Raw genomic sequence first — 72,089 nt, forward strand, 5'->3', positions numbered from 1 at the left:
TTTTTTAAATTCAAATTTCTTATATACTTCTGTATACTCACATAGGTTTCAAATTTATTCAAATTGCATATGGGAGCAAATTTTAGGCCCTTATCCAGCACTCTTATCTCGTCCCCAGTGAGATCAACTCCACTAAGGTTAAAGATCCCAGTGCCGATCACGGCCTTGGTCTTTTGGACTCGTCTCCCCCCTCTGACTCCTCTTGATTTTTTCTTTTGGGCCTGGATTGCCCCAAAGGGACCAGGGTCGGGGGGGGAGGGTACGGAAACGGGGGGGACTCCCTCCAATCTCCGGTCCAAGTTGGTGGGAAGGGCCCCTCCAAGGGGTCCTCCCCTGCCCTAAAAAATGCTGTTGATTAGTGGGTGGGGGTCCATCCCAATAATTCTGTAACGGCGCATAGTAGTTGTAAGTGGATAAAGGTGGGGGGGGGGGAGGATTTCCAGAAGGGACATTTCCTCCACCCCTATTACGACCCCTCCCTTTATTATGCACCGTTTTCAGCCATTACCTACCCTAGGTGTGCAGGAGGCACAAGCCTTTTGGGGTACCAATTTTACCCGGGATAAGACCCCCACAGGACAGGGTACTCCAACTGGTAGGGGTTTTGGCCAATCTAGGGGAAGAGGTAAGAATAAAAATGGTAGGGGTAAGGGGAGTTCATCAGGGGGGAGATCATCCCATGCTCCTGTTATACAGGAAACTCCACCGTGAAAAACGGTGCATAATAAAGGGAGGGGTCGTAATAGGGGTGGAGGAAATGTCCCTTCTGGAAATCCTCCCCCCCCACCTTTACCCACTTACAACTACTATGCGCCCTTACAGAATTATTGGGATGGACCCCCACCCACTAATCAACAGCATTTTTTAGGGCAGGGGAGGACCCCTTGGAGGGGCCCTCTACCCTTCCCACCAACTTGGACCGGAGATTGGAGGGAGTCCCCCCCGTTTCCGTACCCTCCCCCCCGACCCTGGTCCCTTTGGGGCAATCCAGGCCCAAAAGAAAAAATCAAGGAGTCAGAGGGGGGAGACGAGTCCAAAAGACCAAGGCCGTGATCGGCACTGGGATCTTTAACCTTAGTGGAGTTGATCTCACTGGGGACGAGATAAGAGTGCTGGATAAGGGCCTAAAATTTGCTCCCATACACAATTTGAATACATTTGAAATCTATGTGAGTATACAGAAGTATATAAGAAATTTGAATTTAAAAAAATATTTCTTATCTAATCCAGTTGAGAGAATTATTCCAGCTGTTGCTTCTAATCACTCAACATTAAGAAATAGGTCTGTTTTTAATCCCCAATATACTGATACCAAACACCTGGATGTCTTCCGGAATTTGGTTTGCAAAGATCTTGACAATTTGCGAATTAAAAAAGTGAAAGATTCACAATGTATCCAGCGGGGTATTGCCTCCTTGGAAAAACGTAATGAGATTGTTATTCGCCCTGCGGATAAGGGGGGAGGTTTGGTGGTCCTCAGCAAAACTTATTATGAGGAAATGAGAAGGCTGCTGGGGGATCAAAATACTTACCTTTTGTTACCATGTGACCCCATGGTGAATTACAAAAACGATCTCCATCTTTTGATTGAAAGAGGAAAAGAATCTGGGATTCTGAACAAAAAGGAAGCTGCTTATCTTGACCCGTTTTACTGTCGGACTCCGATAGTCTATTTCTTGCCCAAACTGCATAAAAACGCAGAACGGCCTCCGGGCCGTCCGATCGTGAATGGAATTGATTCCGTTAGTTCACGATTAGGGCAGTATTCAGATGTTTTTTTGCAGCCGTTAGTTTGCAAAGTGCCTGCGGATCTACGAGACACTAAGCAAATTATCCAAATTCTGGGTTCCATCCCGTGTACATCTGAAACCATACTCGTGACAGCTGATGTGGGGTCATTGTACACCATTATCGGGCATGATGCAGCTCTTGCATCAGTGGAATGGGCATTAGAGTCCACAGATTTGGATTCCGAGCATGTGCGTTTTCTTTTGGATAGTTTGGAATTTTGCTTGCTTAAAAATTATTTTTGGTTCGATAGACAGTTTTTCCTGCAACGTTGCGGGGTAGCCATGGGAGCTTGTTTCGCTCCCAGTGTGGCCAACTTGTTCATGGCCCGCTGGGAGCGAGATGTGATCTTCCGAGATATGCCTCCTCAACTTCAGTGTTACCGTAGGTACATAGACGACCTGGTGCTGATTTGGGAAGGTGATATGCCCTCTCTGAATGCCTTTATGTTAAAGTTGAATTCTAATAAACTGGGCATTGTCCTGACTTGGACTGTTTCAAGGGAACAGGTGACCTTTCTCGACCTGGAGATATCCAAATCTGGGTCTAGATTGGTCACTAAAAATCACTTTAAGTCAGTGGACCGCAATGGGTATATCCCTTTAAATAGTTGCCACCACAGATTGTGGTTGTGCAATATACCACGTGGCCAATTCGTTAGGCTCCGGAGAAACTGCACCATGGAGTCTGACTACTTGGTGCAGTCCCAGGAATTGGCCACCAGGTTTGTAGCCAAGGGCTACTCTAAGCCCTTGATCGAACAAGAAATTGAAAGAGTTAGGACTACAGACAGGAGTCTGATGATACAGGATAATCCTCCTAATGAGGATTTAGGAAGAGCAAATTTCAAAATGTTGTTGGATTACAATCTTCAACATAAAACATTTGAAAAAATTGTTGCCAAGCATTGGCCTATCCAAAAGGGAGACGTGGTCCTTGGCCCGGTTCTCCCTGAGCGTCCTCAATTCATGTATAAGGCACCTTCACTAAGAGATCGATTGGCCCCTGGAGTCACTGATCCACCTGTCATTCCTCGACCCAAACTTTTCAATTTTTTGTCGGGGTTTTATGCCTGTGGCAGGTGTGCCACATGCAAAACGTAATATTAAAAAACGTAAATCTTTTGTCTCAAACGTAACCCGAGTAGAATATCCGATTAAGCAGTTAATTACTTGCTCCACAGAGGGCGTAGTATATATGCTTGAGTGCGACTGTGGGTTACAGTATATAGGGCGCACATCACGAGAGTTACACGTGAGGGTGGGCGAACACGTGAGTAATATTAAGCGTGGTATTAAGACCCACAGTGTGTCCAGACATTTTAGAGACTATCATCAGAGGGACCCCAAAGGCCTTAAATTCTGGGGCATAGAGGAAAGTCTCCAGACATTGGAGAGGAGGGCACTTTATCCGGCAATTAAGCCGCCGAGAATCATTCTGGATATATGAGATGAAGGTTTCTCTTCCGTTAGGACTCAATGTTGAGTTTGATCTCAACTGTTTTATTTCTAACCGTTAATAATATTGGGGATTTTTATATATTTCATATATTTTTTATACTTTGTATTTTATGCAATTTTATTTATTTATTTTATTTATTTTTAGATCCGAATTTTTATGGATACTAATGTGAACCTTTATTCCACGTATCAGACATTGTATTAATATGCTGTAATGCTTAGCGCGGTTTAATGTATGGGTTATATTTTGTTATTGCATTGCAATGATATCTGTGCAGATATATAATGTTCTGATTACGTGATATTGATTATGTATATATGGTTGGGTCACTGAGGAGGTGAAAGCGGATGACGTCTTCTAACAATTATTAGTAGTTGTTTTATACTGTTTTTATCTATTTTCTAATTCCTGGTGAATTTGCACCATTGAGTAAGAATTTATTATTTTCTGGTTGTGTTCTTGCTTAGAAACACTAGATGGCGCAAGCTATAGTTTTTATGCTGTTGCCATGACAACGGCATTGTATTTATTGAACTGCGGGACGTCCACGTTGATCCCCGCCCCACACTGAAGAAGTCCCGCCTACTCTGGGACGTAACGCGTACGAGGGGGAGGAGTCACATCAACGTCACCCGCGTTCGCCTGCCTCACGAGACCCACACGCTGTCTGTATTGATCCGGAAGCGTTGAGCTCCTGTACATGCTGCTTGCTATACACTCGGCTGAGAGTGTCCACAAATGTGAGTGATTTTACTGAATATGTTTTAGATTAAAGTTTTTTGCATAAGGAGAGCACTAGTCCTTCTCTTTTGTTGCTTTTTCGGTCCATGGAATAAGTTTTGGGAGATTGCTGAGTTGTCTTACTGATTGCTGGCTCCATCTGGGGACGCACAGAGCTGACTTCTTGTACGCTGTTACCATCTACTATTTGGAGGATATGTTACATGTTTTTTGACCTAGCCACAGGTCGAATTGCTGAGGTGAGAGGCCATCCTTAGCCTTGGTGGAGGATATCTCTTTCCTGTGGGTCACTGATCTTACGAAGATTGCTGCACAACTTGTCACCATTGTTTTTTTGGAGCACCTTCTTTATCACCGTGCACTATATGGACTTCTATAAATTGTTATTCATTTTGTTAATTAGAGATTTTTTGTATTTGCGCTGCACTATTTACTTATTTAATTTCACTTTGAGATATTTTTTGGATTATTTCTCCAGCGCTGAATTATTTTACTTTTTAGGTCATAATGTTATGGCTGATAATGGAGTGGTCACAAATTATTTGGCTGATCATGGAGTGGTCATAATGTTTTGGCTGATCATGAGGCGTTTCATAGCGTTTTGGCTGATCATGGGGTGGTCATACTGTTTTGGAGCCATTTCTACGAAAAATTGGCACCCAAATTCTTGGCGGCCTTTAATGCAATCCGAAATGGACAAACTATGCTTGCGGAAACATTAATGGCCCACATAGCAGTAATCCCTAAGGAGGGAAAAGATCCTGCTCAATGTGCTAGCTATCGTCCAATTTCACTGTTAAACATTGACTTGAAAATTCTGACGAAAATACTGGCCAATAGATCATTGACTTATATTCCCTCCTTAATACACCCGGATCAAGTAGGGTTCACCCCGGGTAGAGAAAACATGCAAAGAGTCTTAAGCGCCATCTATCTATCTCAATATCATCAACACCCATTAGTTCTCATATCAGCAGACAAAGCTTTCGACAGGGTAGACTGGGGGTTCCTGAGAGCTACGTTACAACATATAGGATTGGGAAGGGGGATGCAGAATTGGATTACAAGCCTATACTCATGCCCTACGGCAAGGGTAAAGATAAACGACATAATGTCAGAACCCTTTTCTATACGGAACGAAACACGGCAAGGATGTTCACTCTCTCCAATTATTTTTATCCTTACCCTTGAACCATTTCTGAGATCTATCCGGGCAAATTCAGATGTCAAAGGTATCTTAATAAAGGGAAATGAATATGAAGTAGCGGTGTATGCGGACGACCTATTATTCTCTATAACCTCTCCAGTGATATCTTTACCATCCCTTTTATCGGAACGTAAAATATATGGGGATCTGTCCAACTTTAAAGTGAACTACAATAAGTCAGAGGCCAGTAGAGTAGAGGTGCAGCAGCAGATAATTTTTCCTTTAGGTGGACAGGCTCCCATGTATGTTATCTGGGGACCAAGATGCCAAACAAATTAAATAGAGTTTTCAAATTAAACTTTGCACCACTGATAAAACAAATTAAATTAGACTTTCAACGGTGGGATAAAGAGATTTTTACATGGTTTGGTAGAATATAATAAAAATGAACTTAATGCCAAGACTACTATACTTGTTCCAGACCTTACCTATAAAACTTCCTTTGGGGTTTTTGAGAGATCTGAGATCTAGATTTGTTAAGTTTATTTGTGCAGGAAAATCGGCGAGAGTGCATAGAGACATACTGACTCTACCGAAAAAGAGGAGGAGTAGGATTCCCAGACCCAATGGGTTATTACGATGCCTCACACTTAGCACGAGTAGTAGACTGGTGCGCACATCAGAAGGACAAGCCATGGATAGACATGGAACAAGAAATTAGTAATATTCCTCTGAAAGGAATGGCTTGGCTTCCCGAGGTAGACATACCTCAGAGTGTGAAGAAACACCCAATGATAGGCGCCACACTCCGAGCTACTAAAAGAATATTTAAGAAAACCAAGATGTCGAAATGTATTGGCCACATGATTCCGGTCTTGGGCAATCCGAGTTTTGTGCCAGGTTTAAAAGATCGATACTTTAATAACCTAAGGCGGCAAGGAATTAGTAGGCTAATACATTTCTCGCTAGATAATCACGTGATGACTAACGAGGAGATCGAACAGGCGTTCAGGGGAGATCTATACGTAATGAGACAAATACAGCTGAAAGCCTTTATTGGCTCAATGAAATTGCAAAGGGAAGCGATACGTGCATGATCAAAGTTTGAGGAGATATGTTTAAAAGGAGAACCACTGAGACATGCATTGTCATGCATGTACACCTTGTTGACTGAGTCAGAAGACCCACAAGAACTAGCTTTCGTACAGGCCTGGGAAAGGGACTTGGGGTTTAAATTCTCAGAGACTCAGAAAATTAAGATTTTCATATTTACGCACAAGGCGTCAATGGCCACCAGATACCAGGAGGGGGGGGGGGGTATAAAATACTGACTAGGTGGTACAGAACTTCAGTACTATTAAACCGGATTTTCCCTTTAAATATCAAATTTTTGTTGGTGATGTCAATGAGCAGAAGGCACCATGATACACATTTTCTGGGGCTGTTCAAAATTGAAAGAATTTTGGAAGATGGTCTCTGAAATAGTCAAAGAAATTACTGGGGTGACTCTTGGGAGATAACCCGGCAGCATTTCTGCTACACGATATCCCATTATCCGTTGAAAAAAACAAGAAATCCCTGTTAAGGCATCTGATTATGGCAGCAAAGGCCTGTATTCCAATCCTATGGAAGAGTACGGTATCCCCGACAAGATTACAATGGCTGAGTAGAGTAACAGAGATCCAACAGATGGAAAATCTTACTATGGGGCTGAGGGAGCGGGAGGAGTATCGGAGGGTGTGGACTCCATACATCAGGTAAAGGGAACAAAATCCTTAAGTAAACCTTAAAACAATTTTGGTGATGAGCGGTGGGGGGGGGGGGGATTCTTTGAATCCTTCTTTTTCTCTCTCTCTATCTTTTGTTCTCTCTTCTTTTACTGTCTGTTTGTTTGATCTGAATTGTTTTGGGGTAGGTGGGAGGGTAACCTGTTTTTTTTTTCCTCTTTCTTGTTCTGGATAAGGTAGAGGTAGTAAGAGTAGAAATGATATGGTTATGCTGAGAAAGGTAGAGGGAGAACTGATGATGCGACAGTAGATCCCTTGGGGATTTGATTAATAACAATGTATAATAAATAGAGACTATTAGTTAAATAGATGATGTGAAATATGGATGTAACTGCATATGCTATAATGATGTTATTTTGGAAAAAATGCATAAAATAAAGAATTTATATAAAAAAAAAAAAAAAAAATGTTCTGATCATGGGGGGCGATAATGTTTTGGCTGATAATGGGGGTCATAGTGTTTTGGCAGATTATGGCGTAGTCATAATGTTTTGGCTGATCATGGGGTAGTCATAAATTATTTGACTGATCATAATGTTTGGGCTGATCATGGAGTGGTCATAATATTTTGGCTGATCATGTTGTGGTCATAATGTTATGGTTGATAATGGAGTGGTCACAAATTATTTGGCTGATCATGGGGTGGTTATAATTTATTTGGCCGATCATGGGGTGGTCATACTGTTTTGGAGCCATTTCTACGAACAGTTCTGGCAAATACTAACCTTAAATTGATAACAGTGGGGTCCACTGAACACAAATTCTCAGCTTATGGTGATGACGTTCTGTTTTATCTTACGGATGACCCCCTTGTCTCGGTACCGAACCTTATGCAGGAACTTCAGCTTTTTGGGTGACTATCTTTAAAATCAACTACGCCAAGTCTGAGATGTTCCCGTTACCTGAAACGCTGGCTTTTAACTTGCGGAAGGCCTTGATTGGTCGGGTTCGTATGGCGTAATAAAAAAAAACGTGTTTGTTTAAGTCTCTACTGCAGAGATCTAAAGGGGTGGGAGGTGTACTCCAATGTAATCTAAACTGGCACTTTCATACCCATTTCAAACTGTGGGTCTCGCTGAAGAAAAGTCTGGTGGGCCGTAACTTATCGTATGCTCCTTGGCTGTCCTAGGAACACATTACTTACATTGGGTGTATATTTCAAATAGATACCATAGGATCCGCTTTATTTCTTTTATTTTGTTTGGCGCTCTGTACTTTCATGTTTACTTACTGAGTGTAGCGCCAATCACAGCCCACATATAAGTCACCTTTTCACCCACGACACTTCATACCTATGATTAAGCGGCGTCGATCAGCCGCGCAACGCGTCAGGGGATAGAGAAGTGCCGTCGGTGACGTCATCTCCGCTCGCGGCCGAGAGCGGAGATCAGCGGTTTGTTACTACGCCTCCTGTAACCACCTGCTGTTTACAGAGATTTTAACTGTGAGTGATACGGTTTTGTTTATTAAACCTTACCCGTATATACTACACCATGGAGTCTGCTTTTTGCTTTTATTGATGGTCTGGATGGTCTGTGGACGGGTGCTGGAAACAAGTTGGGCTGTTCGGGATCCATAGCTATACCTGCTGGTCTCCATTTTTACTACATTTAGGCTTGAATAGCCTTCATTGAGGTGAGAGGCTAGGATTTCTCTAAGTTTGATCTGCACTACTACACGGAAGGATCGTGCATTGGATTGCAGCATCGATCAAGCACTATTGCACTTTGTTGGAAATTATTTCATTAAGCACCTTATTTCATCAAGCACTTTATGAATATATTTATTTATTTTTATTTTTCACTTTTAAACACAAAGTTTTTTGTCTTGAACAATATTTTTTTACCTGAACATTATTTTCACATTTATTGGCACTAATAGAGGTCCATTTTTTTATGCATGTCTTTTGGACTATTTATTCAGGTTCACCTACACCTTTTAATTTTATTTGGTTGTTTATTTAATATTTATTGTATATCACTTGTCGATATAATTGTTTCACACATTATTTATATGACTTACATTTTTGTTTGAGTCATAAATTGTTGGATTTCACTTTCATCAATATTCACTAGTTCCATCCTTCACATCACAATTGATGTGGGAGGAGTTTTGGAGGAAGTAGGAGTGGAACATAATTTATTGAATACTGGTCCATCATCACACGTTGCTGTGTTTATTAATTTATTACTACTTCGTTCTTATTTGCAAGCGCTACTACACCCCCCCATTTACAGATATAAACAGTTACACCATTTTTTGGCCCATAGCGATTCTTTTAGGGAGCTCTCTACTCTAACTCTCTTTGAGCGGCTGTTCATTGAAAAGCAACCTACACCTCATATGAAGCTTCTGGGATCTGCCTCCACTATGCCAAAACCGTCTTTTAAACAGGAGTGTGAGTTGGAGTTCTCAGCTGAATAACACACATATACTAAAACTTACACACACTAGCTCCATAGAATCCACGACACAGGAGACCAACTATACGCTCTTGTCACGCTGGTACCTGCAGCCCTGTCAATATATATTTCCCCCCTCTGTCACTGATCGTTGCTGGCGTGAATGTGGTCAGAGGAACAAACTCCTTCACCATTGGTGGGAACGCCCTACGATTCTCATTCATACTGGTTATGAATCAAAACTCGATTCATACTGCTGTCCCCGACTCACTTCCTCCTGCACATCCCTGTCCTCTCGCTGAGCCACTACAAGAAAAGTGCACTACCACACCTCTTGAATGCAGCTAATCGACTTATACCTTCTACTAGAACAGTGGTTCTCAACCTGGGGGTCGAATGACGATTTTCCAGGGGTCTCCGAACTCTGGGCTGTTCCTGAAGCCCGCACCGCTTCTCCCGACCTTTTCGCAGCCGCCCAGCAAGGCTGTCCCTGGAGCCTGTAGCCACCCAGCTGGGCTGTTGCTGGAGCCCACGGACACCCACTCAGCCTCTTCGCAGCCACCCATTCAGTTCATGGGATGGCTGGGGGGCAGAAACTAGAGGCTAGCTGTGAAGTGGGAGGGGCTGAAGGAGACCATATCTCTTGATTTCGGCATAGGCGTCACTGCTGCGAGAAACAACAAAGTGGGAGACACAGTGAATAACGCTACCTGTGATTATAGTTGCCATTAAAAGTCCCGACTGCAGTTCTCAGATCAGCAGATGACCTTATTCAAGAGCACCCAAGTTGGCTGATCAGAACTCCTCCCAACATTTCCACTCATCCCAACTCCCTGCCAGCACTACCACTCATCCCATTCCCCCCCACCAAAGAGCAAGTGAAGAAATAAAAATAGAGAATACATGGAAGGGAGAGGAAAAGAGGGGGAGGAACAAAGAAAAAGGGGGAGAAAGAATGAGAAAGTACAAGAAAGATGGCTAGAGAGAGGGGTGGGGGAAAAAAAACAAGAAATTAGGATAGAGAGATATAAAATGGAAAGAAAGGAGAACGAGAGAGAGAGAGAGAGGGGTACATCCTAAAATGTACCATAAGGGTTTTAATACTGTACGAGTGGTAGGGACTCAGGAAGCGCTAAATATCCGTTGGTTAGGGGTGCAAATTACTTGTCTTGCCTTGGGTGCTGACAACCCACGCTACGAAAAGTTTTACTGTCAGGGGTCCCCACTGTTGGTGTTTGAGACCCTTGGTCTCAAAGATAGTCCCTGACTACCTGATGGTCAGCTCGTGTTGTGTCTGCAGGCCTGGGAGATTGGTTTCGAGAAGTAACACAGACGGAGACATATAAGTTGTGAAACCAAACTCTGTTTATTTTTGGCTCGTTTGCTGATTATATAGGGGGGAAATGGGGGCGTACATTGTGGCTTTCAAAATACATATAACAATTCTTATAGGTTAAATGTTTTGGAGAAAAACAATCGTCATTTAGGGGATTTTTGGATTTTTAAGCGAGTAAGCATATCACTGAATATAGACATAGAAACTCATGACAAAAGGCAGCTGACTGAGTTTCTACGTGACCCTTGATTGCATCAGAAAATAGAACAACTCAGCAAAAAACACGTATACACTTATATTGCTTATGTGGCTAAAATATGTCTGTATAAAATGGAGTATATGCATACAAAATGGAGTACAAGCTGGATTGAGCTTCTGTCATCCCCCACAACCCCCTCTTAAAATATAATTAAATCCTTAATTAATTTTCTCACCCGAGCCTACTCGGGTAATATTGGAACTCATGATCATTTAGGAATGTCATCAGGGGACATACATCTCCCTGGTATATCTAATGTGTGTGGCGGATTAACCCTTTGCATCCCCGCTGGAGGAAAGGGACCAAGTCACATCCATCCCTAAATGATGAGGTTCTTTTTCTTTTGCTTATGCATTTTAACGTATGTTGAGTAATCCCCGGGTGCGTTCCCGGGTGCGTGTGGCTTCGGGGTGTCATAATCTGGAACTTGATTTGACACCATGGAAGTGTCGTGGGTGGGGGATTTGGAAGCCCTGGCAATGATACACATTATGAGCTTAAAACATGCATATAGAAATAATAGAAAAAGCAAAATTATTATAATAGTCATAGCAATGTCTTTCAACCATGAGAATATCCCTCCAAGCCCAAAACTCCCTTTACCAAAAGGACTCCATGTTTTAGCAATATCCCTGGCTTCTTGTTGCAGGCTATCTACCTCCTTTCGGTGTTGTGCAATAATGTCATAGTAATCGGGTATTTCAACAGATGTATTGTGTATCCATGTGCAACACTCGTAATCCTCTGTAACCTCACATAACCCAGTAAGGGCAGCACTCATGCTTTCGATGGCTAGGTCATGGAGCTCAAGTTGTTTCTTAATTGCCCTCATCTCTTCATTTAAATTGGTGATGTCCCCCGAATTTTTATCTAGGATTTCATCAAGAATTTTAGAGTAATTGTTTAGCCTTTTCATTATGTCTATTCCCCACCCGGTCCAAGAAGGAAACCAGGCCCATGCCATATCCTTCTCGAAAAATAATTCCCTTTTATGGCGATGTTTAAGGGGATATCTAGGATGCATACTAGCTTCAAGGAGGTGCTCACCCTTGTCATCTCCCACTACGCCCATAATGGGGACTAGGGATGCAAGATAGCACCATCCCTGGGGTTCAGTGGGGATCCAAGGGTGACAGATTTTCCCACAACAAATATAAATACTGTTTCCTAGGGCTAAGGGCCGTTTGTTGAATATTGTCATTACCTCGTCAGAAAGACTTGAAAAGGTGAGACTTGACAACAGCTGACCTACTGGGGAGGTGGAGCTTGAGCTAAGGAAATCCATTAAGGTGGCGTTCATGGCAGGGTCTGAAGTGTGAAATACAGGGTCCTCAATTGAAGTCATTGAAAAATTAATTTTAGTATGTTGGCAAACTTCAGCCCTTTTAGTGGAGTTCCCCAACCTGAAACACCAGTCTGGGGAGTGGCTTCTACCAATAATTGGGAATGTAAGGGTATTATTTGGAAGCATCCTCGTGACGTTGGTAAGGATAATGGGAGGCGTGCCGTTTAAGAGGGGATAAAAATTTAGGGGCATCGCCATTAGAGGGATCCTAGCAGTACTAGGGTGTAGTTTACTACAAATCCAACACTTTTCATATCCAGTTTTTCGGGCATAGGCATACTTAAACTTTAACAATAACATATTGTCTGTGAGACTGTCTTACTCCCTTCGTTACATAGTTGTGTACCTCTCTTGTGCCTGGTATGTGTAACATTGGTGGTGATCTGATCTCTAATTTGTGTGGAAGGGATACTCCTCTTATCGCGGGGGACTTGCATTTCTTCGCTGTAATTCTTACCGCAAATACCTCGCAATCCCCCTAAATCTTCTGGGCTATAAATACAGTTGGTGGTAACCCATACTATGGAGAAAACTGAAAACGAGGCAAGTCCTATGAGCAACCAAAGTTTTCCAGAGTCCGGTGAAATTAAGATTGTCATTTTTCTACAGGGCTCAGGCCGCTTGCCTCGGAAACCCCCTTTTCTTGACTATCCTGTTCAAGGCCAGGGCAAGTCAGCTTGCCCTCGTTAGTGCCTCTCTTGTCTCTAAATCCGGGCTTGCTTCTGGACTTGCTTCTGGACTTGCTTCTGTGGTTGGACCTTTCTTTACCAGCTTTACTCGGGTAGCGTCCAGTTTTAGGACTCTTTTGTAACACCGGAAAACACCAATCAGCAAGTTCCTCTGGGGTAGCGGAAGCCTGCAAATCAGTTAGCAGCTGTGTTTCATCTGGGAGGAGAGGTACCAAGGTTGGCATGGCTAGGAAAGTTGAAAAAACTGTCTTAGCCGCTGATTTGGCTGTGATATCAGCAAGGGCGTTTCCTTTTGATATGTCATCTGAGCCTTGAGTGTGTGCTCTACAATGGATGATGGCTAATTCTGATGGGAGTTTTATGGCATCTAGCAATTGTTTTATCAATTGGGCATGTGAAATGCGCTTCCCGTCGGCTCCTATATATCCTCTGATGGACCATAATACTCCATGGTCAAAGACAACACCATGAGCGTACCTGGAATCAGTATATATAGTCACAGGTTGGTTGGCATACAGGGTGCAAGCTCTTGTTAAGGCTATTAACTCGGCTGCTTGTGCTGACTGGTGGTTGATTGGTTCCGCCTCGATGACAACATCAGGTAATTTTACTACGGCATAACCCGCATGATAAGTGTTGTCATTTGGGCGGGAGCAAGAACCATCTACAAAAATTACATCCCCTCTTTCCAGAGGGGCCTTTTGCATGTCTAATCTGGGAGATGTCATGACTTCTATAGATTCTAAACAGCTGTGTTCTTCCGCTATAGTGTCCTCATTGGACTTCAGTCCCAGCAATCCATTTAAGATCATTGCTGGTCCTGCCGTGGTGGAATTGTACTGGACTTTTAGTTGGGGGTTACTCAGCAATATAATCTCATATCCACTCTGTCTCTGGGCAGACATATGTTGTGTGTGTATCCCTTTCAGAATAGATAACACATCATGAGTTGTGTGTAGGGTGGTAGGGTGACCCAGTGTGAAAACAGTAGCCATTTCGACAACCATAGCGCAAGTAGCCAGTGCTCGGAGGCACGAAGGAAAACCCTGGACTTGTAGAGGCATGACCTTAGAAAAAAATGCGACTGGTCGCATCTTCCCACCGTGTTCTTGGCCGAGAACGCCCGCCATGGTTTTACAATTATCCCTAGCATACAAATGGAACATTTGACTATAATCAGGGAGGCCAAGACCAGGACTTGTCATCATTGAACATTTCAATGCCTTAAACGCTTCACACATTTCTTCTGACCATTTAACATTATCGGGGGAATCCTTTAGCGTGGCTTGTCTTAAGATATTATCATAGAAGGAGCAATCGCGTATCCATTGCCTGCAATAGCTTATCATCCCAAGGAAAGATAACATGTCTTTCTTGGTGTGTGGGGTGACCAGGCCCACGATGGCATCGACCCGCGACTTGCTCAAGCTTCTTACTCCCTTTGAGAAGACAAAGCCTAAGTATTCCACCTTCTCTAAACACCACTGTAATTTCTGTTTCGACACTTTGTATCCACATTCTAACAACCACAATAACAATGACTTGCTATCTTCCTGGCTGGCTTCCACTGACTGGCTGCAGACCATCAGGTCATCAACATATTGCAGCACTACCGAACCTTGGGGGGGGTTCCATGGCCTTAGTGTGGACTGTAGTACAATACTAAAAACCACGGGGGAGTCCACATATCCTTGCGGTAATCTTGACCAAGTCATTTGGCGCTTTCCATCAAGGCTAAAAGAAAAAATGGGCCGTGTCTCTTTGTCAACAGGTATACTGAAGAAGGCATTCTTCAGGTCGATAACCGAAAAATGGGAGGCTTCATGTGGGATGGTTGCCAGAAGCGCGCTAATGTCTGGGACTATTGGCGCGATGGGAATAACTAAGTTGTTAATAGCCCTTAGGTCTTGCACAAAACGGTACTGGCCATCGGGCTTTTTTACTGGGTTTACTGGTGTGTTGTAAGATGAGATACAATACTCCAGTATACCTTTCTCCAGGTATTCTTCTACCTGGGGAGTGATTCCTTCTATTTTCTCTGGTGACAAAGGGTACTGTTTTTGGTAAACTGGCATAGCTTGGGGTTTGAGGGTGGCTTTATACGGGGTACAGTCTATTAAACCTGTGTCATGATTTCCTTCTGCCCAGATTTCGTTTGGTAGGTCTAGTGGTAGACTTACACAAATAAAATCTTCGCTTCTCTGAGTAACCTTCAGATTTGGTTCCACCGAAAAACAGGGCGAATCTACAATCAGTCCTCCCCCCTTCTTATCCACTGTGATACTCAAACTTAGTTTTTCAAAGAGGTCTCTACCAAGCAGGTTTACTGGGCACCCGGGTATTATACTAAAGGCATGGGAGCAGATGAATCTGCCTGTACCATCGGTAACTTTCAAGCGATTAGTCTTGAAAGTGGGAGTTGATACCCCGTTTATTCCCATAGAAGGCGTTGACCTTTCCCTTGGGCCAGAATAATTACTTGGTGCCATAACGCTCGTAGTCGCTCCGCTATCTACGATGAACGCAAGTTTTCTTTGGTTTACCGTTAAGTCTACGAGGGGCAACTCCTTCCAAGTTTCTGTGATTTGTGGGAAAGTCGGGATATCAGCCTCCGGGCACCATCAGCATTGTTGCTGTTGGTTTGACCAGTTGATAGGGAATTTATTCCCTGTCAACGTCGCCTGTGGTTGTTGTTCAGTGGACATGCTGTTGTTCTGGTAGTTTTTCCGGGGTCTAGGGCAGTCCCTGGCCCAATGATTAGGGTCTCCGCAATTGTAGCAGGTACCCTGGGGGTACCTAGGCTGTGGTGGATCTCTCTGGTTCCTACCCCTCCCATACTCATTTCGGTTTTGACTAGGGTAACCCCTACCTCGACCTCTGCTCATTCCCCTCCCATACTGTGGGGCATCAATCTTGTCAGTAAAATGGTGGGTACTGATGGTTGGTTTCTTTATCTCAAAACATCCAGCAGCCTCCTTTTCAAAAAGATGCTTCTGGAAGTCTGGCACTGTATCGGATGGCCAGGAGGAAACCATTTGTTTGATGGGGGTGACGAGGTGAGGCAGAGTGTTAATCAGAAAAGTAGAAATGAATAATTGATCATTATCTTGTATCTTTAAACCGGCCTCTTGAACCCAACAGTCATGGAATCTCTTCCAATATTCGGGGATGGGTTCATCTTTCTTTTGTTTGCATGCTAGCGCGGTGGATAGGGATGATTTTTGTTTAAAAACTCTCTTCATTTCATTTTCCAATTCCTCCCACATTTTGGCTACTCCAACTTCCGTGTTTAATGCATACTGCCCGGCTAAAGGATTGGATGGGGGAGGGGGTCGTGCTGGTGGTGGGTCTACTTCCTCCTGTTTTATCTGTATTGTATTGATGGAAGGTACCTTTGTCCAATCCCACTCTGACCTAGGACCAATGATTCCGTCTATTATCAGCCGCATGTCTTCCTGTGTATAATTCCTACCTTTACAAGCCTTTTTTAGATAATTCAATGTTCCCAATGGGGCCGCTGTGGGTTTGGGACAGTTCTTTACTATTCTATCGATGTCTTCCAATTATATGGGCTTTTTTACCAGATAATTCCCCATTGTCATAAAAGGAAAATGTTTATTGTTCCCTTCGGCAATGGCTGGGGGCGGGGGGTTCGAGTTGGGGTCGGATGCATTATATATTTTCCCACTCCTGTTATGGTGTGGGGAAAAAGGTTCACCTTCTAAATTACCGATAGGTTCCGGCATTCCTTGAATGACCGGGGGACGGGGGGAGGTTGGGGACATCCGTACTGCGATACCGGGGGAACGGGGCATTCGGATTGTCGATCTCATGGGGCTGTAAGTAGTGGCACGTGGCGTACTTAGTCTTTGCGGGGTAGGGGTAGATGCCCCCTGAGCAGGTTGGTCGGGTGCTGTAGGTCTTATGTGATATGCTCCCTGTGGGTCATTTATCGGTTCTATCTCGGGCAGTGCGGAAACTATAGCTAGAGTTTCACATTCATCCAATATCGGATAAATATGACTGTAGGGCGGGGGTGTAGTGTAAAATTGTTTAGTGTTATTTTGTTGGGTATGACTTGGTTTGGACAAAGTGTTCATCCGCTCCAAGTCATGACACTTCTTTGGGTCTAGAACTTTAACCAATTTCTTTTTACCCTTTTTTTGTTGAACTTCCTTCCAGTAAGGGGCATATTGTAACCAACTCAACCCTCCTTGCTCCATATATTCCTGGTCCCACCCTGGGTCGGGACCATAATATGGCCACACTGTTTTGTCTAAAAGACATAATCCTTTCACCATATCCATGTGGAAGGGGTCATTGGCGCCCTCCCGTGGAAAAGGATTGGAACTATGCATGGCTTCGGTCCATCCCGCTATATTATCCACCCATGGATTGATTAGGAAATAATCAGTCCCGCTAACCCTTGCTACATATTCTTTACATGTTTCTCCAAGATCTGGTACAGGGGGTGGTTTACTACCTCCGCGGCCCATGGTTGTAAACAACGGCGGTCTTCGGAGGGGTAAGTCCACCTTAATCGGTGACCAACGCTACCGACTATGCAATTAAAATCGTCGTGCCAGACGACTTGGGAACACGATCCTATTCTTCCTAGTACCGATGGTGCTAATACTTCGTTGGGGGAGTTAATTATTGCCCGAACGACAGAATGTAATAATATCCCGTCGGTATTTGATATTATATATGTAACCCGTGGTTCTCCCCTGTTACACCAGTGACAACTCATTTGTTGCAGAAAGCTAATCCCTGGTGTTGGTAGATATTTCTTATCTGCTTATATGTTATACCGATCAAATCACGGTCTATTTCCCCGTGGAAATTGATATTATATTCTACAGTCCTATACTTGGGGTTGGTGGCATTAACAACCTGGGTTCCCAAGAACCTTCTCCTTTTAGGTGAGTCTATGGAAACTAATTTAGCAGAATTTAAATGGCAATACGTTATATCAAAACTCAAACAGTGGGTACAAAGGGGACACGTCATATATTCTATCACGGGTTATGTATCAGGATATGGAACGTTCACAGTGCTCGACTGCCACGGGTTGCCCCGTGCGTCTTCCCAAAACGTGAACTGGTCACCGTTGTATTTCAGCCGTGCTGACAATACGGAGCGGTTCGAATGCAGTGTGACCACTCTGGCATTCTCATCAGATAAAGGACATTTAGTAAATGACTCGAGTTTGTCCACTTACCAACCAAACCCGTTGAGTCATACAAACAGATTATCTTATACTTCTATGCGATAGATAAGAAAAGCATAAAGATTTTCAGACACAAAACGAGCTAATTTTCTAACTCTTCTAAGCCTCCCCGAGACTAGATACTTCCTTGAAATATCTCTTTTATGTGCAGACTGTATTCCCGGAATACATCAACACTTATTATGGTTCAATTGGATCTGAGTTTAATCAGCGCCCCCGTCACCTCACTACAATCGGTTACATAGAAAAAAAGATTTCTACTTACCGAGTGAGTAGGTGTTCGTGGAGGATGATTTTCAGATCCCGGACGACGAGCCCCCACTTCTGTTGGTGTTTGAGACCCTTGGTCTCAAAGATAGTCCCTGACTACCTGATGGTCAGCTCGTGTTGTGTCTGCAGGCCTGGGAGATTGGTTTCGAGAAGTAACACAGACGGAGACATATAAGTTGTGAAACCAAACTCTGTTTATTTTTGGCTCGTTTGCTGATTATATAGGGGGGAAATGGGGGCGTACATTGTGGCTTTCAAAATACATATAACAATTCTTATAGGTTAAATGTTTTGGAGAAAAACAATCGTCATTTAGGGGATTTTTGAATTTTTAAGCGAGTAAGCATATCACTGAATATAGACATAGAAACTCATGACAAAAGGCAGCTGACTGTCTGAGTTTCTACGTGACCCTTGATTGCATCAGAAAATAGAACAACTCAGCAAAAAACACGTATACACTTATATTGCTTATGTGGCTAAAATATGTCTGTATAAAATGGAGTATATGCATACAAAATGGAGTACAAGCTGGATTGAGCTTCTGTCATCCCCCACACCCACAACTTGGAAAATTGTATCAAGGGGTCACGGCACTAGGCAGGTTGAGAACCACTGTACTAGAAGAATCCACAGGTGCCCACTAGAGAGATGAGTGGCTCAGCAAAGTGGTGGGATTAAGGAGGCAGGAGTGGGTGGCAACGTGTAAGACATGAGCATTTTACTAGTATCTGGGCACTGTGGTAGAAGAATACCGACTCTGACCCAGTGCCATCGAGCCTGGAGGTTGCATTGTTGGAGTTGGCAGTTACCGTAAAATCTGTTTCTTTGACAGACACAGCGTTTTTATTCAGACACATAGGGTTATATCATCTTCACAGGAGTAGGACTAGGCAGAACAAAAAACAACCCCTGGCTACGCCCATGGGCTGTCCTCCGTCAGTATATAACCCCCTCCCTGCTCTAAGTATTCAGTTTAATAGCAAGCAGAAGTATCAAAAAAACTCCATAGAGGGGTGAGTGCTGTGTGTCAATGAACTCAGAGAAACAGACTTTACGGTAAGTAAAAAATCCTATTTTCTCATTCATTAACAAAAAAGAGTGAATACACTGCGCTGCCAATTATGCGGTAATGGTAGCTGCTAACACGGCTTGTTCAAAAAAGCAGAATAACAAAAGAATACATAAGTGTAGCGCTTAAAATGATATAGTGAGTATCAAAATACCATGTTGTGTGTAATAAAATAAAAACACATAAAACACTAATAAATGTTGAACACAAATCATAAACATGTGTAAGTCCCTTTGGGTGAAGAGAGCGGTGCCAACCTGGCAAAAAGTCTATTGCACCTAATGTGATATCAAGTGAAGTACAAGGTCCAATAAGGCTCAGTGTTATGATGATTGGATATGTATAATGAAATTCATCATCATCCACACATCCTTCGGGTGAGTGAATAAATATAAAATAGGTGACTTCTATATCGTGACAGTCCCACCACCGATAAAAGTGCAGGCTTACCGGAACTGACTGACCACTGATGGCATATGCCAAAAGAGGTCGATCAAGGCTTTATATGACAGATGTCAAAAAACGATCCTTGGCAGGAAGCGTAGGCCCAATTGGTTGAAGTATCTTTGGATGGAATGGGTCCCCAGGAACAAGCCGGAAGCTGTGCTGGTGTTGGACTCCCGAGACCAATTAGCTCAGTATGATAATAATGCGTAAAGAAAAGAAGAAAGGGGTGGCCACATAGCGTAACTCCGTATGGTAAAAAATACGTATTTATTCACAGCTGACAAACTTACATTTGGCTGGAAGTAAAGAGCTCTTGCATGCAAATGGGGCGACAGTGGAGTCCTCCCGACGCGTTTCATGGTCAAAAGCACATCGTCTGGGGTGTCTCTCCACTGCAGCCCACTCCAATATATATATAATCCATGTGTCCATAACCAATCAAATGAAGATCTGACTCACCCTCAACAATCAGCAATCACAAGCAGCACTTCCTGAATCCAAGATGGCGCTGCAGCTTGCACTCCAAGCCTTTGTATGGAACATGAACCTCACAGCATAAACCGGAAGTAAATGTGATATATACTGTGCTAGCTGATGTGATAGAATCATCAGGAGAGGAAACACGAAAATAATAGCTGCAATAAATTAAAATCAACCGGCCATTGGAATCCATGAGATGTGTGGTGTGGTGTGGTGTAGCCAAGGCGTCCGTTCCTTGTGTGACAACAAGGATTTGATCATTCGTCCGGCAGACAAGGGCGGGGGGATAGTCGTCCTAGACAGGTCACAATACGAACAAGAGATGAATCGTATTCTTGGGGAACCTGGTACTTATCAAGAAATTCCCAGTAACCCCACTGCCACGTATAAGAAACAACTACAAATTCTTGTTAATAAAGGATTAGATCTTAAGATTCTCAACAAAAAAGAGAAACTTTATTTAGTTCCCAAAGTACCCAGAATTCCGACAATATATTATTTGCCTAAAATTCATAAACATCCTACACAACCACCAGGCCGGCCTATCGTGAGTGGCATCGACTCCGTCACCTCACGTATAGGCCGGTACATAGACTTTTACCTCCAGCCCTTGGTCAAACGAACCCCTTCATACATCAAGGATACAGGCGACACCATCCGCCTTTTGGAGGGGTTGGAGGTACAGGAAGGTTGCATTATGGTCACTGCCGATGTGGCCTCATTATACACTTGCATCCCTCACCATCTAGGCATACAAGCGGTAAAACACTTTTTAAGCAATGAGGAATCTCTTGCTTCGTTTCAAAGTGACTACTTAATTGAACTTCTGGACTTTGCTACTAAACATAGCTATTTCTGGTTCGATCAACGCTACTTTTTACAACTAAGGGGAGTGGCGATGGGCGCCAAATTCGCACCAAGTGTAGCGAATCTTTTCATGGCCAAGTGGGAGGAGGATGTCGTCTATGCCCAGACAGTCCCGTCGTTGGGCCTATGGGCCAGTTATATAGACGACATCCTCCTCCTATGGAATGGTAGCCCTGAGTCATTAAAGTCATTTTTTGACTCTTTAAACAGTAATGATAGGGGTATCTCTCTAACATACGAGTTTAGTCCAACCAAGATTAATTTCTTGGATTTGGAGATAACCATAGTTGACAAGAAGTTTCACTTTCAAACTTACTTCAAACCGACCGACCGTAACGGTTATATCCCTATGGGGAGTTGCCATCACCCTGCTTGGCTCCGGTCGGTCCCCCGCAGCCAATTCCTTCGACTTCGTCGGAATTGCACAGATGATAACTCCCATCTTGCTCAAGCCGAGATTCTTAAAACTAGGTTTCTCGAAAAGGGGTACCCCTCTAGTGATGTAGATTCAGAACTACAAAGAGTCCTTTCATTAAGTAGGAATTCACTAATATCTGTCAAATCCAAGCGTCCCACAGATGAGGGTTTCAAATTTTCAATGCTGACTACCTACTCTACTCAATATAAACAAATTAAGAGTATTTTTAATAAGCACTGGAACATACTTAGAGGTGATAGAGTTCTAGGTCCATTGTTACCTGAACAGGCCAGAGTGGTTTTCAGAGGAGTACCCTCCTTACAGAGTAAAATTGCTCCAAATATAATTAACCCTCCTGTTAAGAGCTCTTTTTTCCACAATTTAGTGGGCTTTTTTCCTTGCAGGAAATGTAAGGTATGTCAACATAATGTTCTGACCACCAGAAAAATTTTGGAATTCTCCTCCATGGTTACCAGCAAGCAGTACACTATAAAGACATTCTGTACATGTGCGACCAAGTGTCCTTGTGGTAAGCAATATGTCGGCAGGACCATTCGCACTTTCTCTATTAGAGTAAGCGAACATATTGCACTTATAATAGGTGGGGACACTAAACATCCAGTCCCCCGACATTATAGAGAATTCCATCATAGAAACCCCAAGGGAACACAATTCGTTGTCATAGACTAATATACCCCTCCGTGGAGAGGTGGAGCCATGACTAGGGGTGTTTCGCGCTTGGAGACTTTCTGGATATATGAACTTCAGACATATACCCCGTTCGGAATGAATGTCGAATGGGATATACATTCTTTTATTAATATGTCATGAGTGTTCTGCTGTTTTTTATTTTATTGTATATTGTCTCTACATATTCTGGGTCTTTGGAAATTCAATATATAGTGTTTAATGACCATACATGCGCTTAATGCTTTATCTCATATTTTGTTATTTTTATAACTATTGATGCTATGTAGGTCTATACATGTGGCGATCCGACTCACATCAAACATGAGGCAGTACTTTGAGTATATGAGGGCGTATGGGCACATTACATTTTATGCTATTTTATATTTGCGATTTTATCGCATTAGATTGGACAGTTAGCGTCATTTATGCGTATTTCTTCATACAATGACGCAATTGTTACAGTTCATTTTAAACACAATAAACATAGTTTCATTATTTATGTCTATTGTTTCTGATCCGGGGTCAATGCTATTAAATATTTCTCCGGTTCAGATTTGATATTTTTATATTCGATTTTTATTTAATTTTTACGATCGGTCCATATATCCATGTTTTGTAAGCGGTGCTATTAAGGTATTTTCCTCCCCCTTTTTTTATTTTTTCTGGCTCCGCATTTATTTTTTGCTGGCTCCGCAATTATAATATATAATTTCTCTAGTCTTTTGGCTAGTCCCATGGTCCATCGCGATTGGCTATGTGTTCCAGTGTCCATCGTGATTGGACATGTGTCTCCTGTTTATGGGAGCCTCCTGAGTTCAAACTAGCGTGGTTTCTCTCATAATGAGGCTTGGCTTACACGCACGCGCGTCTTTGCTATCTAATGTTTACATTTTTTCAGAGAGAGGTTTGGCCCGCATGTGCGCGCTCCTTGGTTGTGGAGCGTCCATGATTCCACTATAATGTAGCCTTCTAAGCGAGGCTTGGTCATCGCACACGCGCAGGAGCATATTGTTATTCGTGATTTACAAACAGGGCTGGATTATCTTGTTTTGTTATGGAAACGAGGCTTGGTTGCGGCGCACGCGCATTTTCGGCCATTGATTGCGGCGCTCTGTAATCTTACACCATATTTTATAGCCACACCACACATCTCTTGGATTCCAATGGCCGGTTGATTTTAATTTATTGCAGCTATTATTTTCGTGTTTCCTCTCCTGATGATTCTATCACATCAGCTAGCACAGTATATATCACATTTACTTCCGGTTTATGCTGTGAGGTTCATGTTCCATACAGAGGCTTGGAGTGCAAGCTGCAGCGCCATCTTGGATTCAGGAAGTGCTGCTTGTGATTGCCGATTGTTGAGGGTGAGTCAGATCTTCATTTGATTGGTTATGGACACATGGATTATATATATATTGGAGTGGGCTGCAGTGGAGAGACACCGAAGACTATGTGCTTTTGACCACGAAACGCGTCGGGAGGACTCCACTGTCGCCCCATTTGCATGCAAGAGCTCTTTACTTCCAGCCAAATGTAAGTTTGTCAGCTGTGAATAAATATGTATTTTTTACCATACGGAGTTACGCTATGTGGCCACCCCTTCTTTTCTTTACGCATTATTATCATACTGAGCCAATTGGTCTCGGGAGTCCAACACCAGCACAGCTTCCGGCTTGTTCCTGGGGACCCATTCCATCCAAAGATACTTCAACCAATTGGGCCTACGCTTCCTGCCAAGGATCGTTTTTTGACATCTGTCATATAAAGCCTTGATCGACCTCTTTTGGCATATGCCATCAGTGGTCAATCAGTTCCGGTAAGTCTGCACTTTTATCGGTGGTGGGACTGTCACGATATAGAAGTCACCTATTTTATATTTATTCACTCACCCGAAGGATGTGTGGATGATGATGAATTTCGTTATACATATCCAATCATCATAACACTGAGCCTTATTGGACCTTGTACTTCACTTGATATCACATTAGGTGCAATAGACTTTTTGCCAGGTTGGCACCGCTCTCTTCACCCAAAGGGACTTACACATGTTTATGATTTGTGTTTAACATTTATTAGTGTTTTATGTGTTTTATTTCATTACACACAACATGGTATTTTGATACTCACTATATCATTTTAAGCGCTACACTTATGTATTCTTTTCTCATTCATTAACAGACATTATTCAGAACCATAGGGACATCCCAAAGCAGTGCTGAACATGAGGGGTGGGACAACTAAAAATCCCAAGGCTAACAAGAGCCAACCAGGTAACGGGAGCTTCAGGACAAGCTTCACAATACCACTTCAAGAGGGATTAGACCCCAACAGCTGCCTGCAAATAAACTTGCGGCCAAAAGAGGCATCTGCAGATGCCGACCCATCCACTTTGTAGAACAGGGAAAACAGGAACCGGATTCCTGACAGAATAGCCCAGAGTCATCATCTGTAGTTTTGGGGATGACACTAGAGCGGAAAGGGGAAATGGTACTGCGCACCCCGATATTTAGCGAAAGGGGAAGTTTCCCCCATTGGGGTTTTCATAGGCAGCAGAGATTAAAGGAATGATGATAGATGAAATTGATAAAAATTATATCTATTTGTAAAAGCCATAACCGATCGTAAGGATATGAGCTCTGGTACAGGGGACTAAAAAATCAATACAAGTAGTGCAAACACTATGTATTAGAATACACAACATTGTAGTTTGACAGATGCTGGTAAATACATGAAAAATCTGGCACGTTTCAATCCTTACCTTCAGAGGATGAGTTTGCTATGGAGGAATTGCACATTAATAATTCAAATTCTGGATCAAAAAATCATGTCAGTGGTAATAATGAATGTTATATTGCATAGTTACAAATCACTGTATTTGAGAGGAGTCCTCAAAAAGGTCTTTGTGCGATCCCACAAGGGTCCTCCAGCCTACCAGCCCCCCCCAAAAAAGGGGTGCACCCTACCCGATAACTCGTGGCTTGCAGAGAGTCACACTGGGATCACTGGCGGCCGTCCTTCTCAGGACAAGCCGCCGCAGCAACCCATTTAGTTCGGCTCTCCCCTGCTCCTTAAACCCCTCTTCTACACCCCCACTTTTCCATCAAAGCATCCCCCCCAACAACTCCCCGCCTCAACCTCCGGCCGTTTTTCAGTGCCTCTACGGACATCCGCGTCGGCCTGTGGAGAACCGCGGCTTCACTTGCGGCCTACCGGTGCGCCGCTTCCCACACCCGGCAATCTTCCACCAACTGCCCAGAACCTCCCCTCCCCCCTCCCTACCACTGAAGGATACCGGTTTCTGCAACGACCGGGCATTGTACAGCAGAACCAAATCCATCAAAAGTTAGCCTCCAGCCTGGACCCTGCTGCCGGATTGGCGGCCATCTTGCTACACCCAGCAACAAGGATACCCCTCATTCCCCTCCCCCCCTCTTAATTCAATCTGAACTTGATCCAGGGCTTTGCCGATCGCCTGTCAAGGGGTCAGGAAGGAATTTTTTCCCCGGCCACAGCATATTGGCACAGCTTGGCCAGGGTTTTTTGCCTTCCTCTGGACCAAGCCAGGAGGGAGGATTAAGTTAATCTTCCCTCCATCACCCTAAAAACCCCCCTCCCCCCCCCCCCCCTGGGGTTTGGCGACCATGGTTAATCGGCAATATTCTGCGGAAACCATTTGGGGTCTGAGGCGTTTTGCAGCAATACTACCAGCCATCACCAAAAAAGCCATAAGAATTGAGCGATTATTGAAGATCGATCGACGATCGATTGTCAAGAATCTCAGCCAATTACCCAAGCCTAAGCACATATTATGTGCTTTAATCAACACAAGATCGGCAGTAAAACACCGACTAGAAATCCATGATTTCATTTTACAACACGATTTAGATTGCCTCTATTACAGAGAGCTGGCTCACAGCCGACTAACACCATTCTTGGAGAACTGGTGCCAGAAAACTATCGTATCATAACCGAAAACAGAATAGGGCAAAGAGGAGGCAGCCTGGCAGTGATCCATAAGAATCACCTTGCGATCACTAAACCAATCCTTCAAAACCCTCTTCCATTTATGGAAACCCTTACTCTGCAACTGCAAACAAATTCCCAGGAGACCGTCTGTATTCTACTCTGCTACAGACCGCCTGGCCCAAAATCGCAGTTTCTGCCATCATTGACGGAGTTTATCTCCACTTACACCCTGAACAGCAAACACCTTTTGATGCTCGGGGATTTCAACCTTTGGGCCAACTCCTCACAAGACCCCGTGGCCAACGCCTGTATTGACCACCTGGAAGGATTAGGACTACAGCAATTAGTATGTGGGCCCACACATACTTCAGGTCACACGCTCGACCTTATTTTCAGACAATATCTGGAAATAAATATTTTGGAAAATGAACCATTGCCATGGACAGATCACCATGCAATTAGATTCACAATTTCCAAAATCCCCCCCTTAACAAAAACATCAAAACCAGTGACAACACACTGGACCAGAGGTCAGAAGAAGCTCCATTCGGAGCTCTTCAAAACCACATTAAGTGAAAAAGTAAAAATAATTCAACCTCATCAAACTGCCTTAGAAACACTGGATGCCATAAACACAGCCCTATTACAGTCAGCCGACTTAATAGCGCCAAAACGGAAAACCTGCATCTGGAAAAACACCTCAAGCTGGTTTAACAACCAGCTGTCGTTATTGAAGCAAGAGCGCAGAAGGGCGGAAGCCGCCTGGAAAAGAAGCTCTTCAGAAGACAACCTCATCATCTACAACAGTGCTCCCCAACCTTTTTATCGCCGCGGACCGGTAAACGTTTGATAATTCCGTGGCCCGCTTGTTTTGATCTAATAATTTTAATTTAGCCTAGGTTCACACTGCTGCCAATTCAAAATCGCGGTAAAATGCGCGATTTTACTGCGATTTCGCGGCTGTGATTTTGCCACGATTTCAGCCGCAATTTAATGTAAATCGCGGCCCGAAATCGCAAAAAGTAGTACAGGAACTACTTTTTGAAATCGCAGATGCGGCGTCGCACTGATTAGGACAGTGCCATTGCCGCCGATTTGAGATGCGATTTGACATGTCAAATCGCATCTCAAATCGTACCCAGTGTGAACCAGGGCTGAATTGTATTTAAACATGCCTTCAAAATAAAATACAGCTACACCAAAAAATGAATATAAAGTGATTTATTTTATTTAACTCACTAGAATGCCAAATCAATGAGAACCCTGAGCTTGTTTCTTTGCAACGAGACGGTTCCATCTGGGGGCAATAGGAGACAATGACACCCGAAGTGTGTTGCTTATGTCCAGTTTATTCCGTTGTTTTGGTTGCTGTCACTGCAGAAAACCCCGCTTCACACAGATAGGTTGTCGGAAATGGCAATAGGGATTTAAGTGCTGTGGTGGCAATCTCAGGGTATTCCGCCATGACTTTAATCCAGAACACCGGCAGAGTTGTTGTCTCGAACGTAGTTTTAAGGCCACCGTCATTTGCAATCTCTAGCAGTTAAAAAACGGGAAAAACACTGCGCTAAACAAAAAATTGAAAATGCTGCTAGTACCAAAAATATAGATACAAATATTTAAGCAAAATAAAGAAAAGAAGAGGTACAGCGCAAATTCTAGTGTATAGAAATTCTGATGTGATACCAAAAAATTCCTGGCGTGACACAAATAAGTGAAGGTGACACAAAATTGTAAGGTCAATTGCTATGCATCACTGAAACTAAACAATTGACTATAAATAAAAATGCACGTGAAAAACAAAAATAACTTGTAAATGAAAACAATATATGAATGTGTATAAAGTCTGTGAATGAATGAGATTGTGCAAGCAAAAAAGACTACAGGTGAGGTATTAGTCCATATGCTCCCAGATATCTTAAAGAAAACTTCTTTAAAAGAGTGAACTTCACAGCGAATGTCTTCAGAGAAAAGGATAGTACAGGGCTGACACAACCTTCCACCAAGGCACACCTGAGTGACAAAACAATGCCCTTACCAGATGTGGAGACCACAACGGTGGTCAGACTGGACCCGGGTATATTTAGAGTCACCCAAATGACTGTATGTAGCACACTGGATCTGCTTCAAGCTATTTCCCATCGGTCAGAACGGATGAATGGCTCAGATGCAAAAAGAAAAGGGCCCATAGTGCAACTTTGCAAAACAATTTAATGATCAAAGTAAAATATTGCACTTACAGATAGGTGGAGAATCATAAGCCCAATAAGGTGCACAAAGTGCGGTTTCAAAAGCTGGATCTCGGCGTCCTCTATGGCTTCCCCTTCCTGGGTCAGTTCAGGTTAGCGTAAAAAACGTCAGAATGCAGGCCACGCCTATGCATTTCGTCATACGTGACGTCGTCTGGGACTGGCTGCTGCTTTCATATGCTCACGCATGCCCTTATATATAGTGTCTGCGCCATTTTGAGTGAGGGAAAACTAGTAAGGGCAAAAATACTGACCAGAAAGGGATCAAAAATTAAAACTAGAAATGGGTGACATCTTGTGGCTAAAAAGGCAAATTACACCTAAGAATATACCATAGATGACTACCAGTGCCATCTTGTGGCGAAAAAGCATATTACATGAAGGAATATACCAATTATGTATATAAGATAAAACTGATGAACCAAGAAAGGGTAATGCCAAGGGAACGCCGAGAAAAGAGTATATGTACAATCTAATATAACATATGGGTACACAAGCTTTTAATATTTGTTAGTTAAAAGGCTAAAATATAAAATTTATTTAAAAAATATATTTAAAAAAGAACATATAAAAGAAAGGGGACGTTTATATATATATATATCTCCAGTGAAAGAAACCTATGCATTATTCAAGAAACAGTTAATGTCCCAGTCTACATTAAGGCCGTGCGGTATGTAAGATTGCATATTGTAAATCCATTGAGTTTCAATCTTGGAAATGGCGCGAACTTTGTTCGTGCCTCTCCAATGGGGGGTTAATTTTTCAATCGGTAAAAACATTGTACCCTCTACCTTTTTGTTGTGGTATTTGGCATAGTGTTTTGAGAGATTATGCTTAGGAAAACCCCGCCTAATATTCCCCACATGTTCCTCCATCCTAACATGTGCCGCTCTTTTGGTCCTGCCAATGTATTGTTTAGCACAAGGGCACTGAATGAGATAAATAACGTACTCACTGGTGCAGGTGATAAAAGAGTCAATAGGATATGATATCTGCGTCTGACTCGATTGAAACGATTCTATCTTACGTCCCTGAAGCTGGTTGATTTTGCAAATATTGCATTTCTTACAGGGGAAGAACCCTTTCATGGTCTGGAAAAATGAAATTGTGTTAGGAGGATTAACCACGTTCGGAGCCAGTTTGTGTCTGAGGGATGGTGCTCCCCTAAACATAATAACAGGTTTATCTGGAAGTACTGGACCCAACACTTTGTCATTTTTTAAAATATTCCAATATTTGTTAAAGATTTTCTTAACTGAAAAGTATTGATTGGAATAACCAGTGATCATGGAACATCCAAATCTACTATCTAAAGCTTTTTTGGGTCTTCCAATATTTTCCAGCATCTTGTTTCTATCCATATCCTCAACTTTCTTGATAGTCTCGTCGATGTCAGTTGCCTTATAACCTTTCTCAAGAAATCTGGTTTTGAGAAGTGATGCTTGTATTTTGTACTCTGATGTATTTGTACAATTCCTCCTTAATCTCTGGAACTGTCCTTTCGGTACAGCACTAAGCCAGGTAGGGTGATGGCAACTCGTAAGAGGGATAAAACTATTCCGGTCCGTCTCCTTAAAGTGGGTATTGGTTGTTAATATTCCATTCTTGACCACAAATATTGGAATATTTTAAAAAATGACAAAGTGTTGGGTCCAGTACTTCCAGATAAACCTGTTATTATGTTTAGGGGAGCACCATCCCTCAGACACAAACTGGCTCCGAACGTGGTTAATCCTCCTAACACAATTTCATTTTTCCAGACCATGAAAGGGTTCTTCCCCTGTAAGAAATGCAATATTTGCAAAATCAACCAGCTTCAGGGACGTAAGATAGAATCGTTTCAATCGAGTCAGACGCAGATATCATATCCTATTGACTCTTTTATCACCTGCACCAGTGAGTACGTTATTTATCTCATTCAGTGCCCTTGTGCTAAACAATACATTGGCAGGACCAAAAGAGCGGCACATGTTAGGATGGAGGAACATGTGGGGAATATTAGGCGGGGTTTTCCTAAGCATAATCTCTCAAAACACTATGCCAAATACCACAACAAAAAGGTAGAGGGTACAATGTTTTTACCGATTGAAAAATTAACCCCCCATTGGAGAGGCACGAACAAAGTTCGCGCCATTTCCAAGATTGAAACTCAATGGATTTACAATATGCAATCTTACATACCGCACGGCCTTAATGTAGACTGGGACATTAACTGTTTCTTGAATAATGCATAGGTTTCTTTCACTGGAGATATATATATATATAAACGTCCCCTTTCTTTTATATGTTCTTTTTTAAATATATTTTTTAAATAAATTTTATATTTTAGCCTTTTAACTAACAAATATTAAAAGCTTGTGTACCCATATGTTATATTAGATTGTACATATACTCTTTTCTCGGCGTTCCCTTGGCATTACCCTTTCTTGGTTCATCAGTTTTATCTTATATACATAATTGGTATATTCCTTCATGTAATATGCTTTTTCGCCACAAGATGGCACTGGTAGTCATCTATGGTATATTCTTAGGTGTAATTTGCCTTTTTAGCCACAAGATGTCACCCATTTCTAGTTTTAATTTTTGATCCCTTTCTGGTCAGTATTTTTGCCCTTACTAGTTTTCCCTCACTCAAAATGGCGCAGACACTATATATAAGGGCATGCGTGAGCATATGAAAGCAGCAGCCAGTCCCAGACGACGTCACGTATGACGAAATGCATAGGCGTGGCCTGCATTCTGACGTTTTTTACGCTAACCTGAACTGACCCAGGAAGGGGAAGCCATAGAGGACGCCGAGATCCAGCTTTTGAAACCGCACTTTGTGCACCTTATTGGGCTTATGATTCTCCACCTATCTGTAAGTGCAATATTTTACTTTGATCATTAAATTGTTTTGCAAAGTTGCACTATGGGCCCTTTTCTTTTTGCATCTGAGCCATTCATCCGTTCTGACCGATGGGAAATAGCTTGAAGCAGATCCAGTGTGCTACATACAGTCATTTGGGTGACTCTAAATATACCCGGGTCCAGTCTGACCACCGTTGTGGTCTCCACATCTGGTAAGGGCATTGTTTTGTCACTCAGGTGTGCCTTGGTGGAAGGTTGTGTCAGCCCTGTACTATCCTTTTCTCTGAAGACATTCGCTGTGAAGTTCACTCTTTTAAAGAAGTTTTCTTTAAGATATCTGGGAGCATATGGACTAATACCTCACCTGTAGTCTTTTTTGCTTGCACAATCTCATTCATTCACAGACTTTATACACATTCATATATTGTTTTCATTTACAAGTTATTTTTGTTTTTCACGTGCATTTTTATTTATAGTCAATTGTTTAGTTTCAGTGATGCATAGCAATTGACCTTACAATTTTGTGTCACCTTCACTTATTTGTGTCACGCCAGGAATTTTTTGGTATCACATCAGAATTTCTATACACTAGAATTTGCGCTGTACCTCTTCTTTTCTTTAATCTCTAGCAGTTGTTCTTCTTCCTGCATAGACATGCTAGATTCGCCTGATTTGTTGGCAAATGGGTCGCGGATCCATTCCTTACCAGTTCGTGGGTATTTTATGGTTGGGAAGTAGCGCTCAAACTCTTTTAAAAGCGAAGACAGGTGATCATGCACCAACTGGCAGAATGAATGTTCAAGCTCAGTCTCGCCTAAAATCCCCGCTAATGTCTGAAACATGTCCAAAATGCCTCTGTTCACGCGCCGTCCCCACAACTCCAGTTTGGCTTTAAATGCAGCTACTTTGTCTGACAACTTGAAAACAGTTGTCATTTTCCCCTGAAGGCCCAGATTGAGTTCATTGAGCAGGCTGAATATGTCACACAGGTAAGCCAGTTTTGCGACCCAAACCTTGTCACTGAAATGTGCTGCCAGCGGTGACTTCTTTTCTGAGAGAAATCTTTGCAATGGCTCTCGTAATTGAAATACTCTGGTTAGCGATTTTCCTCTGGATAACCATCTTATTTCTGTGTATAAGAGAAGGCATCTGTACTCTGCGTCCATCTCCTCACAAAGTTGCTCAAACAGGTGCGAGTTAAGTGCGTGTGCTTTGATGTGGTTAATAATTTTAATGACATCCATCAATACGCTGTTAAATTCCGGTGACATTTTTCGGCTTGCCAGCATTTCCCTGTGAATGATACAATGCGTAGATTCACTCTCAGGTGCAACCTCCTTAATCCGAGCAGTTAAACCAGACAGTCGTCCGGTCATGGCAGCAGCTCCGTCTGTGCATATGCTGACACAAAAGGACCATTTCAGTTTTCCTGATATATAACCATCCAGTGACTTGAACAGTTCTGCTCCTGTGGTGTTGGTTGGCAAAGAGTGCACATAACAAATCCTCATGCACATCCTCCTGATAAAGATATCGCACATAAACAAGTAGTAGTGCCTTGTTTTCGATATCTGTAGATTCGTCAACCTGGAGTGCATACCACGGTGATGTATTAATCCTCTCCAACAATTGTGCCTCAATGTCTTCGGCTATTTCCTCAATGCGCCTAGTCACAGTGCTAGCTGACAAAGGCACATGTGCTACCTTTTCCACAGCAGCCTCTCCTAGAAGTTCACGGCAAATGTCTTTAGTGGAGGGCAAGATCAATTCTTCACCGATAGTAAATGGCTTTTTAGCCTTAGCAATGCGGTTAGCCACCAAATATGATGCTCTCAGTGCATTCTCCTTTATTGATGTGGTGGCCCTCATAAATTTCTTCTGTGCTTCGTGCTCCCGTTTTTTTCTTTCAAAATACTCCAGGGGCTTGTCTTTCATGCCAGGGTGCTTGGCGGTCAAGTGTCGAAGCAGTTTTGAAGGTTTCATTGCCTCATTAGAGAGCTTCTCGCCGCAAACTATGCAGAACGGTTTTGGTGCGTGGGAATCGCCTGTCCCGATAAATCCATATTTCAAATAGGACTCATGGTATTGTCTGTTAAAAGTTGCATGTTTCTTTGATGTTGAAGGCTCTTCTTCTGTCTGTTCGCTGGGCCTTTTTTTCTTCCCAAGGAAACTTTCTAACGATGTCTGTTTCATACTCATTTTTGCTAATTTGTGGGTTAAAGCAGACACAATAACATGTCAGTACACACATGAGTACCATTGAACAGATAGAAGAGCTAGAAGAGTGATACCTTCTCTTTCTCTTCACTCCACTTCTGCTTGCAGCCGCTTAGCTCCAGACGTCACCTAAATCCGAATGTAAATCCAAAAACTATCAGCGCAAAAATGTGATCAGTGTTATAAATATATGACCAGTGTATCAAAAAAACATAAATATTAATATAAAGTGAAAAAATCAGATAAAGTGCACAAATCCGGCAGCATACACTTAACTGTGCTCACACCTCACAATCGGAAACAATAAAAACATAAAATAGTATTGCGCCACATAAAATAACTGTGAAATATATATAAATCACAAAAGATGACTGTGCCCCCTTTTCAATGCAGAAAATGGTGCCTAAGGCAAGCACTGAAACTGCGCCCCTGTCAAACCATTTGAAACCCATCTTTCAGATAACCTTTTCACTGACAATGACCCATACACATGCTCTCAGATACACATGCTGACTGTGGCACACACACACACACACAATGGGCCGCAGGCACACAGTGATATAAAAAAAATCACTGATGATGCCAACTCATTAAAATACATTGGTGCATACAGTGTGTGTCATTGTTTTTGTATGAGTTACTAACACACAATCAAGGGACAGGGAGGGACACTGGTGACAGATGGAGAGGGACGCAGCGTGATGAGGACAGAGAGGATTGTTGACGTCCTAGGCGAAACCTAATTTTGCCGACCCCCCTGGCTCCAGTAATATCAGCACCCATAAATGCGGTAATGGCACCCATAAATGCAGTAACATCAGCACCCATAATTGCAGTAACATGAGCACCAATAATTGCAGTAACATCAGCACCCATAAATGCGGCTTTACCAGCACCCATAATTGCAGTAACATCAGCACCCATGAATGCGGCTTTACCAGCACCCATAAATGCGGCTTTACCAGCACCCATAAATGCGGCTTTACCAGCACCCATAATTGCAGTAACATCAGCACCCATAATTGCAGTAACATCAGCACCAATAAATTCAGTAACATCAGCACCCATAAATGCGGCTTTACCAGCACCAATAAATACAGTAACATCAGCACCCATAATTGCAGTAACATCAGCACCCATAATTGCAGTAACATCAGCACCCATAATTGCAGTAACATCAGCACCCATAATTGCAGTAACATCAGCACCCATAATTGCAGTAACATCAGCACCAATAATTGCAGTAACATCAGCACCCATAATTGCAGTAACATCAGCACCCATAAATGCAGTAACATCAGCACCCATAAATGCGGCTTTACCAGCACCCATAAATGCGGCTTTACCAGCACCCATAAATGCGGCTTTACCAGCACCCATAATTGCAGTAACATCAGCACCCATAATTGCAGTAACATCAGCACCCATAATTGCAGTAACATCAGCACCCATAATTGCAGTAACATCAGCACCAATAAATGCAGTAACATCAGCACCCATAAATGCGGCCTCACCAGCATCCATAAATGCGGCCTCACCAGCATCCATAAATGCGGCCTCACCAGCATCCATAAATGCGGCCTCACCAGCATCCATAAATGCGGCCTCACCAGCATCCATAAATGCGGCCTCACCATCATCCATAAATGCGGCCTCACCATCATCCATAAATGCGGCCTCACCATCATCCATAAATGCGGCCTTCACCATCATCCATAAATGCGGCCTCACTATCATCCATAAATGCGGCCTCACCATCATCCCTAAATGCGGCCTCACCATCATCCATAAATGCGGCCTCACCTGCCAGCATCCATAAATGCGGCCTTACCAGCATCCATAAATGCGGCCTCACCTGCCAGCATCCATAAATGCAACCTCACCTGCCAGCATCCATAAATGCAACCTCACCTGCCAGCATCCATAAATGCGGCTTCACCTGCCAGCATCCATAAATGCGGCCTCACCTGCCAGCATCCATAAATGCGGCCTCACCTGCCAGCACCCATAAATGCGGCCTCACCATCATCCATAAATGCGGCCTCACCATCATCCATAAATGCGGCCTCACCTGCCAGCATCCATAAATGCAGCCTCACCTGCCAGCATCCATAAATGTGGCTTCACCTGCCAGCATCCATAAATGCGGCCTCACCTGCCAGCATCCATAAATGCGGCCTCACCTGCCAGCATCCATAAATGCGGCCTCACCTGCCAGCATCCATAAATGCGGCCTCACCTGCCAGCATCCATAAATGCGGCCTCACCTGCCAGCATCCATAAATGCGGCCTCACCTGCCAGCATCCATAAATGCGGCCTCACCATCATCCATAAATGCGGCCTCACCATCATCCATAATTGCGGCCTCACCATCATCCATAATTGCGGCCTCACCTGCCAGCATCCATAAATGCGGCCTTACCAGCATCCATAAATGCGGCCTCACCTGCCAGCATCCATAAATGCAGCCTCACCTGCCAGCATCCATAAATGCAGCCTCACCTGCCAGCATCCATAAATGCAGCCTCACCTGCCAGCATCCATAAATGCAGCCTCACCTGCCAGCATCCATAAATGCGGCCTCACCAGCATCCATAAATGCGGCCTCACCATCATCCATAAATGCGGTCTCACCATCATCCATAAATGCGGCCTCACCTGCCAGCATCCATAAATGCGGCCTCACCTGCCAGCATCCATAAATGCGGCCTTACCAGCATCCATAAATGCAGCCTCACCTGCCAGCATCCATAAATGCAGCCTCACCTGCCAGCATCCATAAATGCAGCCTCACCTGCCAGCATCCATAAATGCGGCTTCACCTGCCAGCATCCATAAATGCGGCCTCACCTGCCAGCATCCATAAATGCGGCCTCACCTGCCAGCATCCATAAATGCGGCCTCACCTGCCAGCATCCATAAATGCGGCCTCACCTGCCAGCACCCATAAATGCGGCCTCACCAGCATCCATAAATGCGGCCTCACCATCATCCATAAATGCGGTCTCACCATCATCCATAAATGCGGCCTCACCTGCCAGCATCCATAAATGCGGCCTCACCTGCCAGCATCCATAAATGCGGCCTTACCAGCATCCATAAATGCAGCCTCACCTGCCAGCATCCATAAATGCAGCCTCACCTGCCAGCATCCATAAATGCGGCTTCACCTGCCAGCATCCATAAATGCGGCCTCACCTGCCAGCACCCATAAATGCGGCCTCACCATCATCCATAAATGCGGCCTCACCTGCCAGCATCCATAAATGCGGCCTCACCTGCCAGCATCCATAAATGCGGCCTCACCTGCCAGCATCCATAAATGCGGCCTCACCTGCCAGCATCCATAAATGCGGCCTCACCTGCCAGCATCCATAAATGCGGCCTCACCTGCCAGCATCCATAAATGCGGCCTCACCTGCCAGCATCCATAAATGCGGCCTCACCTGCCAGCATCCATAAATGCGGCCTCACCTGCCAGCATCCATAAATGCGGCCTCACCTGCCAGCATCCATAAATGCGGCCTCACCTGCCAGCATCCATAAATGCGGCCTCACCTGCCAGCATCCATAAATGCGGCCTCACCTGCCAGCATCCATAAATGCGGCCTCACCTGCCAGCATCCATAAATGCGGCCTCACCTGCCAGCACCCATAAATGCGGCCTCACCAGCATCCATAAATGCGGCCTCACCAGCATCCATAAATGCGGCCTCACCAGCATACATAAATGCGGCCTCACCATCATCCATAAATGCAGCCTCACCAGCATCCATAAATGCGGCCTCACCAGCATCCATAAATGCGGCCTCACCAGCATCCATAAATGCGGCCTCACCATCATCCATAAATGCGGCCTCACCATCATCCATAAATGCGGCCTCACCATCATCCATAAATGCGGCCTCACCTGCCAGCATCCATAAATGCGGCCTTACCAGCATCCATAAATGCGGCCATTCCAGAACTAAAAAAATACAGTAACATCAGCACCCATAAATGCAACGGAATCATGCGGTGTATGGGCATTTAGCAGAAGGGAGAGAGTGGCCTCCATGGGGGCGGATCATGCAGTGTACAGGCACAGCACTGGGCGGAAAGGCAGAGTGGAACGGAACATCAGAGAGAGTGACTGCGCGCAGTGGAACACAGACAGGTCACACTCACTGGCAGTGGCACTGTGATGATCAGCGATGCAGGGGATGGATACAGTCCTCCGCCACTGCTGCTCCAGCGCCTCTGACACTGTACAAGGGGAGAGAGGGAGTAGGATCACCAGCGGCCCTGTCTGCTTAGCACACACGCACAATCGCACATGATGATGACTTTAAGGCCTCTTTCACACTGGGGGGGTGGGGGCATCGGTGGTAAAGTGCTGCTATTTAACGGCGCTTTACCATCTTTTTTGCGGCACTGTTCAGCCGCTAGCTGGGCGCTTTTAACCTCCGCTAGCGGCCAAGAAAGGGTTTTAAAAAAAACGCCTGCAAAGCACCGCTTTGATTTCAATGGGCAGGGGCGCTTTAGGAGCCACACCTACAGCGCCTCAAAGATGCTGCTTGCAGGACATTTTTTAATGTCTTGCCAACGCACTGCTCCAGTGTTAAAGCCCTCTGGCTTTCTTCACACAGGAGTGAATGGAGCCAGTCCCAGGACAAGTCCCGCCGAACCGCCAGCAATGCACCGCTGCAGCTGCACTTTGCGGGCGGTTTTAACCCTTTTTGGGCCGCTAGTGGTGTGCTGGCAGGAAGCTCAAAGTCCTGCGAGCCGCATCTTTGAGGCGCCCTGCTAGCGGCTGAATAGCGCCACAAAAACTACAGTAAAGCGCCGCTCAAATAGCGACGGTTTACCGCCTATAGCGCAACGCCACAGAGGGAAAATAGCCTAAGCCTGGCATCATGTGCCAGGCAAAGTCTCAAACAGAAGCAAGCAGCCCATCCAATATAGTGCTTGCACAATATGGATTAAATAAATTAGAATTATGCATAGCCATAGATATAAATAAAGTGATTTGTTCAACAGCAGGTACTACTTGCACAAATCACTTTATTTAGGATATCTATGCATAATTCTAACTTATTTATTACATATATTTAGCACTATCTTTATTAAAGTGGAGGTTCCCCTAAAAAAAAAAACTTAACATTGCATTTATGAGAATAATGACCAGTGGCGGTTCGTCCATAGAGGGCGCTGGAGCGCCGCCCCCTCTGGCTCTCACCGCCACTGAGTCAAATAACATAGATTCATGCATTGCACGAATCTATGCTATTTTCGCCGCTGCCGCTGTTATTCAGATGGTCGGCGCTCATGTCCGGCCATCTGAATAACGCCAGCTGGTTGGCTGTACGGAAATGTCTATCAAAGCCAACAGCTCTGATAGGCTTTCCCAATACAGCCCTCGGGTCCCGGAAGCTTTTCTCGGAGCGCACAGACTGTACGCCCCTTGGATAAGATGACAGGCGTCTCAGCCAATCAGGTTGGCCGGTTCTGGCTACCGGTAACCTGATTGGCTGAGACGCCTGTCAGTCATCGAGGGCGGGAGAAGACATCGTGGGACGTGGATGCCTAAAACCAGTAAAGGTAAGTGCCGGGCGGGGGGGGGGGGGGGGGGGGAAGAAAGCAATTTACAGGGCACAGTGGGGACAATTAGCATAGCGGCGACCATTAAAGGGCACAGTGGCTGCGTTTAATGGCATGGCACAGTGGTGACAATGTATGGCACAGTGGCTGCGTTTAATGGCATGGCACAGTGGTGAAAATGGATGGCACAGTGGTGACAATGGATGGCACAGTGGTGACAATGGATGGCACAGTGGCTGCGTTTAATGGCATGGCACAGTGGTGACAATGTATGGCACAGTGGTGACAATGTATGGCACAGTGGCTGCGTTTAATGGCATGGCACAGTGGTGACAATGTATGGCACAGTGGTGACAATGGATGGCACAGTGGCTGTGTTTAATGGCATGGCACAGTGGTGACAATGTATGGCACAGTGGCTGCGTTTAATGGCATGGCACAGTGGTGACAATGGATGGCACAGTGGCTGTGTTTAATGGCATGGCACAGTGGTGACAATGGATGGCACAGCGACTGCGTTTAATGGCATGGCACAGTGGTGACAATGTATGGCACAGTGGCTGCGTTTAATGGCATGGCACAGTGGTGCAAATTGATGGCACAGTGACTGCATTTGATGGCATGGCACAGTGACTGCGTTTAATGGCATGGCACAGTGGTGCGAATTGATGGCACAGTGGCTGCATTTGATGGCATGGCACAGTGGTGCAAATTGATGGCACAGTGGCTGCATTTGATGGCATGGCACAGTGGCTGCGTTTGGGCACAGTGAGACTGCAATTTTTTTTCCCTTTGCGCCCCCCCTAAAAATGTTGAGCACCAGCCGCCACTGATAATGACTATTAGAATCGGCTGTTTTTTTTTTAAAAAAAATACGTCCGTACATACCGTTTCCTATATGTGTTCTCACCGCCGCTTCCGGGTATGATGGTCGGGACTGGGCGTTCCTAATTGACTGACAGGCATCCGACCGACGCATACATCGCGTCACGAGATGCCGAAAGAAGCCGAACGTCTTTCTTTCGGCATCTCGTGACGCGATGTATGCGTCGGTCGGATGCCTGTCAGTCAATTAGGAACGCCCAGTCCCGACCATCATACCCGGAAGCGGCGGTGAGAACACATATAGGAAACGGTATGTACAGACATATTTTTTTTTAAAAACAGCCGATTCTAATAGTCATTATTCTCATAAATGTAATGTTAAAAAAATTTTTTTAGGGCAACCTTTACTTTAAGTATTTAGCACCTAATACATTTATAAGGTTACATGCTTGGCAGAATCTGAATGGCAGTACATCGTTACACAGTGTGATGTGTGTGTGTGTGTGTGTACCGTCCAATAGTTCTTCTCCTCCTCACTGTCTTCACCTCACGAGTGACACGATCGCGGCTCGCACTCGGGCCCGGTAGATGAAGCTACGATGCGCAGAGGAGGGTAGGCGGAGCCTCCGCAAGTCAGATACACGGGGACTGGGCAATCCCATTCATACGAAAGCATGGGGGCGCCCGCAGCCGGCGCCTGTCTTTCTCTCCATGCCAGTCCTGAGTCCAGCCAAGGTATAAAATACCTAAGTTAATTTCTGTGCTGCTGCAAGCGCTGGGGCTATAGGAGGTGGCCACAGAACGGCTGGGAATTTTTATTGATTTTTTTTTTGCATTCAGCAGAACAATACCCCCCTCACCCCCCCCCCCCGCAATTACCCACACAACATTCATCGAAAATCAGAAAAGTTCACCCTAGAACCCATCTCCATCGATGCCACAAAAAATATCATCGGTACTCTGCGAAACAGCACAGCGCCAAATGATATCATTCCCACTAAACTGCTGAAGGAATGCGCCGACATCCTGGCACCTCCTATCACGCAGCTTATAAACCACTCTTTCAAGGAGGGCATAGTGCCCTCCCAGTTGAAAGAGGGCATAATCCAACCCATCCTGAAGAAACCGACCTTAGACCCCAAGGACCCACTTCATCGCCGTCCCATAACAGGCCTAAACGTTCTCTCCAAGGTAATGGAGAAAGTAGTGGTACAACAGCTGCAACAGCATCTAGATACGCATAATTTACTTGATCCATTTCAATCGGGTTTCCGCCCCGGACGCGGTACGGAAACAGCATTGCTCAAAATATGGGACGACGCTCTAGAGGCCGCAGACGAAGGAGAATCCTGTCTCCTGGTTCTGCTGGACCTAAGCGCTGCCTTTGACACTGTAGACCAAACTATTACTGACTTGGCTAGCGGACGTAGCCAAAGTCGCAGAAGGCGATTTATCTTGGTTCTCCTCTTTTTTGGAAAACCGATCACAAACAGTGAAATTGGGACCTTTCACTTCCGAGAAACGCACGTTATCACACGGAGTCCCTCAAGGATCGCCTCTGTCGCCGGTACTGTTTAACATCTATCTTGGTCCTCTTTTTAAAATCATTAGCAGCCAAAAACTGCTTTATCACTCATATGCAGACGACACGCAACTGTATTTCCGCATTTGCAACAAAAAGGACCACCATCTCAATCTAAAGACATGCCTCTCTTTGATAGAGAACTGGATGACAAAGAGTTATCTTAAACTCAACGGAGCGAAAACAGAACTTCTCCTGTTTCACGCCAAGCGTATGAATCAACCTGCAACAACTTGGACGCCCCCGCCCATTCTGGGCAAAATCATCACCCCTAGCGCCAAAGTCAAAAGTCTCGGGTCATCTTCGACTCCTACATGACAATGGATGCACAAATAGGGTCAGTGGTCAGCGGATCTCACCATCTGCTGCGACTATTACGCAAACTCACTCCTTTTATTCCCAAAGAAGACATAGCGACCGTGGTGGGAGCAATTGTAAACTCCAGATTGGATTATGCAAACGCCCTCTACCTCGGTCTCCCAAAGTACCAAATCGCTCGTCTGCAAGTCGTTCAAAATACAACCGCCAGACTAGTTACTGGGAAAAAACCCTGGGAATCAATCTCGCCTTCACTGAGAACCCTTCATTGGTTGCCAGTAAAAGACAGAATTACTTTTAAAGCACTCTGTCCAACGCATAGATGTATTCATGGGAAGGCCCCCCATTATCTATGCGATAAAATAAAAGCTCACAACTCCAATCGCATTCTGCGATCCACCAACCAAAACCTGCTCCAAATCCCAAAAGCCAATTACAAGTCCAAAGGAGAAAGAAGATTCGCGGTCCAAGGTCCCAGACTATGGAACGCTTTACCAACCAGCATTCGGTTGGAGGAAAACTATTTAGCATTCAGGAGAAAGATCAAAACTCATCTCTTTTGATACCAAAAGAGACAGGAACAACAAGCGCCCAGAGGCTATTTAGTTCGCATGTGCCGCGCTATATAAGTTTTTCATTCATTCACACTAATGGGACAATTCCCCCGCACAAGCAGCGCACGGTCATCTATCCAGCAGCAGACAGCCCCACTTTCTTGGCCTGTTCGTGAGTACAGAAAGCCTGACCTTCAACAGACTCAGTGAGTGGCAAATACAACCGAATCCCCAAAAACAACATCCCGGGGAGATAAGGCAAATTCTTTGGGATGTGTTGACCAGGGACACAAGAAAGGCAACACAATGTCCTTGTTCAATGGAAAGCCAAGGACGGAAAAGGGCGAAGCACTTCCTAAACCTGGGTAAGGTGAACGAGAAGACAACGCCACCATTTGACACCCTGCAAGCAGAGGTGAAAGCCACCTTTCCGAGACAGAGTAAGCAGTGGAATTTCCTGATATTTTGAGAGAGGGAGAGAGGGAGGCTCTTGGAGAACCAAAAACACCAAGTTCAGATCCCACGGTGGTAGAAGAAAACTGCACCAGTGGAAACAGACATCTAACTCCTTGAACAAAAAGGTATGCACTTCCTAGCCATCAACAGTGTCGGAACTGCCGGACCTGGGTCAACACAGCTAGGCCGTTAAAACCAGTGACTAAGGCAGGATGGAACAACAGTCCTAGGACCGTAGATCCTTCCTGAGAGGCAGTCGACAAGGAATGCCGACCAGGTGCACCCAATCAGTGTACCCGTCTGGGTACACTGATCGGGTGCGCCTGGACCCATCCGGGGATAATAGAATGACGGGAACCTCCACAGCAGTGATCCTGCATAAAAGCCACAACAGAAGCTGGAGAGGAGGAAAGGCAAACGTCACTGGCCCCATGGGCCATCAGAGCAACCCGTGACCTTACCAGAAACCTTGGTACCGTCCAGTTGAACCAGTACACAATGAGAACTACCTCATGTTTTCCACTCCTGGAATGCGTACACTGGAAAAGGGCCAGATGAAATGTTCTGCCCACCGGGGAAAACTGGCAACAGCCTATTTGACCCGCCCTGGTGAAGGGTATAAGCAATCCTTGTCCTTGACCGACTATAACCGTACCGGGAGCCCCCAAAGTCGATCCGTCCATGATCAAGACCTAGCCTGATCGCTCAAAGTTCCAGGATATTACCTGGTTGTCCGGATTCCACCAGCGTACAATGACCCTGAGCAGAGCTTAGTCCCAGGACATCCTACCTGGACCGACTGGCATTAGTGGTCAGCCTGTTTACTAACAAGGGGAGAAAGGATTTATTCCGCCGAATAACCGGAGAGCGAGCCCCCAGACCAGGAAACCCTGGTTTCCTAACTCAGCCGAATCAGATTGTCCTGAGACATCAGGCATTTGTTTAATGCCAGGATCTCCCCGAAGGGAACTTGTATGGAACTGCGCAAATGGAATTGTTTCAAAAAGGTAGAGAGGGGCGTGGCTTGGCTATGGAGGAGTGAGGACGTGCATTGCCTCAGCTCCTCGCACACCGCGGCATTAACTAACAGCACGGAGGGGCGAATCGCTCCCTAAACGGCACAAACGATGTCCCAGGGACGGCGGGCACTCTCCCAGCAGGCGAGGACGGATGGGACCCGGCAGGAGCAGCTGGAGGCCTTCTTCGGCGGAGCCCAAGGACCAGGCCCAGAAGCCTCCAAGATGGCGCCGACACCTAAAGCTGCTAAGACGTCTAAGGCAGCGTTCCTGCAGCAGCAGATCGCAGACTCCCAGATCCCCTCTCCGGAGTTGGTGGGTGATACTGCTCCCCCTCCCTCCCCGGGATCCTCCACCTCCCATGGACAGGGCCCTGACATGGCAGACGTACTGAGCGATGGGGATCTGAAGCGCCATATCTGGTCTCTCCCCACACGTGCTGACCTAGAAAGATTTACTGCTAGGGTGGAGAAGGCCTTTACTGCAGACATAGCACAGTTAAAGGCAGATACCAATCACCTGGGGGCCAGCATGGAGTCAGTGGAACAGAGGCTGGACGAGGCCTTGCCAGCAATCTCCATGTTACAGGACAGATGCAGTGCCCAGGACCAAAAAATGTAAGCATTACTCTGCCAGCTTGATGATTTTGAGAATCGCAGCAGGAGGGCTAATATCCGCATACGCGGCCTGCCAGAGGCGACTGCTCCCAAAGATATTGTCCCTACGCTGGAGGATATATTCAGGGAGATTCTGGGTCTGCCTGCAACAGCAACCATTAAAATCGACCGTGCCCACAGGGCCCTTAGACCCCCCTCTCAGGACGTGGACAATCCCAGAGACATAATATGCAAGCTCCACAAGTATACACTGAAGGACAGAATTATGCAAAAGATGTGAGGGAGACAGTACTTTGACTTTGATGGGGCCAAACTTTCCTTCTACCAGGATATCTCGCGGCGAACACTCATGCAACGCAGAGCCCTTCGTCCGCTGCTTGAAGCTATACAAAAAGCGGGACTGACCTACTGCTGGGGTTTCCCTTTTTACCTCCAAACAACCAAAGATGGCCGGCAGGCCTCGCTGCGCAATAAGGATGACCTCCCGTATTTCTTGGACACCCTGGGATTGGAGCCGGTGGACTTCCCCCGACTGGAGGGGACTATCTGAACATCCCCACCTGCAACTTCCTCAACCATGGATGTCGGTCAATCGCAGGAGCGTAGACGCCCCTCTGCCAACTCTCCTCGGGGTCCGGACTCCCCGGGGCACTGATAACACTTTTCCCTTTTTGCTGCTCCTCAGCGGCCGTTTGCACTTCCCCCTTGCCCTCACCCATTGCTGCCTGTGCAGCCCCTTCTATGCCCAGACTTTGTGGGGATGCTCTGTCCCGGGGGGGAGGGTACAGCCATAGTTGCGCAGTGCGCCTTTGTATGACCTGCTGTAGGGACTGGGGCCTCTGTTGATGCCGACGGTCGGTTTTGGACTTCCTATCTCCGGCCCTGATAGTTGAACTTTAGCCGAGGTTTGGTCCCTGACGGGACCTGCCCCGTCGGATGGTTCCCCTGGCATCCGAGTTAGGTAGATTCACACACAATGGCCTAAAATTAGGACGGCCTAGCCTAGTCTTTTTAGGCTACACCGCCGTAAATTATTTAGGCTATTAGTGATTCTCAAACCACTTACCTGTTAATTTTCGGCGGCGTAGTCTAAAACGAGCGGGCGTAAGCGCGCCTAATTCAAATGACTTGTTTGGGGGCGTGTACTATGGAAATGAGGCTTGACCTGCGCATGCGCTGGGCGACTACATTTCCCAGGGCGCATTGCGGCTAAGTACGCCGTACGGCCCTATCGATTTCGACGTGGACGTAAACGACGTAACAGCGGACGTGTCCTCTCTGTACACGAGTATTGCCCATCACCTTGGATTCCAGGCAGTTGAATGTTTTTTACATCGTAATGAGAACATCCCGACTGTGCAGAAGTGCTTCGTCATGGATCTTCTCAAATTTGCCACCAGTAAAAAACGGGGAGTACTACCTACAACAGAGAGGGGTGGCAATGGGGGCTAAGTTTGCCCCCAGCCTTGCCAATATTTTCATGGCCAAATGGGAGGAGGATGTCGTCTATGCCTCTAACCGGCCAGAGATTCTTCTCTGGGCCAGGTATATAGACGACATCCTCCTCTTATGGAGGGGTGACCAAGAATCTTTGGACCTCTTTATGGCTACTCTTAATAGGAATGAGGTGGGAATTGTTCTGACCTATGAGGCAAGTTTTTCTGCCATTCATTTCCTTGACCTTGAAATTCAAGCCCAAAATGATCGATTGGTGACCAAAACATACTTTAAGAGTACTGACCGTAATGGTTATATACCATCTGATAGTTGTCACCATCCTGCATGGTTAAAATCCGTACCAAAAAGTCAACTGTTGCGCATTAGGCGCAATTGTTCTAACATCCAGGACTTTTACACTCAGGCGCAGGTTTTGAAGCAGAGGTTTCTTGACAAGGGCTATTCAGGTAGTGGAATAGACGAGGAAATAGAACGCATTGGGAATGTGGATTGCACCACATTGACAATAGAAAAAGAGAAGGGAGTTCAGGATTCTAAATTCAAAAGTTAATTTTTTACCACTTTCTCTGGACAGTATAAACAAATTAAAAACATTGTCCAGAAACATTGGGGAATTTTGAAAAAAAGATCAAGTGCTTGGACCAACGTTGCCTGATCATGCGATGGTAATTTATAGAGGGGCTTCCTCTTTAAAAAATAAAATCGCACCAAATATTATCGATCCTCCAATTAAGCCTTCTTTTTTTCCCCTGTCCAAAGGGTTTCATCCATGCAGAAAATGCAAAGTCTGCCTGAATAATATTCATGGGAAGAGAAAGACTATTTGTTTTTCATCTACTCAGACTAGGATTGAATACCCCATGAAACAATTTTTTACGTGCGCATCCACGCACATTGTTTACCTGATCACCTGCCCTTGTGGAAAACAGTACGTTGGTCGTACCATACGGACCTTTTCCACAAGGGTAGGTGAACATGTCGCTAAGATCAAGGCTGGTAGTACTAAGCACACAGTGCCTAGGCATTACTTACAGGAACACAATAAAAAATTGGAAGGGACTTCCTTTCTAATTATAGACAAATTTGTCCCACTTTGGAGGGGTGAACCCAGCACTAGAGGGGTTTCAAAACTAGAAGTATACTGGATTTATTTGCTCAAAAGTTATGCGCCATTTGGTCTCAACGTGGAATGGGACGTTAATGCGTTCATTAACCAGTCCTGATTCCACATGGTTTATGGCCACTTTAGGGTTAATCATTTCCCCTGATGTGTTCACTGGCCAGTCCTGATTCCATAGGGCTGTTTTATGGCTATTCTAGGGTTAATGTTCACCTGCTATTATATTTCTTTTGTATATTGTTATTCTTTTCTATATTTTACAATCAATGGTCCTTCATACCAAGGTTGACCCAGTTCCGTGAGAGCCCAATAATCCTTCTAGTTATATTGCATTGGTTATTTACACAGACCAATGATGAACATGAGGGGAATGTAATTACTCCCAGTGTTTACATTACATTTTATTACACATAATTATCTATCTTCCGGGTTGACATGCTCTAGGATGATCTTATAACCCCAAATGAGCGCGCTATACCTCTGGGGTCAGATGATGCGTCTGGCTCTGCTGTCGTGCAATTGTCCCAGCCTGTGTACGGGACATGCAGACTATGCCGAGCTGGAACGCACCGTGATACGCTCCGCTCACGTCTTCACATCACGTGGGCGGCAATCGTGGTGGCGGATGGCGCCCATTGGTCAGTGCAGCTTTTGGTCTCCTCCCTTTCATACGGAGTGACACGGGGTAGTGACGCTGTTTTCCAACAGGAGAGCACGCTAACCGGAAGTCCCGCCCCCTTACATCCGGTCTTTGGAGCGCATACGAGGACATTGAATAGTCCTCTCTTCCAATAGGAGAGCGCGCTAACCGGAAGTCCCGCCCCCTTACATCCGATCTTTGGAGCACATACGAGGACATTGAATAGTCCTTTGGAGCGCACGCCGATCCAGCGTGACGGGACGAGCGGTGGCAATCACGGAACCGGACCAAAAGGTATTTAATGCAGGTGAGATGCTGGGGACAATCAGATACCCCAGTTGAAGTCTTTTTGAGACGAAACCGGTAGGGTGATTGATCCTTGCATCTCCACTGCATTCTTTGGATTTACTAATAACACCCATCCAGGGTGTGAGTCGCTGCTGCTTAAGAAGTTTTTTATGATATTTTTACTGAATTTTGTCACTTTTGTGAAATTTGGAAAGATTTTTTGCTTTACCAAATAAATCGTTTTTACACTATGTGGAGCACCTCTCCCTTTTTCTTTTTTCTCCTCATACTTGGGGGTGTTTGAGCTATTTCCAACAACTGAATTGCTATTCAGTGTTTCTTCTAAGACAACGGAGCAAAAGTTTGGATTACCACGGCCCAGGACCGTCGTTCTGAGGACACCTTGACCAGAGAGACAGACGGTCTAATCAAGCTCTGACAACCCTCCCACCGTATGGTGTGTTAGGGGGTCCACCAGTTCCGGTAAGAGTATCCATTCACTAATATTGTTCCCATGTCTACTGTTTGAAGATTTGAAGCTCCACAGGACTATCTTACATCAAGTATACTTAATATTCAGCAGGGGGCACTGTTGCTCTAGTCACCAAGTGCTGTGGCTGTACCCAAGTACTGAGATATCACGTTTCTTATTCACGGGACATTGTACTAGATCATGGGTGCTCAACCTGTGGCTCTCCAGCTGTTGCGGAACTACAATTCCCATGAGGCATTGCAAGCCGCTGACAGGTACTAGCATGTCTCCCAAAGGCTGAGGCATTATGGAAATTGTAGTTTTGCAACAGCTGGAGAGCCACAGGTTGAGCACCCATGTACTAGATCATTTATGTATCATGCATATTTGATATTTTTGTTTGTATTTTTGCTCACATTAGTGTGTCAGTATATAGTGCTGTTATTTCTTATATTTTTTGTGTTTTACATGTGATTCACGGATAGCAAGTCACTTTGTTTTTGGTTGTGATTTTGATCACATCTTATCACCATTTTTCCACAGAACTTTGATGTGTCACCTTTTTAGGGACACTCTACAGATTTTAGACACAGCTAGCAGGGCGTTTGTCACTTCCTGTGTGCCTGTTTTCTGTGCACTATTGATATAGTTTCTGACACTCACTAACATATATTATACCGCTTACGGTTGATATCTCTTCTTTGTTGACCATCCAAGGAGAGAGGGTGAGATACACTTACCTTCTCCACCTTAGGATATAGGTCATTCATTTTGGCGCTACATTTTTATATTTTTTTATCTGTAAACGACGTAACTCCTGATTCGCGGACGACTTACGCAAACGACTCTAAAAATTCGAACCTCGCGGCGGGAACGGCGGCCATACTTAATAGTTAGTCCACTAGAACATAGCTCTAAATTTAGGCGCCCTATCCCTTACGGAAACGACGTAACTCAACGGTGTAGGCCCGGCGTATGCTCGTAAATCGTCGGGAATCGGCGTATCCCCTCATTTACATAATCTACGCCGGCCGCAATGAAAGTGCTATCTAGCGGCCACCAGAAACATTGCAAGCTAAGATAGAACGGCGCAAGCCGGTCTATCTTAGCTTTGTTTAAGTGTATCTCTGTTTGAGAATACACTTAAACAAACGCCGGCGTAGATTCAGAGTTAGGTCGGCTTATCTGCAGAAAAGCCGGCCTAACTCTTTGTGAATCTACCTAAGTGTGTCTAGTTTAATTCTAACTCATTGTTTTTTCTTTATTTTTATTTTTTGAATCCCGCTGAGCTGATTCCCTCTCCTAATTGAATGTTTCATGTTGACTAGGCGGTGGTGTGCGGGGACTGACCCTCACGTCCTGCCCTCTCTTGTTGGTCCACGTTCCCCCCATAGGCCGTACCTTATTAGGTATACTTTCCTTTTAGGAAATGGGAATGAGTCTCGGGGACCCCTCCCTTGGAGGGTTGACCCGGGGCCCATCCCCTTGGTGTTTAGGTGGGGGGTTTTGCCCCCCCTGCTACCGTATGTTTTGTGTATTTGTTTCTCCATTACTCACCGTCTCTCTTTTTCCTCCTTCTATTTTCTCTCTTGCTTGCTTTTTTCTCACAGGAACGGCCTCCGGCTCCATCCTCCGCACTACACCCACCCCAGGGATAGGACACCCTCTCTCGAACGGATCTTCTGATGGCGTCACTTAAGGTACTCTCATATAATGTCCGAGGTCTTTGCTCCCCGTGTAAACTGTGGTGGGAACTGAAGAGGTCTGGGGCGCAGGTGGTCCTTCTGCAGGAAACGCATTTTACCCCCCGGTCTCTGCCCAAACTCCCAACTCATTTGTATAACCAATGGTTCCTAAGTAACTCTCCGGATACCAAGTCCAAGAGCACGGCCATTGCCATACACAAATCCTGCCCCTTCCAGGTTACTGAGAGCAAAATAGACCCCTCGGGACGTTTTTTTTTTTTAAAGAGTTCGGTTATGGGTCAGAGGCTCACCGTGGCCATGATTTACACCCCTAATTCGGGTCAACTTTCATTCCTTGACAGCACCCTAGATGCCCTGGCGGACTTTAGGGAGGGTGCTTTAGTCCTGGGAGGCGACTTTAATGTTAGTCCTGACCCACAGCTTGACACTTCCCGCAACCGGCCATCCCATTCGCACGCTTTCCTTAGACACTTTCGTCGGTCCCTTCAGACCCACCGTCTGTTTGATAGCTGGTGTGTATTGCACCCCTCTGACAGAGACTACAGTTACTACTCGAAGGTTCACGATGTCTATACCCGTATAGATCTCATCTGTGTAGACCACCTAGCCCTGGAGGTATTGCAGGCTTCGTCTATCGGTAACCTTACTATATCAGACCATGCCCCGGTGTCAACCACGTTGGCCTTACAACCGGACGCCCGTCCGGCTTGGTCGTGGCGGCTAAACGAGTCCTTACTGGACGATGAGGTAGCGGTCTGGAAGGTGGCGAACGTCTTGTCTCACTACTTTCGGGAAAACACCACCGAGGGAGTGAGTAAGGGAATTGTTTGGGAGGGCCATAAGGCGGTAGTGAGGGGTGAAATTATGCAAATAATCCCACTAGATAGCGCTACACCATGCAACAGTGCCACACAATGTTCTGTGTTTAGGAAAAACGTATAAAAAACCTTCCGTGCAGCCGTCAACCACTAGGAGACATGGGCAATAGAGCAGAAAAAACAAAAGATACAGCGCACAGTGGTTTAGTAAAAAACAAAAGAACAAAAGCTGGACAGCCGCACTCCAAAATTTTCTTTAAAAGAGATGTCTATTTTCAACTGTGCATACAGTCACTGCAAGCCCACAAAAATCAGTATGGCCAACGTTTCGCACTGGCGTCAGTGCTTAGTCATGGCTTGACTAAGCCATGACTAAGCACTGACGCCAGTGCGAAACGTTGGCCATACTGATTTTTGTGGGCTTGCAGTGACTGTATGCACAGTTGAAAATAAAGACATCTCTTTTAAAGAAAATTTTGGAGTGCGGCTGTCCAGCTTTTGTTCTTTTGTTTTTTGCCATTACCGCATTGCCAGCACCCTGGTGGTTCAACAACCCCTGATCATCACGAGGCTCACCTGGAGCGGTGAGAATTCTGACAGTGGTTTAGTAGATATCACTTTATAGTCTGAAAATATTAAAAAACTAAAAAATGAACATGAACTGATAAAATAGCAGCAATGATAGCATAAAGTTAAATGAATGAATGAATACAATCTGATTGCAGTCCACAATGCATACACAGAAGTGATATATTGATGGTAAAGTTGAAACCAAAAAATCACTATGGGGAGATGGCAAAATGTACTTCCAAACAGTGAGCACACTGTGGTTAAGGAGATGGTACAATACCTCAGCAGCGGCTCTCATGCTTCCATGCAGGGAGATGGTACAGGCAGTGGAGGAATAATTTCCACACTGGGAGCAATCGGTGGAACAACTCCAATGCAGGGAGGGGTTTTTCCAAATCACCCGGATGTTAGAGAGGGGCCAATAGGAGCGGGATCCTCCTCACAGCTGCGGTGTAGAGCGGCGGGGGAAGCCTGGATCAGACGCAGCCGAGCCGATGACGCTGCCGCGTCAGTCAGAGCGAGGAGGGGCGGGATCTCCACAGTATCACAGAGAAGGAAGAAGGAAGCGGTGTCCGGACGCAGGGTCTTGTCATGAAGTCTTTCCAGTTTCCTCATTAGCCGGGTACTGCACTGTAGGGGGAAGCAGAGAGCACAGCACATTCCCCTGCACTTTACTTTCCTTCTCACTGTGCTGATGTACAGTTCAGCTCATCAGACAGCCCTTCTCCCCCCTGATCCCACGGCACACCTGAGAACCTCTGACTCTGACAACACACTGGCTGAGAAAGGCTGTTCTGGAGATCGCCATACGGAAGAAAAATATATTTCCAATATATTTGTTAAAAAAAATTATATATTTACAATATATTTGCCTACGCTAATATATTTTTACATCTATTCCAAAAATGTAAATTAAAATATATTTTCCAAAGGCATATATTTGAAAATATATTGTTTTAAATATATTTTCCAGATATTTTTGAAAATCTAAAAAAAATGCATTCAACCATATATTTTTAAATATACTTGTAAATGCATTCCAAAAATATAATTTAAATGTATTTCCAAACACATATATTGGAAAATATATTTTTTAAATATATTTCTCAGATTTTTTTTAACACATAAAAAAGTAATTCCAACATATATTTTTACATACATTTGTAAATGCATTCCAAAAATATAATTTAAATATATTTCCCAAAGGCATATATTTGAAAATATATGTTTGTAAATATATTTTCTAGATATTTTTGAACATATACAAAATGCATTTAAACATATATTTTTAAATATACTTGTAAATGCATTCCAAAAATATAATTTAAATGCATTTTCCTAACACATATATTGGAAAATATATTTTTTAAATATATTCTTGAGACTTTTTTTAACATATACAAAAGTAATTTCAACATATATTTCTACATATATTTGTAAATGCATTCCAAAAATATCATTTAAATGTATTTTCCAAAGATATCGATCAGAAAATATATTTTTAAAATATATTTTTTCTGATATTTTTGTAATATTGACTTGAAAGAAAAAAATAAATAAAACATTGATAACATTCTGAATACATTTATAAGAGACCCACTCCCCTTTTAATTTTGTTTGTTTTACTCTTTTAAAATAAAATAAAAATAAAAACCAAAAGATTCAAATAAAATATAATTTTTTTTTATAAGATTTTAAGCACATAATCCATTTAATACAAAGCAGATAAACCTCTCGTATCCACTTTCTATTCCCAAAGAATTCTCGTACACGTCATTCTGAATTGAGAACGCTTGTCGTCGGACCAGCAAAACGTCTTGAAATACAGCAAGTCCAGTTACCTTGATATATTGATTGACCTGAATGAATGAGAACCTTCAGACATCTACATCCACAGTCCAAGGATCTTGTCTGCTTACAGAGTACCGAGATAAACTCTGGATATAAATCTTCAATGTTCTGTTTAATCCATGAATCAGAAGTTGCACTATTATTACCAAACTCGCTCATCAGTGGCCCAGATTCAGGTAGAATTTGCCCTTTTCTTACGGAGGCGCAGGGCAGCGTTTTTGCCCCGCGCCCCCGCAAATTTACTGCGCTACCCGCGATTCACGGAGCAGTAGCTCCGTAAATTGCAGGGGCGCTGTGTAAACTTGCCCTGCGTAAGGGCGCCTAATGTAAATGATCCCGTAGGGGGCGGGAATCATTTAAATTAGGCGCGCTCCTGCGCCGAGCGTAGAGCGCATGCTCCGTCGGGAAACTTTCCCGACGTGCATTGCGGCAAATGACGTCGCAAGGACGTAATTTGCTTAAAAAGTGAACGTGAATGGCGTCCAGCGCCATTCACGAATCACTTACGCAAACGACGTGAAATTCAAATTTACTTTAGCATTGGCTGCCCCTACTATTAGAAGGGGCAGCCTTACGCTAAAGACGCCGTACGGAAACTCCGTAACTTGCGTACGCAGGGCCCGCGCAACATTGTGAATCGGTGTTAGTATGCAATTTTCATACTATACGCTGATCACAATGGGAGCGCCCCCTAGCGGTCATCGCAAGAATGCAGCCTAAAATCTGCGTGGCATAAGAGCCTTATGCCACGCAGATTTTAGGCTGCAGTCGGCGTTACGATGTTCCTGAATCAGGAGCATTCGTAACGCCGGAGCAAGTCAGCAATTGCGCTGCTTAACTATGGTTACGCAGGCGCAATTGCTCTCTGAATCCGGGCCAGTGTCTTTATGGTCCTTGCTTTGTGCACTGGTGCGTAGTCATGTTGGAACAGGAAGGGGCCTTCCCCAAACTGTTCCCACAAAGTTGGGAGCATGAAATTGTCCAAAATATCTTGGTATGCTGACATCTTAAGAGTTCCCTTCACTGGAACTAAGGGGCCAACTCAACCCCTGAAAAACAACCCCACACCATAATCCCCCCTCCCCCCACAACATAATCCCTCCACCAAATGATTTGGACCAGTGCACAAAGCAAGGTCCATAAAGACATGGATGAGCGAGTTTGGGTTTGGTTTGGTTTGACTGGCCTGCACAGAGTCCTGACCTCAACCTTATAGAACACCTTTGGGATGAATTTGTGTGGAGACTGCGGGCCAGGTCTTCTCATCCAACATCAGTGCCTGACCTCACAAATGCTCTTCTGGAAGAATGGTCAAACATTCCCATAGACACCCTCCTAAACCTTGTGGACGGCCTTCCCAGAAGAGGTGAAGCCGTTATATACTTGGATGCCATTAAAGTTCCTGTGTGTGTAAAGGCAGGCATCCCAATACTTTTGCCAATATAGTATATATACTGTATATTCTTTTTATACTAAGTCCAATGTTTGGACTTGGTACCTGCCGAAGGGTAATTCCAGCAGCCAATTAAAAGAAATTGGGATATTAAAGTCCCCCCCCCCCCCCGCACAGAAACACACACTGTACACACACACACACACACTGTACACATACTGCAGCTGCTGACTTTTAATCTTAGGACACTTACCTGTCCTGGAATCCGGCGATGTTGGTACTCCAGCCAATGTTTCCATCGGCTCTCGGGTGCTGCCACTGCCATTGCCTATAAGGGTCAATTCACACCACATGCAGTCCAGTGCATTTTTTTTCTGCATGGAGGTTATATGGTTTTTAATGGCATAGTTCACACCAGTGCCTGCAGTTCCAGTGTGTTCCAGTTCCAGAAAAAAAAGTAGAACATGCTGCATTTTTCCTGCACTGGACTGTACTGTAACACTGTAAAGCACATCAAAAACGCACTGAAACGCACCTGAACGCACATGTCCTTATTTAAGGTTAAGAAAAAAGAGGGGGGAAAATGCACTGGAATGAATCAAAAACATGCATGCAGAAAAGCATCTGGAATGCATGCGGACTGCGGTTCTATGGTGTGAACTGGCCCTAAGGGAAACTGGCCTTGCAGCTTACCAGCCAGTTCCCTACTGCGCATGCCCGAAGTGTTCTGCACTTTCTGAATGGCCCAGCAGCGGGGGGAGGAGGGGGACGAACTTCTGACTGATCTCCCCGCTGCGAATAATAGGAACCTGCTCCCCTCCCCCGAAAGGTGCCAAATTTGACAATGGAGGGGGGAAGAGGCAGATAAGTGGAGTTTCCACTTTTGGGTGGAACTCCGCTTTAAGTGTCATATCCCTGCCCAAGCTGCACTGCTGCCGTGTGTCAATGCTGGGCTGGGCGATAAATATGTAAGTGATGAGAGCTGCATTCTTGTGTGTGTGTACATATATATATATATATATATATACACACAATTACACACATAGTATATTTATCACACACACACATATCTAGCAGAATGAAGGTGCAGTATATATCTCTAGAATGCATCTCCCATCACTTACATGTATAAATATTGTCCCCATTTCTTTTTTCTTGTTCCTTTTATTGGGATGGGGGATGATTTCTGTGCCAACAATCTCCTAATATGTAAATCCTGCTCTGGGGGAAAATTCATTAAACAGGATGATAGAGACTGCAATGCACTCAGAATCAATACAGCAAGTCTGTGGGAGGAAGTGGGAACCAGAGGAGTGAACATTCACCTCTCACTTCCTGTTAAGGCCTAGTAGTCTGTGGAAGGCTCAGGCTGGAAGCATGCTTGGAGAGAACTCTCTGTATCAGGTAAGTGTATTTTTATCAAATAACATTAGAATTGTGAAAGTTTGGTGTATGAGTTTAGTATTATTTGTCTATTCCCTGCTAAATAGTTCTCATTCTGTATCTTCCCAGTTACCATGCAGCATGTACACAGTGCTAAAAGGAAGATATATATATATATATATATATATATATATATATATATATATATATATATATATATATATATATATCTCCTCTTCCACAACATGTCACCATGCTGCACAGTGGAGAGCTGGCAGCCTTAGGCCTGGGGAGCAAGTCCAGTCAAGGTGCCCATGGATCAGGTAAAACAGTCTAAGGTTTTACATTATCACAAAGGTGGGGGAGGGGCAGGGAGGACAATGTGGCCCTCCATGGCCCCTGGGGGATTGTACCATCATGGCCTCCAGTAACTAAAGTGCAAACAAGTCCCTGTATGAATCCCTCAGAGCTGAGGACCTGACCCCCCCCCCCCTCACAACTAGTGAAGGACTACAAGTCCAAGCATTAACGCCTGAGATCACAACCTTTAGATCTCATGGATTAATGCTGTGACCTGTAGTTCTTCACTAGTGGGGAGGGGGTTTGTGACACATCCTGAACACTGAGGGGTTCATGCATGGCTGGTGCAAGGATTTTTGACACCCTAGGCGAAGCCTCATTTTGCACGCCCCCCCCCCCCCATTCGTTCCTCCCTTCACTGAGATTTTTGCGGTGCCTCTTCACCTATACTTCAGCCATGGTCCACATGCCTGCACCTGACCTGACCTGGCCCAAAGACAACTAGAGGATGGCACCGGCTCACTTCCTCACGCTGGCTGTGTAACTGCCTGTCTGTACGAGCGAAAGATACACTGACAATGCTTTACATGTTTCTACTAAAACAATACTAAATGCACATTTTTCGATCTGCAAAAAGATCTGCATTTATTTATTTTTAAAAAGTGGATTTGAACGTCCACACCTCAGATCACCCCATCACTGTATCATCCTGAACGCCTGTTCCCCTCGGCACCCCCCACCTTTGTTCCCCTTAAACCCCACCACACACACACACACATATCAGTTCCTATATGTACCCCCCTGCACATCTGCCCCCCCCCCCACACACCAGTTCCCCCTCTGTACCCCCCCCCCCCACACACACACACCAGTTCCCTCTCTGTACCCCCGCAAATCTGCCCCCCCCCACACACACACACACCAGTTCCATCTCTGTACCCCTGCACATCTGCCCCCCCCACACACCAGTTCCCTCTCTGTACCCCCGCACATCTGCCCCTCCCCGCACACACACCAGTTCCCTCTCTGTACCCCCGCACATCTGCTCTGTACCCCCGCACACACCAGTTCCCTCTCTGTATCCCCGCACATCTGCCCCCCCCCCACACCAGTTCCCCCTCTGTACCCCCCCCACACCAGTTCCATCTCTGTACCCCCACACCACACACACAAGTTCCATCTCTGTACCCCCACACATCTGCCCCCCCCCACAAACACACGAGTTCCATCTCTGTACCCCCACACATCTGCCCCCCCCACACACACCAGTTCCCTCTCTGTACCCCCGCACATCTGCTCTGTACCCCTGCACACACCAGTTCCCTCTCTGTACCCCCGCACATCTGCCCCCCCACACACCAGTTCCCCCTCTGTACCCCCCCCCACACACACACACACCAGTTCCCTCTCTGTACCCCCACACATCTGCCCCCCCACACACACAAGTTCCATCTCTGTGTGTGTGTGTGGGGGGGTACAGAGATGGAACTTGTGTGTGTGTGGGGGGGGGGGCAGATGTGTGGGGGTACAGAGAGGGAACTGGTGTGTGTGGGGGGGGATGTGCGGGGGTACAGAGAGGGAACTGGTGTGTGTGTGGGGGGGGGGGAGATGTGCGGGGGTACAGAGAGGGAACTGGTGTGTGTGTGTGGGGGGGGGGTACAGAGGGGGAACTGGTGTGTGTGGGGCTCATGTAAGTATAGGGGGGCTGCTGCACACAGAAGTTTTTTTTTTTTTACCTTCATGCACTGGCACATGCAACCACTTCAATAAAAAGTAACTTTTAAGGCGGTGCCTCCAAGCGGCTGACAGATGGAGAGAAGCGGGTACAGTTAGACCCTATGAAAACATCAGCTTTGACATGTAGACTGTAAGCCAATTTGACTGTTGTGTCAAAATTAGATATCTTGCTCAGTCTGGTAGTAGTCTGAACTAAAAAGGCAAGTTGTAGGCAAGATGTTGATTTTTGTACTGATTTTTGAAAAGTCTACAATATTTTGATGTTTTTATACATGCTTAATTTTGTTAGTTTTATTTACTCAGCTGCATCTGTTAGACCCCTTTCACACTGAGGCAGTTTTCAGCCGTTTTAGCGCTAGAAATAGCCTCTAAAAGGCTCATAAAACTGCATCCCTTTCAGTGCAATGAGTAATTTCACACTGGGGCAGTGCGCTTGCGCAACATTAGAAAAAGTCGTGCAAGCAGCATCTGGGGTGGGTTGGGAGCGCTATAAAACGCACCTGTCTATTGAAATTAATGGGCAGCGCTTCCAAAGCACCCTAACCACTTGCCGTCGCCGCACCGTCGAAATACGTCCACAAGGTGGCTCTGCTGGGCGAGAGCACGTAATATGACGTCCTCTCTCCCAGCCGCCACTAGGGGCGCGCGCGCCGCCGGAGGCGCGCTCGCCCCCGACTCCCGTGCGTGTGCCTGGCGGGCGCGATCGCCGCCGGGCACACGCGATCGCTCGGTACAGAGCGGGGAACGGGAGCTGTGTGTGTAAACACACAGCTCTCGTTCCTGTCAGCGGGGGAAATGCTGATCTTCGGTTCAATGTATGAACCGTGGATCAGTGTTTCCCCTAGTGAGGCCACCCCCCCCCCCCACAGTAAGAACACACCCAGGCATACTTAACCCCTTCCCCGCCCCCTAGTGTTAACCCCTTCACTGCCAGTGGCATTTTTATAGTAATCCAATGCATTTTTATAGCACTGATCGCTATAAAAATGCCAATGGTCCCAAAAATGTGTCAAAAGTGTCCGAAGTGTCCGCCATAATGTCGCAGTACCGAAAAAAAAAAACGCTGATCGCCGCCATTACTAGTAAAAAAAATAATAAAAATGACATAAAACTACCCCCTATTTTGTAAACGCTATAACTTTTGCGCAAACCAATCAATAAACGCTTATTGCGATTTTTTTTTTTACGAAAAATATGTAGAAGAAAACGTATCGGCCTCAACTGAGGAAAAAAAATGTTTTTTTTATATATTTTTGGGGGATATTTATTACAGCAAAATGTAAAAAATATTCATTTTTTTTCAAAATCGTCGCTCTATTTTTGTTTATAGCGCAAAAACTAAAAACCGCAGAGGTGATCAAATACCACCAAAACAAAGCTCTATTTGTGGGAAAAAAAGGACGCCAATTTTGTTTGGGAGCCACGTCGCACGACCGCGCAATTGTCTGTTAAAGCGACAGAGTCCCGAATCGCAAAAAGTACTCTGGTCTTTGGGCAGCAATATGGTCTGGGGGGTAAGTGGTTAAAAGCGCATTAAAAACTGGACTTTTTCCCTTTTAAAAAAACAAAAAACACCTAAAAAGTGCTACAAAAACACTGCAAAAACCGCCGGAGCTTTAGCAGTGTGAAAGGGGTCTTATATGGCTTTTGATTCACAGGGAAAATCTAATAAGTCTAATATTTTCCATTTACTTTTTAAAGCTGCTACTTTGACAAAGTTTCCTTGGGACTTCATAAGGTGCGATCAGTGACGCTGTTACGAGAAAAATTGCGGCGTTGAAATATCACTTGAAGGGAAACATCAGGAACCTCCTCAGAATACCACAAATAAACTTTTATGTCATTTACCACAGTTAACACCACTTTCTATTCCCTGTGTTGAAGTTTTTGTATATTTGCATGATAATAAAGTTGTGTGTATTGTACTGTGTTTATTGTTTTTTTTTTCCAAATGTTTGCTGGTTTTATAGGCCTACAATATATAAAATACAATATATAAATACACAGCATTTCAAAATGTAATAGGAATGTATTTTTTTTTTAATTTTGCATTCAGAAGTACATTTACATTTATATTTAAAATATATTTTGCCATATATTTGAAATGCTACAATTTTGGCCAGATTCAATATATCTCAAAAATATATTTCAATATATTTGTAAATATATTTTGGAATGCATTGTGAAATATGTTGCAAATATATTCATAAATATATGTAAAATGTACTTCTGAATGCATTTAGTAATATATTTTTGCAGCCATAAATATATTGCAAAGTGCATTTTGGAATGCATTGTGAATATATTCATGAATATATGTGAAATGTACTTCTGAATGCATTTAGCAATATATTTCTGAATATATTAACAATACATTCCAAAATGCAAATTGCAATATATTTATGGTTGCATAAATATATTGCTAAATGCATTCAGAAGTACATTTAACATATATTTATGAATATATTTGCAACATATTTCACAATGCATTCCACAATATATTCACAAATATATTGGAATATATTTTTTAAATATATTGAATCTGGCCAAAATTGTAGCATTTCAAATATATGGCAATATATTTGAGAAAAATATATTAAGAATGTTTTTTTAAAATATATTTAAAATATATTTTTTTTTCCACATGGGATCCTTCTCCCTCTGTCAGGAGCGGAGCGGCTTGATGGTAAAGTAAAGTGCAGGAGAATGTGCTGTGCTCTCTGCTTCCCCCCCACAGACGCGGAGAAAGCTTTTGACCGGGTGGATTGGAGCCATCTCCATGCCGTACTTGAAACTATGGGTCTTCGTGCACACACGCTGACTTGGATTATGGCATTGTACTCAGACCCAAGTGCACAAGTCAAGGTTAATGGATTTCTTTCCCACAGATTCCCGATCAGAAGTGGCACGAGGCAGGGGTGTCCGCTGTCGCCTATCCTGTTTGCCTTGGTGCTTGAGCCCTTCTTACGCACCGTCCGGGCAAATGTCGACATCAAAGGACTGACGGTGGGCCACACTGAGCACAAGCTCTCAGCCTACGCTAATGATGTGCTGTTTCACTTGACGGAGCCCCTGATCTCGTTGCCAAATCTGCTACGGGAACTCAACCATTTTGGGTCACTTTCGAATTTTAAAATCAATTATTCAAAGTCTGAAATACTCCCTATGCAGATGTCGCCCTCACTGGCTGACCGGTTATGGACCGCCTTCCCGTTTACTTGGGCCAAGTCCTCTCTAAAATACCTAGGTGTCCGGTTGACGGATAGATACGACACCCTTTATGCAGCCAATTTCCCCCCCTTGCTAGCTACAGTGAAAAATGACTTTGCCACTTGGACTAAGACGGCCTTTACCTGGCTGGGGAGCTTGGCTGTAGTAAAGATGAACATCCTACCACGCATTCTGTTCTATATGCAGATGTTACCCATGTCCCTTCCTAGGGGTTTTTTCACTCAGGTGTCCAGCCTGATATCAAAATTCATTTGGAACGGCCGGAAGCCGAGAATTGCGCTTCGGCTGCTCACACGCCCGCGGGAGGCAGGGGGTCTGGGTCTCCCTGACATTCAGAGATACCACAGGGCGATTGTTCTCCAGAGGATACTTAATTGGCGCTTCCACGCTGCCTTCAAGGTCTGGGTCTCCCTGGAAAAGTGTATGGCGGGTAGGAACCTCTCTTATGCTCCTTGGCTGTCCCGGGGAGATAGGGGACTGTCGGACTCTGCTTCCCCGCTGACAGCCCAGACCTTGAGGATCTGGGAGCGGCTAAATGCTCGGCTGGCATTGGCCCCTCCTGTGTCCCCCTTGGCCCCACTGGGCGGCTTCCTCTAGTTCCCACCGGGGGATCAGGCTGTTTTTTTTCGGGCCATGGGTGGAGGATAGTAACGCTAGCTGCGGTAAGCTTCTGCGAGACGGTAGGCTTTTGCCCCTAGAGACGCTTAGAGGACGACGCGGGTCCTTTCCCATGGACTTTTGGTGCTACCAACAGCTACATCACTTTTTTACGACCCACGGGGACTCAGAGACACCTCTACGCTCAAGGCCTTTGAACGCCTCTTTATTGAAGAGGAACCGATTCCACACATGATTTCTGAACTTTATCGCTTTCTTAGCTTTGCGACCCCCACACAGAAACCCACTTTTGTCCGGACCTGGGAACGAGACTTAGAAACGACTTTTACCCCTAGCCAGCTGACGCAACTGTATCAATTCACCCGATCTAGCTCAATTGATTCCAAGACCCAAGAGACAAACTATAAATTACTGTCGCGTTGGTACCGGGTGCCTGTGGACTTGGCTAGGATCTACTCTTCCACGTCTGACCGGTGCTGGAGGGGATGCGGCCACATGGGTACACTCCTGCACATCTGGTGGGATTGCCCAGTGATCAGACCTTTCTGGTTGGACATACAGTCCCAGATTAAGGAAATTCTGGACCTCGACGTCCCTTTCTCCCCGATCCACTTTCTGTTGCACATTCCTCCCATGCCGGCGAGCCAGTATAAACACAGTCTACTGCCCCATCTTTTGAACGCAGCGAAACGGCTACTTCCGATATATTGGCAGCGCCCGCAGGTCCCCAGCAGGGAGGAATGGATTCGCAAGGTGGTTGAGATACGGGAGGCAGAGGACTGGATTGCCACTTGTAGGAATACTCGGGAGCGTTACTCTAGCACCTGGTCGGCCTGGACGGCGTACTTCCTGGACCCGGGACTTGTCTCTTCCAGTTTGGATGCAGCATTGTTGGAATTAGCAGACCCCTCCCTTAAGCAAAGACCTCAGGCCCAATAGACCTACTGCTCTACCCTTGGCTGAGCTGCTTTGAACTTTTTAGGTGTCGTTTTCTTTTAGCTGCTATCATTGCGAGATGGTGGTGGCAAGTGGTGCGGGGGAGGAGCTGGATGTCTGACCTCAGGTACGTTCCTTCTGATTCTAATTCCTCTCTATCTCTTTTTTTCTCTCTCTGTCTTTCCCCCTTTCCTTCTCCCTATTTTTCTCTGCTTTTCCCCTTGAGACCTATGGGCACTGTGCTGACACTGGGGATCCTGGCGGCCAGTGTGCTGGGGGGGGGCGCTGGGGGCCCTGGCTGGTTGAACGGGCCCGGCGGCCTGCTGCAGGGGGGCAGCCTGGCCCCCCTTCCCTCATGCGCACTCGGCCGGCCTACCCTTTTATTTTGCACAGCATATGTGGTTTCACTTGTTGCCCGTTGGACTGGCTAGGCCGGCCCCTGGTCTCCTGCCCCTCCTTCGAGCACCGAAAAATCATTTTTATTACCTGATGGGCTGCTGGAGGTGTCGCCCCCATGTTTTATGCCTCAATTTATGTATATTGTATGGGGGGGTTGATCTCCATTTTAGGCCCGCTACCTGGCCCTCGGACCCCCTGTGATACTACCATGAGTACTAGGACCCAATGTGATTATGTGCTCCCTCTTTTTCCTTTTTTTTTCTCTTTTCTTAAAGTCTATTTTGTTTTTTTTTCTTTCTATGTTATGTTGATAAAACAAAAAACGGATGGCTTATTGTTTGATGTAAAACGCTTCAGACAACATGAGTTGTGATGTATTACTATGCCGTCCACAAATAAAGATTTTACAAAAAAAAAGTAAAAACCCTCAGACCCAACACTCACACGCAGGTCCGCAGAGGGGCCTACCTGCCGAACAGAAAAAAAAAAAAAACGCAGCATGCTACTTATGGAATTTGTCCAAGAGAAGAAAACACGCTGGCCAGATCTGAAGCTCGGGCTCAGATAATCCGACATTCTGGAAGGGCCCAAGCAGACTTCAGATAGTATAGATGCCTACTGAAATCAGTCAAGGTCTGTATAGAAACTACATTGCCTCTTGGGGTGGTCGAGAAGTGGCAGAAGATCGTCCAGGCAGCCAGGACCGCAAACCCCCACTGATGTAACCACAATCCGGGGCCAACACCTCGTGAAGACCCGAGGAGTGGTGGCCAGACTATGTGCTGATCATGCGCCGCACCCACAGCAAAAACAGAGGAAATGTTGGAGTCGGGCACATACCGGAATGCGTAAACAAGTATTTGTGATGTCGATAGAAACCAGAAGGTCCCCATGACGAAGGGGTGCTACCGCCGTACTCCATACTGAACTTCTGTACCCACACAAGGCAGGTCAGGGCCTTAAAACTGTTCCCAACATGGGAACTGTGACAACCACACGCTGCAGCAACAGAGCTTGCACATTCCCCCGCGGAGAACAGCAAGCGGTCCGGCAGCAGATTCCATTGGAAGCATTGACATCCAGGGTAGCCCCCAAAATACCTGTCTAATCACCACTGAGGAGACCTTAGAAGCTCAGCAACCAGGGGAACTGCAGCCAAGAGGCATGCATAGCTGACATACTGACCAACAGGTCCGACAATGCAGAAAAGACAGGGGGATTCCGCTCCCCCTCCAGGTATGACAGCTGGACCTTTAGAAGCCAGAGATTCCTCTATTGGAACCATGGTTGCCTTAAGCAGCCTAGAGACAGGGAGGTCCACTACTGGTGGAATAGACCCCTACTGACCCCCCAAATGGGTACTTCACAGCAAGCGTTTTTTTTTTTCTTTCTTTGGAAATACAAATGTACTTCCTGCCTTCAAAGACAAATTTGTCAAGATAAGAGGGAAAAGGGAAAGCTTTCGCCACGCAAGACAGCTTATGAGGTATCGGCTCTCCGCCGCAGCCACCGCAGCATCCCCATCTTGAAAAGGTTCCTGCACAGATGTAATAACTGCGATAACCATCTCTTTTCCGTGCCCTACTGCAGTCATCCTCACTCTGACAAGATAGGGAGCGTGGCCACCACCCCGCAAGGTGGGCCACGTCCTCAGAGCCATACAGGATTGTTTGAGATAGAGGGGGGAGGGCAGGGGTGCCATATACTAGGCTATATGCCTAAGCCCTACACCCTAAAAAAAACAGGGGGCCCACCAACTGGAACCCCACAGCCTGAGGCACACATAGGGGATGTCGACCTAGGCCCCTCACAGGGGGCACAGACCAAGGCCCCTCACAGGGAGCAAATACGGGGAGGCCTCTCATAGGGGGCCCCTCACAGGGGCGCCGATCCAGGAGGCCACAGAAGCCTCCTGGATCAGCGTTTTTTTGCACCCAATAGACACAAAAAAACGTGGCCCAGTAGGCCACAGTCTAAATTTTGGCTGCTCAACCGCAAGAGCATGGCCCATGGGGGGGACTGGACCTCCGGACTGAACCCCCGGTCTGTAGGCCGCAGTCTAAATTTTCGGACCCCAGCCGCGGACCTCCGAGCCAGTAGGCCGGAAATTTTATTCTGTCGGCAATGAGTGTGGAAGGTCGTGGCCTTCTTTTTCGGCCACCGCGAGTACCCCCAGTTGGTTGGCCGTGGCTTAAATTACGGCAGCAACCACTCGCCTCTCAGGCCCAACCACTAGATTCCCCCTAGTAACCCAAAGATGAAAAAGGGGGGACCATGTCCACAAAGCCCCTAGGTCGGGAGCCTGGGCTTCACCAAGCATGGGGGGGAAGGGGGTGGAGAACCCCGGAGTGACCGACTGCCCCAGGGAGTCCCCGCGCCCAACATTAATCCTTTAGGGAAGGAGGGGAAGGGACCCCTTTACTTGCCTCTCCAGTGAAAAGCACGGGTAATGCTCCCAGACAGATCCTCTTCACTGAAGTGGGGGGCTGTCGGCCATGAGGAACGCTGTGACACAGGCGGAGACTCGGTCATATGCAACCTCGCGAGACATTTAACTCACAGGGCCTGTCCAGTGCGGCCTAACTATCGTGTAGCTGTGGTCTTCGCGCACTCACTGGCCAGACTGGAGTGACCACTGGATCAAGTGTCCAGCCCATCGCTCAGCCCGGCAGTTGATTGTAGATCTCACCAGAAAAAAAATCCAGGAACATAACAAAAAAATGAATAAAGAAGGCAGTGTCTGTCAATGAACAAATTAGAAAATATATCAACTATATCACAACGAAATTTATGTGTAACTAGTGACCTCCAGTGGATAAAACATTCACAACACATATCACAATAACATTGGTATGTACAACCAGTGACCTCTAGTGGTTGCAAAAATTATAACACATATTTATGTCAGACAAAGTCCAGTAATATCTTCTGTGAACCAATGCTGTCCACACACAATCCAACAGTGAATGGTAACAAATGCGTGACTTACCACGTGGAACCTCCACCAGTCACACTATGCGCTCACATCCCAGAGTGGCCCCCAATTGGACCAAATAGCAACTTCCCGCTTGGGGTCTCAATCCAGGATCTTTAGGCTCCCAATAGTGGACTCCCTCAAGCATGATCTCTCATATAGGATGGCAACATAAGGGTAAAAAGAATTAACATAGTGTAATACTGTAAAAACAAAATGTATTTAAAAAACAAGCAACTATTCCACTCATATTTAGGAATACACTATCCCTGGTGTATAAAGGCGATGAACTTGAAAATATACAGATCAGTCCCTGGGGTCACAAAATCATCTGCAAGTCCTCAGCCCTGCTGCCCACCCCCATAAGGGTGATCGTCTATTTCCTACAAACAATGCAATGACGTCACAAGCCCCACCCTCTGACGTGTTTTATCACTCACATGCGACTTTATCAAAGGGTATACCATTACACTATGTATAGTACTTCTAAACCAATTAAAAAACATTAAGCACGGCGGCCATTTTCCCAGTGATCTTGCTGGGAAACGAGTAACTGTTTATAAACATAGCAGCAGCCATTTTCTAGAAGCCTGTCACAGCCATTTTACTGGTGATATACTAATGAATCCTGCATAGGAAATGGGTGTGTATGCCTGTACCCGACAGTGGCCATTTTCTGGAAGCCCCTCCACAGCCATTTTACTATTGATGTTCCTAACGAAACTACATATGGCATGAGGACAGAATAAAAACTATCATATAGACGGCAGCAAAATCCGTTAAAGACCCTATACAATACATATAAGCCCATCGCGGCCATTTTTCTGGTGAGATTATCTACTTGAACTGTGATGCCAATACCTGAACCCAATTTTACACTTCTTTCCAATGTTTGTCTTTTCTTCCTACGATCTGGTCATTGTGGGCGACCAATTATTATTTTCTCATTTCTTCTTATTTTCTATGATGTGCTTTTCTTTCAGTTCCTGTTCTCAAACTATGTATGTTGCACTAGGTGAAATGCCCGACCTATAACCATTACATTAGCGGGGTTCCTTCCTTGGGTGGTACTGGGATGGGCCCGGGCAGCTGTGCCCCTGGATGGAGCCCTAGTTGCCCCTCCACCTCTGGTGGAACTGGGGGGTCCCCCATGGCCACCTGACAGTGGGGCATCCTGGAGTTGACTCTCAGCATGGATCTCATGTTTTAGTCAGTCAGAATGCTTACCCAGGGTAACCCCTGGGATCACATGGGGGATATCAGTCTTAGCAATGTTGCTTTATATTTTTCCTTCTTTCCCTCCCCTTTATATATGTTTTTGTAGCCATATATGTCGATGCACTTGGCTTTGTTATCTTATTTGCAAACCCTAATCAGTAGGGCACTGTTGGCTATGCCGTTTTCTCTGTTACAAATAAAGATTATTTGTAACACAGCAATTTTTAAGTCTTGCCACAGATTCTCCACCGGATGTAGGTCGACTTTGAACGGACCATTCAAACACATGAATATGCTTTGATCCAACCCATTCTATTGTAGCTCTGGCTGAATGTTTATGGTCCTGCTGGAAGGTGAATCTCTGCCCCCAGGCTCAAGTCATTTGAAGACTCTAAAAAGGGTTTTCTTCTAAGATTGCCCTGTATTTGGCTCCATCCATCTTCTCATCAAATCTGACCAGCTTCCCTGTCCCTGCTGAAGAAAAGCTGCCGACCACCATGTTTCACGATGGTGATGTGTTCAGGGTGATGTTTTCCGCCACCCATAGCATTTTTATTTCGGGCCAAAAAAATAGGATTTTTGTACTCGCCGTAAAATCCATTTCTCCAAGTTCATGGACGGACACAGCAGCCTTTGACTGTAGGGACGTCCCCAAGCAGTTTTAAAAAAAATCGAGGGGTGGGAAAAACACCACAGAAAACCAAGCTTCACCCCAAACAAAAACCAGAGTTACTCAACGGAGGAACTCCAACCTTAAACTGCCGCCTGTAACACCCTGCGGCCGAAGGAGGCTTCAGAACATGCACTCACATCCACCTTGTAAAGCTTTGAAAAAGTGTGGACCGACGACCAGGTCGCTGCCTTACACACCTGTAACACAGAGGCTTGATGTCGGAAAGCCCAAGAGGCACCAATCACCCTGGTCGAATGCGCCGTGACCCGAAAAGGAGGCGCCCGCCCCTTCAGGGCATAGGCCTGAAGCACAACCTGTCGGATCCACCTAGAAATGGTGGCCGACGAGACTGCCAGGCCCTTTCTGGGACCAGTCACCGACACAAACAGTGAGTCCGACTTCCGGAACGGAGCCGTCACCGATAAGTATACTCGAAGTGCCGGAACCACATCCAGGGAATGCAAAATGGCCTCCTTCTGGTTCTTCGGCTGAGGACCTAAAGATGGAAGAACAATGTCCTCATTAATGTGAAAAGCCAAAAGACCTTATGAAGAAAAGAGGGCTGCGGACGCAGCACCACCTTATCCTGATGGATGACCAAGTAGGGGGCCTTGCAGGACAAGGCCGCCAGTTCAGACACCAGTCTGATTGAGGTAATAGCTACCAGAAAAAACACCTTTTATGACCGAGTCAACAAAGGGATCTTCCGAATGTCCTCAAAGGGAGCTCGCTGAAGCACCGAGAGGACCAAATTCAAGTCCCATGGGGGCAATGGAGGGCGCACCGGAGGGGCCCCCTGCACAAACGTGCGTATCAAGGAGTGCGCTGCCAAGGGACGCTGAAAGTAAACAGCCGGAGCAGATATCTGGCTCTTGACCGTGCTCAAGGCGAGAGCCTGATCCACTCCCCGCTGTAAGAACAGCAGAATCCGGGACACCACGTATGTACGGGGGTGCCACTTCATCTCCTCACACAGAGATGTAGGCTTTCCACGTACGATGGTAAATCTTTCGTGAAGTAGACTTCCGTGCACGTAGCATGGTAGAGATCACCGAGCCCGACAGGTCCCGGTCCTTCAGTACCTGGCTCTCAACAGCCACGCCATTAAAGCAGGGTGGAAGTTCGGACCCTGCGACAGAAGATCTTCTCTCAGGGGTAGACGCCAAGGGAAGTCTGCCACCAGACGCACCAGGTCCGCGTACCAGGAGCGGCGCGGCCAATCTGGGGCGATCAGGATTGTTGGAATCCCTTCGGCTTCCACGCTGCGCAGCAGGCGAAGAAGAAGCTTCAGAGGGGGGGAAGGTGTAAATTAGGCGATAGTGACCCCAAGGAGCCACCAACGCGTCCGCCCACGGGTCTCTCAACCTGGCCACGAACCGTGGCACCTTCCGGTTGAGGCAGGACGCTAGAAGGTCCACGTCTGTAGTGCCCCATTTTTGGCACAGACCCTGAAACACCTCCGGGTGGAGAGACCACTCCTCTTGGTCCAGAGTTGTGCGACTTAGGAAGTCGGCTTGCCAATTTTGGACTCCCGGAATGTACACGGCCGATAGAGCCAGAACGGAACTTTTTGGCCCACCGAAGGATGTGCGCGACCTCCGTCACTGCAGCTGAGCTCCTTGTGCCTCCCTGATGATTGACGTACGCCACGGCCGTGGCGTTGTCGGACTGGATCCTGACCGGTCGACCCTGCAGATCCAGGGACCACCTGGCAAGGCACAGCTTGATTGCTCGGAGCTCCAGAATATTGATCGGCAGGCGGGACTCCTCCTGAGTCCAGCGCCCATGGGCTGACTGAGTGCCCCAAACGCCCCCCAGCCGCAGAGGCTGGCATCCGTCGTGACCACTGTCCAGCGGCACGGCAGAAAATACTTCCCTGTCCGAAGCACGGGAGACGTCAGCCACCACACCAGGGAAGACTTGACCAGATGGCTCAACTGAATCTGGTAATCCAGAGAAGACGGGAGCTTGTCCCAACGTGACAGAATCTCCTTCTGTAGTTCCCTGGTGTGGAATTGGGCATACGGGACCGCCTCGAAGGAGGCCACCATCAGACCCAGAACTCTCATGCAGAAGCGAAGAGACGACCACTTCTGGGTCGACAACTGCTTCACTGCAGATTGCAGGGTCTTCAGTTTCTCCGTCGGGAGGAACACTCTCGCCTCCGCGGAGTCCAGGACTAGTCCCAAGTATTCCAGTCTCTGGGACGGAACACTGACTTCTGGATATTCAGAAGCCAGCCGAACTCTTGGAGTCTGACACGTGATACACATCCTCTTCTAATTCTGAGCCTGAGGAAGCTCGCAGGAGAAGGTCGTCCAGATATCCCACGATAGCGATACCTCGCTGTCTCAGCAGGGCTAGTATCGGGGCGAGCACCTTGGTGAAAACCCACGGTGCCGAGGCAAAGCCGAACGGGAGGGCCACAAATTATAATTGATCGTCCCCGATTGCAAAGCGCAGAAACTTCTGGTGCTTTAATTTCAATAGTTTTTTATTGTTTTACAAGATATAAAACATACATGGACAACATGTTACAAGCATACGACCGTTAAGACAAGTGAGGGTCAAAAGAACAGAAGGTGACATCCTCACTACATAACAAAGCAATAATGCATCATAGAGAATGCAATCCTACATTTCTGCAGATAAACATATCATTGAGGCCCAACCTTTCCAGAGGCCACCCCCTTGGGTACTCACTGCGACCTGTGGAACTGGGCCTATGTCATCTATGTTGCATAAGATCCCAGAGAAATCGCAAACATTGTGCAACAATACTCTGCATGCGTATGTGTATTCCATGTAGGTAAAAGTGTTGAACCTTAAAGTTGAGCATGGAGCTATATACTCCATATCACTAAACAAACAAAAAAAAAGCCGAAAATAAAGAAAAAGAAGGAACCAGCACCTCGCCTTTAAACATACTTATAATTTAGTAGTCTTCAATATAGGGTTTTGTTGTCATACCAATCCACCCAGCTCCTGCCAGTGATTAATAAATGTGGTGTGTCTACCCTCTGAATAGGCCAGCATGTGTTCATACGTAAAGTGTAATGATGTGGTTCTGACCACGTCCCCAACTTTGGGGCTCACATTGGATCTCCAAAGTCTTCGTATGACCAACTTGGCCGCTAGGAGAAGATGGATAATACATTTCCTAAAAGGGGGAGGGAGATCCTCTATGCCCAGGTGTAAAATAGCTAGAGAGGGTGAAGGGCGTATGGGGAGTCCCATAACCCGACCTAGAATTGCAAAAACGCTGGTCCAAAACCTAGCCAACTTCCCGCACTCCCATAAAATATGAAACAGTGAGCCCACTTGTGAGCAATGTCTCCAGCAAAGCGGAGATGCTCTGTGACCAAACTTTGCAAGTCTGGACGGAGTGAGGTACCACCTCTGAGTAACTTTGTGGTAAATCTCCCATAAATTGGCACTTTTTGTGGCTGAGTGGGTGTATTGTAGTGCTTTAAGCCACCGATCGTCCGCATAAGAGCCATCTAAGTCTTTTTCCCAGGCCAGTAAAGCATTACTTTTTGTAAAAATAGATTTGTTATTAAGTAGATTGTAAATTAGTGTTATACCTTTCCTCCTGCTGTTCTGAGAAGTGAAAAAAACTTTTGCCTTCCAGAACATTTTAT

General features: G+C 45.5%; 1 pseudogene; it reads right to left on the reverse strand.

Moving 5' to 3' along the window:
- Positions 1 to 32,054: 32,054 nt before the first annotated feature.
- On the reverse strand, positions 32,055 to 34,485 carry LOC120911199 (annotated as a pseudogene).
- Positions 34,486 to 72,089: the final 37,604 nt, after the last annotated feature.

The sequence above is a fragment of the Rana temporaria genome, chromosome 1 (genome assembly GCF_905171775.1).
Source record: "Rana temporaria chromosome 1, aRanTem1.1, whole genome shotgun sequence".
NCBI classification, from domain to species: domain Eukaryota; kingdom Metazoa; phylum Chordata; class Amphibia; order Anura; family Ranidae; genus Rana; species Rana temporaria.